The following is a 72,089-nucleotide window of genomic DNA, read 5'->3' on the forward strand; positions in this document are numbered from 1 at the left end:
GCTAACTCCTAGAATGCTTTACAGATGGCGCAGCCGAGGTCAAGAGCCTCAAAGGCGCCCTTGCCCAAGCCAAGAAGGCAGCGGAGGCTAATAAGGCAGCCGCTGAGAAAGTGGTTGCTAAACTAGAAGCCGAACAAGTTGCCCGCCGCCAACATGAAGCTCGGGTGGCCGAAGTCGAGCAGGAGCTAAAGGATGCCATCCGCAAATGCGACATATTGGAGCAGAAGACTTCGGCCCAATCATCCCAGCTTGCCAAGGCCCTCCAAGATGCCAAAGAGGTGCGGAACGAGACCAGAGTGCTCGCGAAGAGATCCGTCAGGCGAGGCAGATAGCGGATGGTAAGGCCTTTCTTTTGCAAAGTATGTTTGGAGGTCAGAGGTACATTCTGCTCACACGTGTTTGCGGATCTTCCGAAGAGTGTTGCCGATGCCGCATAGTTCTTTCGAGCTCAGGAGGGGAACTCGACCAAGAAGCTGTTCTGGTCGCACTATCTTGTGCCCGAACACCCGGTGCTGCTGAACGACCAGCTGAAGCAGCTGACCGAGCTGCATAGGGTGGTAGCCCTGGCCATGAAGGACGTAATAGTCCGACTATGGCTGGCCGAGCCGATTCCTAGCAGCTACTTCGGTTTGGTGAAGCGGCTGGTCGATGCACTACCGCGGATCGATGCTGTGAAGCGCTTGGCCTCCATAGAGGGTGCCCTGATGGCCTTCGCCCATGTCAAGATGCAATGGGCGAAGTTGAAGGCCACCAACGTTACGACCGAAGGTCTGCCCGAAGGCAAAGATCATCGGAAGCCGGAGAGGTACTTCATCGACATCCTGGAAGGGGCCCGAATAGTAGAGGGCCAATGTTCAGAGGACGCAATATTTGATTAGATGTGTTCGGGTTGTACAAACTAAGTGATAACCCATGCTGTGATATATTTATGCTTGCGCCTTTTATTTCAAGCATTTTTTCCTCCTGTGCGGCCGTTTATTGTTGTATTTCTGAAAGTTGCCACTCGTCGGCTTCAGCCCCCATGTAGATGCTACCGGGGTGTTCGGCATAATGCATGACCACACTTTATCCAATGTCTTGGTCCATAAAGGAGGTTTCCGCGAGGTGAACCAGGCAACCAGACTATGCGGTTTCATTACTTTCACTTAGCCATGGGAGTTTGACTGTAGAGCTAAGTACTAGCTCCTGGTGCGTGTGTGGCTATCCGGACTACGGTGCCTTTTCCACGTGGCCGGATGATTACCAGCCCCTCGTATAACATGGGGTGAATCGCTAACGATATGTAATATAATACTAAGTCACCGAATTGCCGATCAGCTCTCGCCTATCATGACAATCAGTTTTCGGCTTTCTCTACTGAGGTACTTGACCGGACGAACTGGAAATCAAATCGCAGTAGTTCTCCCTTTACTACCTTAGCCGAACGAGCGGAACGTAAGGTGGTAAGCACAGGAGCCGGGCAACCCAACTATAGACCAAGGGCATGATCCAGAGCCAATGCATATAATGCAGTATCCGGGACGCCGAAGAGTTCACCATAGGTGTTCGGACTTTGAAGTGTGCAGGGCCAAATACAGACCGCGGTGTGAAGGCCGGACTAAAGCATGTGTGGCAGCCTGAAGCAGGGAGGGAATACAGATGATAAAAAATAAAAATGAGGTGAAGTCCAAACAAAAGTGGAGATCAACTGTTTCCTTTATACCCTGATTAATACGTCGAACCATGTTTTTAGAGAGAGTGTCGTGAATATCGTAACCATTTTACATGTCGAGAGTTTACACAAGGGAAAGTTTTACACAGGGCCTAAAAGTAGTGGTTTGAAGATCCCAATGGTGCCCTGCCGCACGTCTGTGTTATTTCTCGTTGGTGAGAAATCCTTTGAGAGGAGGAGTCGATGGTCGTCTGCAAGAAAGAAGGACCTAAAAAAGAGACCTTGTACAACCGTAGAGTAGGCAGGTTTTTAGTGAACCTGCAGTGGGAAAAATATTAAGGTCCGAATAGGGTCAAGCCCTACTATAGACCTTGTCCGCGGTGTGCCGCCAGCGTTGCCCAAGGTATTTTAAGTGCATCATTATGTATGCGCGGTACGTATGTCGCAACCTTATGGGGCGATCGGTGGAGGTTGTACTGCTATTCAAGCTCCGGATCCGCCGAGCTATCGCTGTGTAATGCGGATCGGACTCGCTTAGCGGTGTCATGGGTCTTGGTGACCGATGAGTTATTCGGCTTAATGAGGCCGCCATGTACCTCAGCTGCTATGGCCACGGTGTGCTCCTCAGTACGGCGCAAGCGCTCCATATTTCCATTTACTATGATGACGCCACGCAGTCCGGGCATTTTGAGCTTCAAATAAGCATAGTGTGGGACTGCATTAAAGCGGGCGAAAGTAGTTCGTCCAAGCAGTGGATGATAACCACTGCGGAAAGGGACGATGTCGAAAATCAATCCTTCGCTTCGAAAGTTGTCTGGAGAGAGCCGAATACTACCTCCAGTGTTAAGGAACCCGTGCAGAAGGCCTCCACGCCGAGTATCACTCCTTTAAAGGTAGTGTTGCTAGGCTTGATTTTTGACGGGTCGATACCCATCTTACGGACAGTTTCTTGATACATCAAGTTGAGACTGCTGCTTCCGTCCATAAGGACTTGGGTGAGATGGTATTCGTCGATGATGGGATTGAGCACCAGGGCCGCCGAACCTCCGTGACGGATACAAGTTGGGTGGTCCCTATGATCAAAGGTGATTGGACAAGCCGACCATCGGTAGAATTTTAGGGCGACAGGCTCTATGACATAGATGTCCCTTAATGCGCGGTTGCGCTCCCTCTTGGGGATGTGAGTGACATATATCATGTTCACTGTTTTCACCTCGGGGCGAAACTTCTTCTGTCCCCCGGTGTTCAGTGGGTGGGGCTCATCATCGTCCTCGCTTTGAGGTACTTTCCCTTTGTGTTCGGTATTTAACTTACCGGCCTGTTTAAAAACCTAGCAGTTTCTGTTGGTGTGGTTGGCATGCTTGTCAGGGGTTCGATGGATCTAGCAGGGCCTATCTAGTATTTCGTCCAAATTGGATGGACCGTCTCTATTTCCTTTGAACGACTTTTTCCGTTGACCGTGTTTTGAGCCACTGAATCCGGCGTTTACTGCCGTATCCTCTATTTCTTCAGTGTTGTTCCGACGCTTATTTTTGCTGCGTCGTGGCCTTCCGTTGCCATACCTGGCCTCAGAGGTGCCGGGGTCAGTGGTACTGTTCCTTGTACGAGCTAACCAACTATCTTCGCCCACACAGAAGCGGGTCAGGGGTGTAGTATGAGCTGCCATAGTCTTTGGCTTTTCCTAACTGAGGTGTTAGGCAAGCCATTCGTCATGGATGCTGTGCCCAAATGACGCTAAGGCCTCGGCATCCAGACAGTCGACGATTTGGTTCTTTTTGGTTAAGATTTGCGGGCTGACTCTCTGGGTTGCTGGACTATGTGACTCAGATCATCAGCATCCGGTGGCCGGACATAAGTGCCCTGAAAGTTGTCCCGAAAAGCGTCGTCTAGTTCTTCCCAACTTCCAATGGAGTTCTCTGGGAGGCTGTTTAACCAATGTCATGATGGTCCTTTTAGCTTTAGAGGGAAGTATTTGATGGCATGGAGATCATCTCCGCGAGCCATGTGAATGTGGAGAAGAAAATCTTCAATCCATACAGCGGGATCTGTCGTTCCATCGTAGGGCTCGATGTTTACGGGTTTAAACCCTTCCGGAAACTGATGCTGCATTACCTCGTCGGTAAATCACATGGGGTGTGCGGCTCCTCTATACTGGGCGATATCACGGTGGAGTTCGGATGACATATGAGTTCGGTGCTGATCCTGGACTTGATTATGTTTGTTGTGCCAGGCTTGATGGCCGTCTTCTCGTGTTGGGGCACGTCCTCTTGATCCGTAAATTGATCTGGTCTAGCCGGCTCTATTGGTGAAGTCCTGACGCAAGTCGTACGTGTAGCCTGGAGCCGCTGTCTCTCTACCTCTAAGGTTAGGGGGCTCAGGCTGGTATTCAGCATAATTGGATGTTTTGTCCAGTCCACGTGGTGGTCGGTCCGGTTGACCAGCATGATTTTATTTTGACGGTATTGGCTCAAGGGCCTCGTTGTCAAACTGCGGCAGCAGCCTGGGGTAACTTTTTGTTTGGCGCTCGAAGCCATATCCTTCTTCGGCGGCAAGGACATGGGTCCATCTATCATTGAGCATATCTTGTTTGGCTTGGAGCTGCTGCTGTTTTCTTTTCAGGCTCCGCGCAGTGGCGATGAGTTGTCGCTTGAAGCATTCTTGCTCAAGGGGTTCCTCTGGGACGATGAATTCTTTGTTACCAAGGCTAATATCCTCTTCGTAGACAGGTAAGTAGTTGCTCTCTTCCGAATCCTCGTGATCGGCGAGTTTGTCAGGGTTGACATGACCCTCTTTCATCTCATCCTGCTCGAACACAGGCTCCACGGGGTGGTCGGAGTCTTCGGCGTTGTCCGGAGTATTATTGTCTTTGGTGCCGGTGTTACATTCCCTTCCCCGACGCGATCGCGAGCGGCGCCGCTGACGCCGACGCTTTGGTGGATCATCGACGGGCTTATCCTCATCTGGATCTTGAGTGCCATCGTTGTCCTTCTTCTTAGGTGTTTCCACCATTTATACATAGTAATTAGAAGTGGCCATCCACCACCCTGTGATGGGCGGGTTTCAACCTGGTTCGGCCTCCGCATCGTCGTCCGTGCCGTCAATGTCTTCGGAGGCGTAGTCTAGCATGTCGGTTAAGTACTCGACACTGGCTATCAAGTGGGTGGTGGGTGGGACGTAAAATTCCCTACTCTCAGCCCCCAGTTTAGGATGGGCATAGTTCGGAGGTGATACTTCCATGATGGCGAGAGATTGTATTAAGTCCAGAGCTTCGTCTAAGAACGAACGCTGGACAGGCGTTTGAGGACCTGTAGAACTAGGTTCGGTAATAACCACTTGACCGAGCCCGATGGACGCAAAGAGTTTGGAGTTGACATCCAGAGGCAGTCCGGCTTCCCGATGATAGGGAGAATCTTGTATGACTCCGAGTCTACTGACAACATGGTCGCATCTGGGTTTTCGTTAAGAAGCTTCGTAATGGGAGATAGTCCGCTGGGGTTTATCCTCCCATCTTCGGACAATGCAGTCCGCCTCGGATCTAAGGCCAGGGTGGAGGTAGGCATCGACCCTTGAGCAGAATCTGATGGTGGATCCGAAGGGCCTCCTTCATGTGGATGGGGAGCGGCGACCGAGGTCGAGAACCCCTCGAGGATCAAGACTCCTCGGATATCGTTGATGTAGTTTAAGCTTCCAAACCTGATCTGATGACCAGGGGCATAGCTATCGATCTGCTCAAGGTGACCGGTCGAGTTGGCACGTAGCGCGAAGCTGCCAAATACGGAGAGTTGGCCATGGAGAAAGGTCTCCTCGAAAACAACGTCGTTGTTGATGACAAGGCGAGCCATCGATACTTCTATCGACAACACGATGGAACTCTCAATGAAAGCACCAATGTCGGTGTCAAAACCGGCAGATCTCGGGTAGGATGTCCCCAACTGTGTATCTGAGGATGAATGGTAATAAAGGACGATGGGGACACGATGTTTACCCAGGTTCGTTCCCTCTTAAAGGAGGTAAAGCCCTACGTCATGCTTGATTGTATTTGATGAGTATAGGGGTTACAAGAGTTGATCTACCTCGAGATCGTAATGGTTTAACCCTAGCAGTCTCGCCTATGAGAATTCGGATAGCCTCTACAGACTAAACCCTCCAGTTTATATACTCATTGGAGGGGCCTAGGGTTGTACATAGTCATTTTACAGAGAAAGGAAACAACATATCTGGACGCCAAACTTGCCGTCCACGCACATAGGAGTCCTATCCGGACACGGGGCATAGTCTTCTTATTTTATCTTCATGGCCCACCAGTCCGGCCCATATTAAATAGACCGGACACCCTAAGGACCCCCTAATCTAGGACTGCCTGAGGCGCCAACCGTGGGCGGCAAAACAGCCTCTCCTCGCCCGAAATCGCTAACGGCAAGTATTGGGGAGGTGTGAGATTACCGTCCTATCCCCAACCGACATGATGACCGAAAATTTAAACGGGGGATCAGTTCGTAACTTTCCCACATTTCAGACAAGCGCGTCCAAATGTTTGAGATCCCCCTCCCCCTCCATTTCCCCATTCATACACCGTCAGTGCCACAACAACCTCCCCACTACGGCCAGCCTCCTCCGTCCGCCACCCCATCCTCCACTTTGCCGGAGCCGCTACCCCTACCCTGTCATCCACTGCAAGAGATGGACATCCCTCATCCATGGCACTGGACCAGGATCCTTTCATCGTGTCCTCTCACTTCATCGGAGCTGTCGTCCACCTTGTCGTTGCCGCTCCAACGACCGCCTTGTCCTCGGCAATAGGACTTATCCCCCAACCCGGCCATGTGCCGTCTGAAGTCTTCTTCCGCGCCGCTGATAGCCATCGCACCCGCAGCACCTTCAATGTATCAGCAAGGGCCTACACGGCATCGCATGAGAGGTGGTACTCTTTCATATCTGCTTAAGTTATTGATCTCTCCCGGAAAATAGATCGTAAATTGTTTACTGTACTTTTCTTGTCCTTACCAAAATGTGGTGGCTAGTTGAAAGCAAACATTGGTTGCAAAGTAGCTTTGTCTGGTTTGCACCCTCATATCCGCCATTGCATGGTCACTATACTCGTATAGCTTATGGTTTACCCCCTTAATATTCACTACCATCATCGTAGGTGCTTCGTGTCGTGCTAGCACTGCTCCTCAAATCCTCAACCCATCAAGCGAAACAACATGCCACTCATAATTCCGAAGCTTAGTTGTTGAAATACGAATCTGATATGATGCTCATATTAATAAAATATATAAAGTTTAATGGGTCACCTAATGTTCCTATATTCGTTTCGAAAAGCATTTGCTCCACCCACCGGTCCAGCTAGTTCCACTTTCCTGATTTTACTCTTGATGTTTAGGGCTTTCCCCTTTTATCTACTCTACTATGATCTGCGTAGGTCCTTTCCGTTGTACTAGCAGTACTCCACACTTCAAGCTAAACAACACAACACTCATAATTCCAAAGCTTAGTTGTTCAAATATTATTTTGATATGATACTAATATTAGTAACAAACACATGTAATTGGTTAGCTAAAGGTCCCACTTGAGTTTCCAAATGCATGTCGCGACATATAGAGAGACAGCAGAATTGCATTTCTTTGTCACTTGTTGACTGCACTTTCTTGTCCATACCAAATCTTAGTTGTTATTTCAAAGCAAACATCAGTTGCTAACTACCCTATGCGCGGTTTGCAGCTTCAGATCTCCCATCCCACTGCCACGGTCAACACTATACACTTCATGCTTACGGTTTCCCCATTTTATGATAACCACGATCAGCCTACGTGGTTCGTGTCGTAATAGCACTGCTCCACCCATTGAGCTAAACAAGCTTAGTTGTACAAATTCAAATTTGATATTATGCTGATATGAGTAAAACTAAGACATGTTTAATTGGTCAGCTAAATGTTCCTACTTTAGTTTCGAAATGCATGTGGGCCACATATGGAGAGATTGGAAGGAATAGTATTTCTCTGTGCGCTCTGGTTCATCATGGGTAGGCAACAGACATTGTATAGAAAGACTTGTAATATCTTTAATCTACTTGCTCTTCAGCTCATCTTTAACATGATCCTCTTCTCTTCTTTAATAAGTATGTTCCTTGTTGGGAAGAGTAGAAGAGACATTTGCAGTTGACTGGTCAGGTCGAGTAGTTCTCCCTTAGTATATTTTGAATCTGTCAGGTCAAGTCGACTTGTTCTTCTTTACTATATGTTGAAGCTGTCATCTGCGATGTATCATCACTTCTGGAGCTCTCATATTTTGGGTAGTATGCCACATTATATTAATGCACACACAAAATTACAGCATGCATGGCATCTCTCAGAAGAATTGCAGAGATAGCACAAAGGGGTTTACAGGGAGGCAGTATTGGATTAGAATCACTTCTGCATTACAAAGATAATCTCACTTGTTTTTATGTTTTCATGCATGTCACGTGTTGAACAAGATCAAAATGAGTATGAGAATGGGCGCACGAGAGGAATATTGTGGAGAAATCCACTGGCTAACAAACTTGGCATGGTGGAGGATGGCCTATCTTATTCACCCATCAAGGTGCTTGCTCTTACTTGGCAAGGTTGTATTGCTCGCACATATTTTGCATATGACCTCTTGCATTACTTCTACTTTGTTACACCACCATCTTCTTAGGTTAAGCATCATATATGAGTATATGCCATACCTATCCAGTTTTTGTACCTATTCCATGTGTTGTCATACTATGTTTTTCATGTCAAATGTTGTTCTTTTTCATGTCTGATTTAACAGGTATCACTACTTTTCCAAATACCTAGTTTGTACCTACTCATTGCTGTTTGATTATGTAGCATGACTGTAAATGTTCACTTCTTTATCCTCCCTTTGCACCAAATTATAAGATCTATATTTACTTTTGGATAAATGTTGAATTAGCACAATGGTTATCAAATTTCGGATTTCTCGTGTAAGTACCAGTTGTCATGTACTCCATCTATATCGGATTAATTGTTGATCAACTGGATGTATTTAGAACTTAATAGTGCTAGATACATCCATTTGAGCGACAACTAATAACGGACGGTGGTGGTATTACTGTACTTGCATCGCGAGATAGTTGATTGTCTAGCATTACTCTGCATCTTATCTGCCCTGGCCTCCACTTTCTCCAAATTATCGTATCTACATTTACTCTTACCAAAATGTTGAATAAAGCCAATGCCACTACACACGTTGATGTCTGCATTCCTCTTGTCAGTACCTTTTGCCTTGTAACATTGTACTTAATTAATTGCTATTTGATTATGTATCATTAGTCTGCACCTGGGCTTCATTATCCTCTGTTTCTTCCAATATTATTTGATCTATATTTACTCTTTGCAAAATGTAGAATAATGGCAATGCTTATAAACAAGTTTCTTTGGGGAATTTATTGAACTATCCTTCCATTGACATGGAGAAGGGGTTTGTCCAGCCCGTGTTAACATGTAATGTAACTTCATCCTTCTCAAGCCTTCAAACTTTGTTCTAGTATAGATTTGGATAGGCATCATTTCCTCCACTGCTGTTTACTTTGCTATTTCCATCTGTTTGGATGTTTGCAACAACTACCAGTTTTAAATTGTAGTTGTAAAAACATGTTGCTTATGCAAAACAGATCCGTTTATTTGCTTATATAATTGTCAAACCTGTTACGGGTCTCCTTGTTTCTATTTCAGAGACGTATCTCTTATGCCAGGCAGAACTTTAGGGAAGATAGTGAGCCAAACCATCTTGAAGAGAGCGAGATGACCCCAAGGTCCTGTCTTGATGAAGATAGTGTGTGGAAGCTACTCACCAGCAGCTGTGAGACAACCTCTGTGCAGTTGCTGTCGGTGTCAAAACCGGCATATCTCGGGTAGGGGGTCCCGAACTATGCGTCTGAGGATCAAAGGTAACAGGAGACAGGGACACGATGTTTACCCAGGTTCTGGCCCTCTTGATAGAGGTAATACCCTACATCCTGCCTGATTATCTTGGATGAATATGGGGTTTACAAGAGTTGATCTACCTCAAGACCATAATGGCTAAACCCTAGATGCCTAGCCTGTAAGATTATGATCGCCTCTACGGACCAAACCTCCGGTTTATATAGACACCGGAGGGGGCTAGGATTGTATAGAGTCAGTTTATAGAGAAAGGAATCTTCACATCCGAACACCAAGCTTGCCATCCATGCAAAGGAGAGTCCCATCCGGACACGGGACGAAGTCTTCTGTCTTGTATCTTCACGGCCCATTAGTCCGGCCCACGTCACATAGCCCGGACGCCCGAGAACCCCTTAATCCAGGACTACCTCAGTAGCCCCCGAACGAGGCTTCAATGACGATGTGTCCAGTGTGCAGATTGTCTTCAGCATTGCAAGGGGGTTCCTCCTCCGAATACTTCAGAGCATCTAACCCAAAGAGTTATACTCGGATTTTCATTTAATGTCATACCCTTTGGCTTCTGCGCCTCCGTTGCTTCTGCTTCCATGTGTCGAGCGAATAAAAAAGGTGAGAGTATTTATTGCACATAACACCCTGGCCATGTAAGAAAGGCATCTATTTAAAGGGATTGGATCTTAGATGCCATTCCACACCAGGAGGAAAATCCTTATAGCTTGCCAGGAGAAAACATTCAAACATGGCTAGCGCTCCGAGTTCTTCCTCCCGCCCTTATCGCTCCGAATAAGGCGATTGGGAGAGATGTTCAGTATCCCATGACCAGCTGGTTAAGCTTCAAATGCAGGGATTCCTTCCCCCCGCGGATCTACTCCCCATTCGGGCAGGATTAACCTCTTTCACCGGCGAAGCCCTGGCGGAAAATTTTCCCAATCCAACCAGGGGGGAGCGAGTGTGCTTCATCTCCTTCTTATTAAGAGGCGTCGAATTTCCAATTCACCCTTTCCTCCGAGGTCTCCTGGAGTACTACAGCCTCCAACTGCACAATCTTATGCCGGCCTCTAACCTGCACATTGCGGGCTCTGTCGCTCTTTGCGAGCTATTCCTGGGCTGCGAGGCCCATTTTGAGTTATGGAGGAATCTTTTCTGCCTCGTCCCTCGCACCCAAAAGGGATCTGTATTCGAGGTGGGCGGCCCCGACGTATGGCGCATAGCCGGGACCGGATACCTGTCTGGCACGCCGAAGAAGGTGTCCGGAGAGTGGCCCTCAGAGTGGTTTTATATTGAATATGTCGCTCTCCCTGATCCAGTCCGAATGGGCCTTCCCGAATTTTCTAGCACTCCATTGAGGAAACGCCACAGCTGGCATCCTCGGAGCCTCAAGGAGGAACATAGCGTGAAAGTCCAACAATTACTGGGCAAGATAAGGACACTTGCCCAGTCCGAATTATCAATAATTGAGGTAATGACGACTTCCATAGTGTGAGGTGTTCAGCCACTACAATTCAGATGGCTCACTATGTGGCAGTACAATGGGGAAGATGACGCCTCATGCTTCGGACGAAAGGGTCCGGACACCCCCACTGCCCTGGTCACAATATTGGCCGATCTGTATAAAGGGGAGAAAGAGGAGTTCACTCGTCTTAAGCACTGAGAGGGATTTTCCATGTAAAATCCTCCTAACTAGGTGAGTTTTAATCCCGCCACCTCACTCAATCCTCTCCCGACTCATGTTTAACTGACATTAACCCGTCCATTTTTAATAGGAATGGCGGAAGGTTATCGCGGGGATCCATAGCCCCGCTCCACAGCTGGAGGACCATAACCGGGTCCTCGATCCCGGATTCGAAGAGGATCCGGACATATTTGTAGATCTCAAGGAGGGAGTCTTGTACCAGGCGAGCTTTGATGGCACAGAAGTGGCCATCATGGCGAATTACACCGGCCTCCTTCCTGCCTCACATGTAAGTAGTCAGGAGACATCTCCTCTGAAAGAGCTTCCTCAATATGCCTCACCCACCGCACTGTCTTGCGCTCCAAAGGGGAGGCGCTCGGCGTGCCATGCTGCACCAGAGGCACCTCGTACGAGAGCGGCGCCTCCGCCGGGCGGGTCTTCAAAGAGGAAGGCAAATGACAGCACGGCCGAGCCTTCATCAAAGAGGTATGACTTTAAATATGTCCCATGGTAGTCACATCGAACCGTGACATTGTCTCTGTGTTTTATCAGGAAGAGTGTTCGCCGGACTATGTCTGGGGATCCTGCCAGTCGCGCCTCCACCAATCAGGTTCCAGACCATGCCTCTAGGGCGGGGGCTGACACGGGAGTGACGCCGGTTTGTCCTCCTTCAGAGGATTCGGATAATGTATCCGTCACAAACTCTGAAGTAGAGGGCGCCATAAATCATCGGCGCCAGAGGGCTAAAGAGGCGTTCAATGCCTTCACCACGGCTGATGCATACATCCGAGCTGCTCGGGATGGGCTTGCCAGAGCCACTGACCAGCATTTGAAAGATATGCGAGTAAGTACGCATTGTATAAATCTGGTAATCATATACCAGTAGCCCTCGAGACTTGAAGCAGTTGAAACAACTGATTTAAGGATCATTGTACAATCAGGCACTCACGGAGAAGAACAACATGTTGTCTCATGAGCTGGGAAAGTGTCGGACCCAGCTAGCTGTTGTTACCGCCGAACTGGAGAAATCCAAGGAGGCACCGCCTGGTAATGTTCTCCTCCATCCAGAAAAATATAATCCTATACCAGTAATGTTAATACTGTTGTATTTCCCATGAGAGGATCCTTAGATCAACTAAAAGAGGAACTGAAGGTCGCGCAGGCAGGTGAACATCAGGCCGAAAAGCAATTGGCCGCTAGCGAACGTGTATTGACACGTACCAGGGATGATAAGAACAAGCTGCAAGATTCCAACACCCTGCTGGGCGAAGAGCTAAAAGACGTGCGAGCCTAGCTAGTGGACGCCGCAAAAGAGAACAGGAGGCTACGGGGCGGCATATTCAGTATGCTTGTGAACTTACCTTCGTGTAGTGCGGTAAAGAAATTAGTTAACAGATTTATGTCTGTAGGTATGCTGACTGGCCGGCCCAAAGAGGAAATGTCCGGATCTCAAGGCGATCTGCTGCAAGATCTGTCCCAGGTGCACGGTCGAGCTCAGAAAGCGATGCGAGTGTTGCCAAGGCTTTATGGCCATCCGCATACCCTCTAGGAAGTAGGGAGGAGCTTGTGAAGCTATTCAAGGGAGCTCGGTGCCGCTTTAGATTATGGAAGATATCGTCTTGCCGGGAAGGTGCGCGAGAGGCCTTGGCCATGGTGAAAACGCGGTACACCGGACTTGATCTGAATCATATGGCCTGGGTCGGACCTCGAGGGTCAGATGGACAAGAGATTCCAGTGAGCTTGGTATATGACCAGGTAAAGATAGCCGCCAAGTTTTCACAACAGGATTGTAAGCTAGACAACCTGTTAGACGGTATAGAGGAAGAAGAGGCTTTTGAGTCCATGTCACTATGTAATTCAATTGACAAATTTGTCCCTAGCCGATTTGTAGGACGATTGTCATGGCAGACCTTTTCGATTCGACCTCCGGACCCGAAGGTGCGGAGTGTTTCCGAATACCGGACCGGTGATAAATATCGGGGCATGCGTGGAAACCAGGCGTAGGGGTCATACTTGCTTGAACAGACAAGTTGTATCCAACTAGCTATGTTATATTACTTATTGATTGTAAGAAACATCTTCTAGAGAGAATAGTTCCGTTAAAGATTCCTTTCCCTGGGTGAACGTGCGTTAGTATGCATTCCCAAACTGTGATTCAAAAAATCACAGTTTACGTAATATCTGGGGATTCATAGTGCAACGAGGGTAAAACTCTTTAGTCCGTTGACCGATTATTCCATTAAGAATGCTAGCTTTCAGCTTCACCCAGTCTGAGGTACAAGTCCGGATGACCCGGCTGTAACAATCGCAGAGGTGCTCCCTTTATGCCCTAGCCGAAAAAACGGGAACGTGCGGCATAAGCACAGGAGCCAGGCAATCCAGCTTGGTAAAAACTTAAGTCATAAAGGTGCATATAATGGCGAAGAAAAGGTATATATTAGAAAATGATACATATGTGGTGAGCTTGATGCTCGGAAAATGATAATAGGCTTCTGTAAAAGAAGCCCCCAGGTATTATGGGCGTATACATTTAAGGATGTGTACGTCATAAGTGTGCGGTCTAGCTGCACAAGAGCTATAAAGCTAAAGAAAAAATTTAAAGAGAGAAAAATGGAAAAAGGAGAAAAAGAAAACGAACAATGAGTCCGGCTCTAGGCGTAGAATTTTTGGAGTCTGGCGGCATTCCACGGGTTCGGCTCTAAGCGATTATCTGATGCATCATGCAGACGGTACGCATCTCCAGAGTGAACTTCATCTGTAATGAAGGGACCTTCCCACATGCGCTTGAGTTTGTCCTTTTTCTTTTCTTGCAAGCGTAGAACGAGTTCAGCAACATTATAAGTCTTGGCCCGCACTTCTCTGCTTTGGTATCTGTGAGCTTGTTGTTGATATAATGCGGAACGGGCTTTTGCAACGTCATGCTCCTCCTCCAGGGCATCTAGACTGTCCTCCCGATCCAGCTCTGCTTCTCTCTCTTCGTACAAGCGCACTCGAGGTGAGTCATGAATGATGTCGCAGGGCAAAACAGCCTCCACGCCGTACACCATGAAGAATGGTGTGTAACCGGTAGTGCGATTGGGCATGGTTCGCAGCCCCCATAGTACGGAGTCGAGCTCCTCGACCCAGTGTTTGTCTGACTCTTTTAAAGACCGTACTAGTCTAGGCTTAATGCCGCTCATGATAAGACCATTAGCTCGTTCGACTTGACCATTTGTTTGGGGGTGATAGACGGAGGCATAATCGAGATTGATGCCCAGGTTAGCACACCAGGTTTGCACTTCGTCGGCTGTAAAGTTGGAGCCGTTATCGGTGATGATGTTGTGTGGGACACCATAACGGTATACGACACCTGATATAAAGTCTATCACTGGTCTGGCTTCGGCCGTTTTAACTGGTTTGGCCTCTATCCACTTAGTGAATTTATCTACCATGACCAACAGATATTTTTTCTTATGGCTTCCCCCTTTAAGGGGTCCGACCATATCAAGCCCCCAGACCACGAAAGGCCAAGTAATGGGTATTGTTTGTAGGGCGGTAGGCGGCATATGGCTTTGATTGGCGAAAAGCTGGCATCCTACACAAAGTAGATCTTTCAGTGTGCCATTGAGAATAATTAACCATAATATTACCTAGAAGTTTAGTAGCTTCTCCTAAAGTGATTTCCATAAAAGTGCCTCCCGCGGCCGAATCTAAAAGATTTCCAGAAGCAAAATTCAATCCGGCATAAAAATTTTGTATAATCATCCACAAATTCAAACCATGTGTAGGGGAATTACGTATCATTAATTTCATCCTCTCCCAAGCTTGTGCAACATGTTCGTGATCAAGTTGCTTAAAATTCATAATATCGTTTCTAGAGAGATGATTTTAGCGGGAGGAAAGTATTTAGAGATAAAAGCATCCTTGAGCTTTCCAAGAATCAATACTATTTTTAGGCAAAGACGAAAACCAAGATTTAGCACGATCTCTAAGCGAAAAAGGAAATAGCTTCAATTTAACAATATCATTGTCCACATCTTTCTTCTTTTGCATATCACACAAATCAACGAAGCTATTTAGATGGGTAGCGGCATCTTCACTAGGAAGGCCGGCGAATTGATCTTTCATGACAAGATTTAACAAAGCAGCATTGATTTCACAAGATTGAGTATCGGTAAGAGGAGCAATCGGAGTGCTAAGGAAATCATTGTTGTTGGTATTGGTGAAGTCACACAATTTAGTATTATCTTGAGCCATCATGACAAGCAAGCAATCCAACACACGAGCAAACGAAAAGCAAGCGAAAAATAGGCGAACGGAAAAGAGAGGGCGAATAAAATGGCAAGGGTGAAGTGGGGGAGAGGAAAACGACAGGCAAATGGCAAATAATGTAATGCGGGAGATAAGGGTTTGTGGTGGGTACTTGGTATGTTGACTTTTGTGTAGACTCCCCGACAACGGCGCCAGAATTCCTTCCTGCTACCTCTTGAGCATTGCGTTGGTTTTCCCTTGAAGAGGAAAGGGTGATGCAGCAAAGTAGCGTAAGTATTTCCCTCAGTTTTTGAGAATCAAGGTATCAATCCAGTAGGAGGCCATGCACGAGTCCCTCGCACCTACACAAACAAATAAATCCTCGCAACCAACACGATAAGGGGTTGTCAATCCCTACACGGTCACTTACGAGAGTGAGATCTGATAGATATGATAGGATAATATTTTTGGTATTTTTATGATAAAGATGCGAAGTAAAGTAAACAAAATAAAAACGGCGTCAGAAATAGCTTGTTGTCGGGAGATTAAATATGATGGAAAATAGACCCGGGGGCCATAGGTTTCACTAGTGGCTTCTCTCAAGAGCATAAGTATTTATGGTAGGTGAACAAATTACTGTTGAGCAATTGACAGAATTGAGCATAGTTATGAGAATATCTAGGTATGATCATGTATATAGGCATGACGTCCGAGACAAGTAGACCGACTCCTGCCTGCATCTACTACTATTACTCCACACATCGACCGCTATCCAGCATGCATCTAGAGTATTAAGTTCATAAGAACAGAGTAACGCTTTAAGCAAGATGACATGATATATAGGGATAAACTCATGCAATATGATATAAACCCCATCTTGTTATCCTCGATGGCAACAATACAATACGTGCCTTGCTGCCCCTACTGTCACTGGGAAAGGACACCGCAAGATTGAACCCAAAGCTAAGCACCTCTCCCATTGCAAGAAAGATCAATCTAGTAGGCCAAACCAAACTGGTAATTCGAAGAGACTTGCAAAGATAACCAATCATACATAAAAGAATTCAGAGAAGATTCAAATATTGTTCATAGATAAACTTGATCATAAACCCACAATTCATTGGTCTCAACAAACACACCGCAAAATAAGATTACATCGAATAGATCTCCACGAGAGAGGGGGAGAACATTGTACTAAGATCCAAAAACAGAGAAGAAGCCATCTAGCTAATAACTATGGACCCGAAGGTCTAAGGTAAACTACTCACACTTCATTGGAGAGGCTATGGTGTTGATGTAGAAGCCCTCCGTGATCGATGCCCCCTCCGGCGGAGCTCCGGAACAGGCCCCAAGATGGGATCTCACGGGTACAGAAGGATGCAGCGGTGGAATTAGATTTTTGGCTCCGTATCTGGAAGTTTGGGGGTACGTAGGTATATATAGGAGGAAGAAGTACATCGGTGGAGCAACATGGGGCCCACGAGGGTGGAGGGCGCACCTGGGGGGGGGGGGTAGGCGCGCCCCCCTACCTCGTGCCCTCCTGGTTGATGTCTTGACGTAGGGTCCAAGTCGTGTGGACCACGTTTGTTCCGAAAATCACGTTCCTGAAGGTTTCATTCCGTTTGGACTCTGTTTGATATTGTTTTTCTGCGAAACTCTGAAATAGGCAAAAAAACAGCAATTCTGGGCTGGGCCTCCAGTTAATAGGTTAGTCCCAAAAATAATATAAAAGTGTATAATAAAGCCCAATAATGTCCAAAACAGAATATAATATAGCATGGAACAATCAAAAATTATAGATACATTGGAGACGTATCACCTTTCCACAAAGATGTTAGGTGGGACAGGGTCACGCTTGGCGCCCATGCGAGCAAGGACATCTGCCACTTGATTACTTTCTCGAGCCACATGATGAAACTCGAGTCCCTCGAACCGAGCTGATATTTTGAGTACGGCATTACCATAGGCCGCCATCTTTGGATCTTTGGCGTCGACGTCTCCGTTTATTTGGGATATTGCGAGATTTGAATCCCTGCGCACCTCCAAGCGTTGTATGCCCATGGAGACAGCCATCCGAAGACCGTGCAATAAGGCCTCGTATTCGGCTGCGTTATCGGAGTCTGTGTATAATATTTGAAGTACGTACTGTACTGTGTCTCCTGTGGGGGACATTAAGACAACGCCCTCTCCTAAACCAGCCAACGCTTTAGAGCCATCGAAGTGGATGACCCAGTTGGAATATGTGCCGTACTCTTTAGGGCGTTCGGCCTCTGTCCATTCGGCGACGAAGTCGGCCAATACTTGGGATTTAATGGCTCGGCGTGGTTTCTATGTTATATCGAATGGCAAGAGCTCAATGGCCCACTTGGGAATCCGGCCTGTAGCGTTGCGGTTGTTTATTATGTCATTGAGTGGTACTTCAGAAGCCACCATGATCAAGCACTCTTGGAAGTAGTGTCGTACCTTCCGGGATGCCATGAAGACCGCGTATGCTATCTTTTGGTAATGAGGGTACCGGGATTTGCATGGTGTGAGGACAGTGAATACATAGTATACCTGTTTCTGAAGTGGCAGTTTATGTCCGTCCTCCTCTCATTCAACGATGAGCACCGCACTCACCACTTGGTGTGTTGCAGAGATGTCTAATAACATGGGTTCGCCCACGTTTGGCGCGGCCAGGATTGGGTTGCTTGCTAAAAGAGCTTCTATTTCTTCCAGTCCGGTCGTTGCCGCGTCCGTCCACTCGAAGTGGTCGGTGCGTCGGAGCAAGCGATATCGTGGCAATGCCTTTTCTCCTAACCTGGAGATAAAGCGGCTTAAAGCTGCCACGCATCTGGCTAGTTTTTGGACCTGTTTGAGGTCTGTTGGTGTAGCCAATTGTGACAAAGCTCGGATTTTAGCTGGGTTTGCCTCAATTAGGTTCCAGACCCTGCCTCTAGGGCGAGGGCTGACACGGGAGTGACGCCGGATTGTCCTCCTTCAGAGGATTTGGATAATGTATCCGTCACAAACTCTGAAGTAGAGAGTGCCATGAATCATCGGCGCCGGAGGGCTAAAGAGGCGTTCAATGCCTTCAGCACGGCGGATGCATACATCCGAGCTGCTCGGGATGGGCTTTCCAGAGCCACTGACCAGCATTTGAAAGATATGCGGGTAAGTATGCATTGTATAGATCTCGTGATCATATACCAGTAGCTCCCGAGACTTTAAGCAGTTGAAACAACTGATTTAAGGATCATTGTATAATCAGGCACTCACGGAGAGAACAACATGTTGTCTCATGAGCTGGGAAAGTGTCGGACCCAGCTAGCTATTGTTACCGCCGAACTGGAGAAATCCAAGGAGGCACCGCCTGGTAATGTTCTCCTCCATCCAGAAAAATATAATCCTATACCAGTAATGTTAATACTGTTGTATTTCCCATGGCAGGATCCTTAGATCAACTGAAAGAGGAACTGAAGGTCGCGCAGGCAGGTGAACATCAGGCCGAAAAGCAATTGGCCACTGGCGAACGTGTGTTGACACGGACCAGGGACGATAAGAACAAGCTGCAGGATTCCAACACCCTGCTGGGCGAAGAGCTAAAAGACGTGCGAGCCTAGCTAGTAGACGCCGCAAAAGAGAACAGGAGGCTACGGGGTGGCATATTCAGTATGCTTGTGAACTTACCTTCGTGTAGTGCGGTAAAGAAATGAGTTAACAGATTTATGTCTGCAGGTATGCTGACTGGCCGGCCCGAAGAGGAAATGTCTGGATCTCAAGGCGATCTACTGCAAGGGTTGTCCCTGGTGCACGATCGAGCTCAGAAAGCGATGCGAGTGTTGCCAAGGCTTTATGGCCATCCGCATCCCCTCTAGGAAGTATGGAGGAGCTTGTGAAGCTATTCAAGGCAGCTCAACGCCGCTTTATATCATGGAAGATATCGTCTTGCCGGGAAGGCGCGCGAGAGGCCTGGGCCATGGTGAAAACGCGGTACACCGGACTTGATCCGAATCATATGGCCCGGGTCGGACCTCGAGGGTCAGATGAACAAGAGATTCCAGTGAGCTTGGTATATGACCAAGTAAAGATAGCCGCCAAGTTTTCACAACAGGATTGTAAGCTAGATAGCCTATTAGACGGTATAGAGGAAGAAGAAGCTTTTGACTCCATGTGACTATGTACTTCAATTGACAAATTTGTCCCTAGCCGATTTGTAAGACGATTGGCATGGCAGACCTTTTCGCTTCGACCTCCGGACCCGAAGGTGCGCAGTGTTTCCGAATACCAGACCGGTGATAAATACCGGGGCATGCGTGGAAACCAGGCGTAGGGATCATAGTTGCTTGAACAGACAATTTGTATCTGGCTAGCTATGTTATATTACTTATTGATTGTAAGAAACATCTTCCAGAGAGAATAGTTCCATTAAGGATTCCTTTCCCTGGGTGAACATGCGTTAGTATGCATTCCCAAACTGTGATTCGAAAAATTGCAGTTTATGTAATATCTGGGGATTCATAGTGCAATGAGGGTAAAACTCTTTAGTCCATCGACCGATTATTCCCTTAAGGACACTAGCTTTCATCTTCACCCAGTCTGAGGTACAAGTCCGGATGACCCGGCTGTAACAATCGTAGAGGTGCTCCCTTTATGCCCTAGCCGAACAAACGGGAGCGTAGGGCATAAGCACAGGAGCCAAGCAACCCAGCTTGGCAAAAAATTAAGTCATAAAGGTGCATATAATGGCGAAGAAAAGGTATATATTAGAAAAGGACACATATGTGGTGAGCTTGATGCTCGGAAAATGATAATAAGCTTGTGTAAAAGAAGCCCCCAGGTATTATGGGCATATACATTTAAGGATTTGTACCTCATAAGTGTGCGCTCTAGCCGCACAAGAGCTATAAGCTAAAGAAAAAATTTAGAGAGAGAAAAAATGGAAAAGGAGAAAAAGAAAATGAACAATGAGTCTGGCTCTAGGCGCAGAATCTTCAGAGTCTGGCGGCATTCCACGGGTTCGGCTCTAAGCGATTATCTGTTGCATCACGCAGACGGTACGCATCTCCAGAGTGAACTTCATCTATAATGAAGGGACCTTCCCACTTGGGCTTGAGTTTGTCCTTTTTCTTTTCTGGCAAGCGTAGAACGAGTTCAGCAACATTATAAGTCTTGGCCCACACTTCTCTGCTTTGGTATCTGCGAGCTTGTTGTTGATATAATGCGGAACGGGCTTTTGCAACGTCACGCTCCTCCTCCAGGGCATCTAGACTGTCCTGCCAATCCAGCTCGGCTTCTCTCTCTTTGTACATGCGAACTCGAGGTGAGTCATGAATGATGTCGCATGGCAAAACAGCCTCCGTGCCGTACACCATGAAGAATGGTGTGTAACCGGTAGTGCGATTGGGCGTGGTTCGCAGCCCCCATAGTACGGAGTCGAGCTCCTCGACCCAGTGTTTGTCTGACTCTTTTAAAGACTGTACTAGTCTAGGCTTAATCCCGCTCATGATAAGACCATTAGCTCGTTCGACATGACCATTTGTTTGGGGTGATAGACGGAGGCATAATCGAGCTTGATGCCCAGGTTAGCACACCAGGTTTGCACTTCGTCGGCTGTAAAGTTGGAGCCGTTATCGGTGATGATGCTGTGTGGGGCACCATAACGGTGTACGACACCTGATATAAAGTCTATCACTAGTCTGGCTTCGGCTGTTTTAACTGGTTTGGCCTCTATCCACTTAGTGAATTTATCTACCATGACCAACAGATATTTTTTCTTATGGCTTCCCCCTTTAAGGGGTCCGACCATATCAAGCCCCCAGACCACGAAAGGCCAAGTAATGGGTATTGTTTGTAGGGCGGTAGGTGGCATATGGCTTTGATTGGCAAAAAGCTGGCATCCTACACAACGTTGGACAAGGTCCTATGCATCTGCTCGGGCCGTCGGCCAGAAGAAACCGGTACGGAAGGCTTTACTTACAAGAGCCCGAGCCACGGCGTGGTGACCGCCGAGACCAGCATGGATTTCGGCCAGGAGCTGTCGTCCTTCTTCTTCGGAGATACATATGTTAAGTATTCCGGTAGCGCTCTTCCTGTAGAGCTCTCGTTCATGAACCTTGTAGGCCTTCGAACGTCGAACGATGCATCGAGGCTCATTCTGATCCTTAGGGAGCTCTAGCCTATTGAGGTAGGCTAAGAAGGGTTCGGTCCATGGGGAAATTACTGCCATTATTAGATGGGACAATATCGTTACTTCGGTGGCTGAGCCCCTGATGATATCGGTATTGTGTTCGGAATCTGGTGGTATAATCGGATCCGGACTAGTGTTGCCTCTCTCATCCTGCCACACCACGGATGGCTTGAAGAGCCTTTCCAAAAAGATGTTAGGTGGGACAGGGTCACGCTTGGCGCCCATGCGAGCAAGGACACCCGCCGCTTGACTACTTTCTCGAGCCACATGATGAAACTCAAGTCCCTCGAACCGAGCTAATATTTTGAGTACAGCGTTACGATAGGCCGCATTGGATCTTTGGCGTCGAAGTCTCTGTTTATTTGGGATATTGCGATATTTGAATCCCCGCGCACCTCCAGGCGTTGTATGCCCATCGAGACAGCCATCCAAAGACCGTGCAATAAGGCCTCGTATTCGGCTGCGTTATTGGAGTCTGTGTATAATATTTGAAGTATGTACTGTACTGTGTCTCCTGTGGCGGACATTAACACAACGCCCGCTCCTAAACCAGCCAGCACTTTAGAGCCATCGAAGTGGATGACCCAGTTGGAATATGTGCCGTACTTTTTACGGAGTTCGGCCTCTGTCCATTCAGCGACGAAGTCGGCCAATACTTGGGATTTAATGGCTCGGCGTGGTTTCTATGTTATATCGAAAGGCAAGAGCTCAATGGCCCACTTAGCAATCCGGCCTGTAGCGTCGCGGTTGTTTATTATGTCATTGAGTGGTACTTCGGAAGCCACCGTGATCAAGCACTCTTGGAATTAGTGTCGTAGCTTCCGGGAAGCCATGAAGACTGCGTATGCTATCTTTTGGTAATGAGGGTACCTAGATTTGCATGGTGTGAGGACAGTGAATACATAGTATACCAGTTTTTGAAGTGGTAGTTTATGGCCGTCCTCCTCTCATTCAACGATGAGCACCGCACTCACCACTTGGTGTGTTGCAGAGATGTACAATAACATGGGTTCGCCCACGTTTGGCGCAGCTAGGATTGGGTTGCTTGCTAAAAGAGCTTTTATTTCTTCCAGTCCGGTCGTTGCCGCGTCCGTCCACTCGAAGTGGCCGGTGCGTCGGAGCAAGCGATATAGTGGCAATGCCTTTTCTCCTAACCTGGAGATAAAGCGGCTTAAAGCTGCCATGCATCTGGCTAGTTTTTGGACCTGTTCGAGGTCTGTTGGTGTAGCCAATTGTGACAAAGCTCGGATTTTGGCTGGGTTAGCCTCAATTTCTCTATTCGAAACGATGAAGCCCAGCAGTTTTCCGGCGGGGACGCTGTCGGTGTCAAAACCGGCGGATCTCGGGTAGGGGGTCCCGAACTGTGCGTCTAAGGCGGATGGTAACAGGAGACGGGGGACACGATGTTTACCCAGGTTCGGGCCCTCTCGATGGAGGTAATACCCTACTTCCTGCTTGAATTATCTTGATGATATGAGTATTACAAGAGTTGATCTACCACGAGATCGTAGAGGCTAAACCCTAGAAGCTAGCCTATGGTATGATTGTTGTTGTCCTACGGACTAAACCCTCCGGTTTATATAGACACCGGAGGGGGCTAGGGTTACACAGAGTCGGTTACAATGGAGGAGATCTACATATCCGTATTGCCAAGCTTGCCTTCCACGCCAAGGAGAGTCCCATCCGGACACAGGACGAAGTCTTCAATCTTGTATCTTCATAGTCCAACAGTCCAGCTAAAGCATATAATCCGGCTATCCGAGGACCCCCTAATCCAGGACTCCCTCAGTAGCCCCTGAACCAGGCTTCAATGACGATGAGTCCGACGCGCAGATTGTCTTTGGCATTGCAGGGCGGGTTCCTCCTCCGAATACTCCATAGAAGATTTTGAACACAAGGATAGTGTCCGGCTCTGCAAAACAAATTCCACATACCACCGTAGAGAGAATAATATTTCCACGGATCTAATCTGCTGACACATTTGGCAGCATGACATCACACCACGGCCCGGTCATTATTCGAACCATTTTTCTCAACCAGCAACTGCTCATATTGTGAGGCGGTATTCTTGGCACGTCTTGTCGAAGCAGAGATCGTGTCCCCTTATCACGGGATTCGCATCAATACGGGTGTGGGTAACCCAACCGCGCCATCAATTACGGCGGTTGGGGAATAAGCGGTTTTACCTTCCCGATCCATTCCCCTCCGCCGAAGCTCCAGCGCCCAAGAGTTCATCTTCTCTACCCACAAAGGCTTTCCGAAAATGTCCGGATCTGGAGCAGGAGGCAAATGGATGGCCTCTACCGTCCGGGAGAAGGATATCAAAAAGCTTCGGGAGGCCGGGTATCTGGCCAAGAAAATCAGCCATCGTCTCCCGACGGCGAGACAGACCGTCCCCACCCCGGCACCCCACGAGAGGGTTGTATTCCTCCCTCACTTTCTCTGCGGGCTAGGGTTTCCCCTCCACCCATCCGTTCGCGGCATCATGTATTATTATGGGATCGATCTTCATGATCTGTCCCCTAATTCCTTCCTCAACATCTCAACATTCATTGTCGTGTGCGCGGCTTTTCTCCGCATCTCGCCACATTTTGGCTTATGGCTGAAGATTTTTAATGTGAAGCCCAAGGTAGTGGGTGGCGAGCATGCCGAGTGTGGGGGCGCTATGGTGAGCAAGATGCCCAATGTTACATGGCCAACAGGCACCTTTAACGATTCTATCAAGGAGTGGCAATAGCAGTGGTTTTACATCACCGAGCCGTGCGGCACGGAATGGGCCGCTACTCCCGAGTTTTGATCCGGTGCCCCCTGCGGCTTACATCCTGGGTCAAGAAGGGCCTGAACTGGTCCTCATCCGACGAATTGTCAGTGCTCTAGACGCGCGTTAAAGATATGGGAGACAAGAACATTGAACTCGTCGATGTGGTCCAGGTGATGTTAGTTCGCCGGATCCTACCTTGTCAACACCGGACTTGCAATCTATGAGAATTCGATCCGGCCAAGCACCAAACCTTGCGAGGGCTCTTCGGCTCCTCGCACAAGGACATCTGAAAGGTGCTTTTAAAGACCAGCAAATCATGGCCGGACTCCGCCGAAGACCGCGGGTACCAACTATCCCGCCCTGCAAGTTTGGTAAGTAATCGCATTTTATGTCCGCATAACCCAAGGGAAGCGCTTAATGTGTTTTCCATAATCCTCCTAGGGCTGGACGAAGAAGGCGGAGCGGGTCCATTGTCCGGCCCCGCTGCCCGAAGAAGACGGCCGAGAAGGGGGCCAGGAAGACCCGGGTCGGCCTTCGTCACTGTGGCACTCCGGATACAATATCCGAAGGCTCTGATGCCCGTTCCGACTTCGAAGAGGACGAGGAGGAGGAAGAAGATGAATCCCCTGCGGAGGATAGAAAGAAGAGGACGGCCTCCACACACTTGGAGGCCGAGTCGCCCAAAAGGGGTAAAGCTCCTCTTCCGGAGGAGTCCACTGCCGCCGCCGACAGCGGCCCGGCATGGGATCCCAGGGCCCAGCCCTGGTGAACCCATGAGTATATACATTCCGAACACGTTTACGCGTCCAGACTCATCATGGCGTAATATTTTAACTTGAGCCATATGTTTTGTAGTCCGGCGAGGTCCCATACCGAACAATCCTCATCAGAGGATTCGCTGAGCTCGGATGCTATGGAAAGCGGGATGCCCCCGAGGGCGCCTTCCTTCGAACAGGTGAATACCACCGAGGCTTCGTCCCAGAGGGACCCTGGCCAAGGAGGAGAGGGAAAGACCGTGAAGGCAGCGCCTGGAGATCAAACTTCAGGGGCCGAACACATGGGGGAGCAAATACCCATGGGAGCTGACGGCGGGGGCCATCTTGAATTTGGCTCCCAGCCAGATGCAGTTCCGGAGACCAATACGGCTCCAGAATCAAGCAGGCAGCCTCTCTCAGCTGGAGGGGGGTATACCGGCAACCTCTTTCCAACCAGAGGCGTCGGATGCTTTGTTGGTGGCGCTGAAGAGCGCCTCCATCGTCGATGAACACCGTGCCCTAATGGGTGCGGTGATTGAGAAGATTCAGTCCGCTGAGAGTCGACTGAATGGAGCCTGTATCAGCCTTATAAAAGGTTTTGAGGGTTTTTTCGAAGAGTGTCATAGTATGGATAGTAGCCCCTGATACAATGTTCGGTGAAAGAAGAAACCGGACAGAGGATCAAATTTATGTTCGCAGGAAGACTCATTGAATGACATCTATTTCTCTTCTGTTATAAGCAGGCGTCTATAGTGGCTGCTGCCTCCCATACTGCGGAAATCTCCGGACTGAATCAAAGTCTGGAGCGGGCCAAAGAAGAACTTGGCCAATTGAAAATGCAGTTGGGAGATAAACAGAGTATGCACAAGTCTTGTTCGCGTTTAGTGCGATCAAATTTCCAGTATTATAGAATATGTTCCCTGATTTTCTCTAGGGATGATGACCGAAGTTGAGGCTCTTAAGAAGGTTGTGGCCAAGGCCGAGGAAAAGGCAGCCGCAGAGCAGGCCCTCCGCGAGAAGTGCGAGGCCAGGGTTATTAAAGCTGAGCAAGAGCTGCAACAAGTCGTGAAGAAATGCGAGACCTTGGAGCAGAGTTTAATGGAGAAAGAATCCGAACTCACCAAGGCGCATCAGGCCGCGAGCGATGCCCGGGGGGAAACCCAAAGCGCCCTACAGGGGATCCAAGAGGCGAGGAAGATCGCGGCGGGTAAGGCTTTTGCCTTGTAAAGCAAATTTTTGAGGAGAAGATTATGTTTCTGATTTTGAATTCGGATTTCTCCAGGGGTGTTTGCGGAGCTGCCCCGCAGCATAGCGGATGCCGCCCAATTCTACCGGGCCGAAGAAAGGAACACTGCGGATAAGCTCTTCTGGCCGCAGTATTTGGCACCGAAGTATCCGGTGCCTTTTGCCGATCAACTGAAACAATTGATCGAACTGCATAAGGCGGCGGAACTAGCCATGAAGGATTTTATTATCCGGCTATGGCCCACCGAGCCGATTCCAAGCAGCTACTTCGGGCTCGTGAAGCAGCTTGTCAGCGCTTGCCCCCGACTTGATGTCATCAAGCGGTCGGTCTGCATAGAGGGTACGCGAATGGCCTTCGCCCGCGCAAAGGTGCACTGGGGGAAGATGGACGCTGAGAAGCTGATGACGAGGGGCCGCCAGAGGGGAAGGAGCACCACGAGCCCGAATTATATTATGAAAATGTCCTTAAACGATCCTACCTTGCAGCGGAGCTATGCACCAAGGACATTATATTTCCATGAATGCGAATCGTGTCGTCCTTTGTAAATGTCTGAACAGGGTCATTTAGACTATTTATTTCCTGTTATATAAAAGTTTACCCTCCTGTGCGGCCGTTTTATATGTTAAACCTGAGAGTTGGCCAGTCGTCGGCTTCTGCCCCCATGTAAGAAGTACGGGGGTGTTCGGGATAAACCTGAGCACTCTTTATCCCAGTTTTGGGTCCTTCGAAGGAGGTGCTCAGCACAACGAACCAGGCAATCGGACTATAGGGCTTTATCACTCTCACTTAGCCATAGGAGCTTTAGTAAGGTAGGCGCAGCCCCTGGTGTTTGGAATACCGTACTAGGGGCTCTATAAGCACCTGATCGGAGAAAAAACCGATCCATCGCACGCTGCATTGGTTATGGCATTATGCGGGAGAAATCCTTAAAGATTTTATGACCTCTCGAACAGCTGACCAGCTCTCGCCGTATCATGATAGTCAGTTTTCGGCTTTCTCTACTGAGGTGCTCGTCCGGAAGAACCGGGACACAATCGCAGTAGTTCTCCCAGTGCTACCTTAGCCGATATAGTGGAATGTAAGGTACCAAAACATGGGAGCTGGGAAAACCCAACTATTGACGAAAGACATGATTCGGAGCTGATGCATATAATGCTATAAGTTCGGGGTGCCGAACTTCCACGAAGGTATTCGGACTTTATTGCCGTACTGTGGGTAAAACGAAGCCCCTGGCACGTTTAAAGGCATATCGCGGTGTACGGATGCCACTCGACAAAAGAGTTTTAATAAGAAATGACAACAAAGAAGCGTCATACAGATCCACATATTTCATTTGAATAGTACGTCGATGCGTATAAGACAGGTAATAATGGAAAAGAAATATGACTGTGGCACCTGCTGAGACCAGGGAGGATGAAGCTGCGTGCGGATCCGGAGTATAGTCGGATGGTCATCGCGGGGAACATCTAAGGATTCCCTCGCGCGTTCGGGCTGCCTCCATATTGCCCGTCCTAGTCGACGCAAAGGTGAGCCTGCAAATGAAATGTAAGAAATGTTTGTGTGCCGGAGAGCGGTTGAGCCGCTGTATGCAGCCTATCTTGGCCTTCGCCGGAGTGCTTAATTGACCTCTGGACGAGCCGGGCTATGCTGCCGCGACGTAGTTCGAAGTCCTTTGGCGGTATCCGGGAGCCTGGCCGTCGACTCGAGGTTCAGGTGCAAGGTGCTGCTCGTTGCTTCTGTTGTTAAGGCAGCGGTGTGCTTGTTGATGCCGAAGTAAAGTTCGTCTTTGCCTTTAACCGTTATGACGCCGCGTGGACCGGGCATCTTGAGCTTACGGTAGGCATAATGTGGCACCGCGTCAAATCGAGCGAACGTGGTTCGTCCGAGCAGTGCCTGATAATCACTGTGGAAGGGGACGATTTCTAAGTTTAACTCTTCGGTGCGGTAATTGTCTGGTGATCCGAAGACTACCTCGAGGGCAATGGAGCCTGTACAACTGGCTTCCACACCTGGTATAATGCCTTTGAAAGTGGCTGTAGTGGGTTTGATCATCGAATGATTGATGCCCATCTTGCGCACTGTGTCCTGATAAAGCAGCTTTAGACTGCTGCCTCCGTCCATAAGGACTCGTGTGAGGCAGAACCCGTTAATTATTGGGTCAAGGACTAGTGCGGCTGGATTGCCCTGATTGGCGTTGACCGGACGATCTGTGTGGTTGAAGGTGACCGGCCCTAGTTTATATTGTGGGACGGCTGGTTCCGTTAAGTCGGCATCCCTAGGGGTGCGTGTCGGGTCCGGTTCGGGAATTTGGGTGGTTTTTACCACATTCACCGTTTGGATTTGCGGGGGAAATTTCTTATGCCCTCCTGTGTTCGGTGATCTGGGCTCTTCATCGCCACCATCGCGTTGAGACCCCCCTTTATTGTTTTTGGCATCTGCCCTGCTGGCTTGTTTGAAGACCCAGCATTCTCTGTTAGTATGGGTCGCTGGCGTCCCTGGGGTGCCATGAATTTGGCATTGACGATCGAGTATACCGTCCAGACTGCACGGACCCGAATTGTTATTTTTGAGGGGCCCTTTCCGCTGACCGGACTTTGAGCCACTAAACCCGGCATTAACTGCCATATCTTTGGCATTTTCACCATGTTTTTGGCGCTTGTGTTTGTTGCGTCGTGGTTTGCCGTTGCTATCCCTGGCCTCTGATGAGCCAGGTTTGCTTGCTGTGTTGTTACTACGAGCCAACCAGCTATCTTCGCCCGCAGAAAAGCGGGTCATAAGTGTTGTGAGGGCTGCCATGGATTTTGGCTTCTCTTGACCGAGGTGCCGGGCGAGCCACTCGTCATGGATGTTATGCTTAAATGCCGCTAACGCCTCTGCATCCGGACAGTCAACAATTTGGTTCTTCTTAGTTAGGAACCAGGTCCAGAATTTCCTGGCCGATTCCATTGGCTGCTGAGTTATATGCCTTAAATCGTCAGCATCCGGCGGTCGCACATAAATGCCCTGGAAATTGTCCAGGAATGCATTTGCCAGGCTCTCCCAACTTCCGATGGAGTTTGCCGGCAAGCTATTCAGCCAATGCCGAGCCAGCCCTTTGAGTTTTAGCGGGAGGTACTTGATGGCATGTAGATCGTCCCCGCGGGCCATGTGAATGTGGAGGAAGAAATCTTCTATCCATACCGCGGGGTCTGTAGTACCATCATATGATTCAATGTTCACGGGTTTAAACCCTTCTGGGAATTCATGATCCATTACTTCATCAGTGAAGCATAGGGTGTGTGCAGCGCCTCTCTGCCGGGCTATGTCACGACGCATTTCATACGAGTCTTGTCTGCTGTATTCGGCCCGGCCGGACTTGTTTTTAGTGTATCCGGCGTGATGATCACCATCACGCGTTGGGGCGCGACCCCGTGATCCGTAGATCGATCTTGTATGTCCTGCTTTGCTTTCCAATACGTCTCGCAGGTCCCGCGTGTTGCCCCGGGCCTTGGTGTTTTTGTTTGTTTGGCGACGGGGTGCGGGCTGGACTTCGGGCTGTTATGCCCCTCTGTCTCGGCCGCGAGGTGGACGATCAGCCGCATCATACGCTGGTAATGTAGGTTTAATGCTTCCTCCTCGAGTTGGGGTAGCAACCTGCGCTTTGGGTAACTCTTGGTTGGGTGTTCGAGTTCGTATTCCTCGGCCGCCAGGACTTCAGTCCATCTATCCACTAACAGCTTTTGATCAGCTTGAAATTGTTGTTGCTTTTTCTTCAGGCTGTTTGCTGTGGCTATAAGCCGGCGCTTGAAGCGCTCCTGCTCGATGGGATCCTCAGGCACGATAAATTCTTCGTCGCCGAGGCTCACTTCGTCTTCGGAGAGAGGCATGTAATTGTCATCCTCTGATTCTCCGACTGCTGCCTGTTCCGGAGGACTAGCTTGTTCATCCTTCCGCTCGAGGTCCAGCTGCAGGGGATTATCGTCGTCTTCAGCACTATCCGGAGCGTTATTGTCTCTTCTGCTGGTATCCCTACTTTTGCTATGGCGGGACTTAGAGCGGCACCGGTGACGTCGGTGCTTAGATTGCTTCTTGGAGGGGTTATCCTCCACTGTCTTATCGACATCGCCTTCTTTGGGGGTGTCCACCATGTATATGTCGTATGATGAGGTGGCAGTCTAGCGCCCTGTGGGCGCTGGTTCTTGTTCGTCTCCTGCATCGTCGTCCATACCGTCGATGTCTTCGGAGCCGAAGTCGAGCATGTCGGTTGAATCATCGACAGTGGCTACTAAGTGGGTGGTGGGTGGGGAGCGAATTTCTTCGTTGTCCGCATCCCATTCTAGCCGGACATAGTTCGGCCAAGGGTCTCCTGACAGGGAGAGAGACCTCAACGAGTTTAGCACGTCGCCAAAAGGCCAGTGCTGGAAGATATCCATGGAGGTAAACTCCATGATCGGTGCCCAATCGGGTTCGATAGGCACGGATGCAGGCGGCACGGAGCCCATGACTGGGGACGAATCCAACGGTTCGGCAACACGGGTCTCGTAGGAGGTGAAGTCAGTATTCGGCTCTATCGCCACTGAGTGTGCGGCCTCTGTGGCGGGGTCCATCCACCCGTCCTCATATGGCGTGATTTGTTCCGGATTGAGGGCCGGAGTGGTTGCAGGTGTGATCTCCCGAACACTGTCCGACGGCAGAGTTAAGTCATGCTCGTCGTGATTGTGCGGCGCACCTGACATGGGCTCGAATCCGTCGAAGATCAAGTCTCCGCGGATGTCGGCGGTATAGTTCGAGTTTCCAAACCTGACCTGATGGCCAGGGGCGTAGCTCTCGATCTGCTCCAGATGAACAAGCGAGTTGGCCCACAGTACGAAGCCGCCGAATACGAAGATCTGTCCGGGGAGGAAAACCTCACCCTAGATCGCATCATTGCCGATGATCGAAGGAGCCATCAAGCCTTGTGGTGACGGCACAGTGGAACTCTCAATGAAAGCACCAATGTCTGTGGGAAAACCGGCGGATCTCGGGTAGGGGGTCCCGAACTGTGCGTCTAAGGTGGATGGTAACAGGAGGCGGGGGACACGATGTTTACCCAAGTTCGGGCCCTCTCGATGGAGGTAATACCGTACTTCCTGCTTGATTGATCTTGATGATATGAGTATTACAAGAGTTGATCTACCACGAGATCGTAGAGGCTAAACCCTACAAGCTAGCCTATGGTATGATTGTTGTTGTCCTACGAACTAAACCTGTGACACCCCAAAATTTTGACCTTATTTTACTAATTAAAATTTTTGCCAGGAAATAAAACTTTTCCATTTGTCTTGATTTACCCTTTTGATATTATGGGTTTTTACCTCAAGTGGAAACTTTCCAAAAGTATTATTGGATTTGTATACTCTCTCTATGAAACAATTCTTTATCAGTGGATTTAATTGCAAGATTTGTGTTCTCAGAGCTTTATTCTTTTAAAATGATTTCTTTTGAATTTGGAGCCTGTTTTGCACTGCAACCATTTGACAAATGCCTTTAAAATTTCCACCAAAATTTGGGGATGTCATGTGATGTTTCCACATCACTTTTATGCAAAAATATCTTTTGGTTATTGGAGATTTTGAGCTCTACATCAACTTTTCAAATTTGGTCCAGTAGTCATTTTTGCACTATAACCTATTTAAATGTTTCTTTAAAAATTCTTCCAAGTGTTTGGAGATGTCAGTAGATGCATACAATTCAACTTCATGCAAAAACCTAGTGATGATCTTTGAAACATTTGAGTGCATCAACCTCTTTATCATTCTGGTCCAGTTTGATGATTTGTACTGCAACCCTATTTTATTTTGCTCTAGTGACCCTGAGCTTTTTCCTGCTTGAAGCCCTCCCTACAAAACCCTTAAGTCCAGGGGAATGGACTCATTGGAGGATTTTAAGTGCATGCAATGAAACCTTTTTCTTTCTGTCCAAAACTGTAGTTTTGCAAAACTTGCACTAACAAGTTTCTGGTTTTGCCCAAATGATCTTGCCATCATCACCCACATCTAAAGAGACCCTGATCTGGAGATTTTGTCCACTCCAAGAGTTGCCTAAATGCACTTGGCATTCTGTCGAACACTTGGTGTGCACAGTCAGTTATGGGCATGTTTCCTGGTTTGCACTATGATCTTGCTCCAATGACCCAGCAACCTTGTCCACTAAACTCCTAGCTATCTCTATCCTAGTCCTGTTAATTGCCAGCCCCATCCTCGCACTCTAGGCCGCCCTGGCATTTCGTCGAGCATGTCCCGTGCGTGCTCTGGGCGCGCCCAGAGCGCACGTTTTGCACGCGCGTGCATTGAGCCGCCGCGTCGCACTGCCGCCCTCGTCGCGTCCCGTCCCTGGCCCCTGCTCGCCTGCTGAACTGCGCACTACACTCGCCCACTCTCCACGCCACCCCTGGCGCCCTACAGCGGCGCTGGCAGAGCTTTTGGCGGCATGCCGGCATTGGCAGTGAGCCTCTGCCATGGACGGCGCTGCCCAAGCCACACCAGCGCGCGAGCTGCCCCTGTGAACAGCTCGGGCTTATCCCGAAGCCCGTCGGCACGCGCTCGTCGCCGCCATGTCGCCCTGCAGCTACAGCACCGCGGTCGCCGGCGTTCTTATCCTCAACCGCTGCGGTCCAGCCTCGAGCGCCTATAAAAGGAGACCCCGAGCCCCTCCGAGCGCTCAAGCGACCTCATGCCTTCCACCTAGTTCTCCCCTAGCAGTGGATTGACCGGAGGAGGTCATCTTCCCCATCTCCGGCCGGTTCGGCCGCCGCTACCGTCCGGTGATATTCTTCGCAACCAGGCTATCTCCCGCCCATCCAACGCCGCCAATCGCTTCCTCTTGTCCTTGCAAAGCTGCCCAGCGCCTCAGCCTCGATCGGGAACCACCGGAGCCCAAAACCCACTTCACTCCCGTAGCCCCCTCCGCCGCGGAGCTCGCCGCCGGCGACTCCTCCCACCACCGTCGACCCGACGATCACCGAGAGGACCGCCCCGGTCTGGCGGGTCCATCCCTGCTCTCAGGTGCCCTCGAGGAGCCACCGTTCGTCGCCGGCGATCGCCGGAGCCCCGCTCCCGTTCGGGCAAAGGAGAGGAGGGAGAGGGAAGAATGGTCAAACCTGACCAGTGGGCCCTCTGGACCCACTGTCAGTGACCTAGCCCCGCCACTGCGTGTTTAAGTGGAAGCATATATCCCCCGAAGTACGTGTCCACTACCCCGAAAGCGTATTCTCACCCGAAACGTTTTCTTTTTCTGGTTTTTATTAAAAACAGAGATTTGACCAAACTTTGACTGGCTATATATTTTAAAATAAAACTCCAAATGAGTTGATTCTTTTCCCTACCTCTCTCAAATTTCATCTAGTTTATTTTAAGATTTATTTCAAAAATATTTGGGACAAATTTTTGTACTGTGTTTGAAATATTTTGTTATTTGAATATTTTTCAAAATAGGAAAATGGAGAGAGAAGAAAGCTTTCAAAAAGTGCACCCTTTGCATACTCTTGAAGGCAAGCATTCTGAACTCTGGCATAATATTTTTGTGTGGTGTTTTGATGCGGTTACAACACCACTTTGACTTGGAGCATGCGTTATTTCTATGTATCGATCAGTCACACGCGTGAGTGCATATTGGAGATGTTTTGTTGTTAGTAATGGATATGCTGGTGTTAGTGGTCATCCTTGTGAGCTTCTCATGCATACCGGAAGGAAGCCAGGAAAGTCGTGGTCTTGGGTAGACACGAGCTTGTCCCTAGTTCCTCGTTGAGACGAGTATGTCCGGTATGGCATGGTCAGGTTTGATGAGTGGTGAGTATATCTGTTAATGGAAATATATTGGTTATGCTTATCATTCGAAGAATACTTGGACCACCTGAGATGGTCGTAGGTCGAGTCTTGTTTAGTAACTTCCCCTACTTGTTTTGCACTACCACTGGTCCCTGCCGCGGGTAGGGTATGGTTCAGTAAGTTGTCAACCCCTTACCAAAGCACACACCATACAGAGAGGCCATGGTGGAAGATACCGGGTGCATCCGGTAGGCATGCCACGTGGTCCGGGGGCATGGGTGTTTCCGGTTGGGACCGAGAGGGGGGCACCCCTTAGAGCGCGCGAATATAAATTTGATCCCATGCTACGTCGAGGTTGTAGCCTCCCCACTTAGAGTTTTGCTTGGCAGGTGTCGTGGGTGATTCCAGACACCGGTAAGTTAAGCTGGTGTGTGCAGGTCAGGCGTGTTTTCAATTAAAAGGCCGTAGGCGGAATTAGTCCCGATGGGCTAAGTAAATTCGTTACTCGTGGGTAAATAATACACCCTCTGCAGAGGATATAATCCTTTCGGATAGCCATGTTCATGGGTAAGGACCACAGTCGGAGATGGGTCTAGTGACGGTTTTCGGATGGAGACACGGTTAAACTGGATCATAGCAATGGTTTTCAGATGGAGACACGGTTAAACTGGATCATAGTAACGGTATTCGGATGGAGACACGGTTAAACTAGAATCTAGTGACGGCCTTCGGATGGAGAAACAGCTAGACTAGATTTTATCTATGACCTGTGACATATGGAGATTATGTTTATTATTATTATGGACTAACCATCTACATTACTTGAATTATTGAGTATCCCCGGGACGGTTCTACCTCCTGGATATTCACTGTGATTATTCTTATATAAGCCCTTTATGTGGCGTCGCTCAGACGCCCGACTGCGGCATGTTTGTTATTTATTTATCCTTTATAAGCCCTTTATGTGGCGTCGCTCAGACGCCCGACTGTGGTATGTTTGTTATTTATTTATCCTTTATAAGCCGTTTATGTGGCGTCGCTCAGACGCCCGACTGCGGCATGTTTGTTATTTATTTATCCTTTATAAGCCCTTTGTGTGGCGTCGCTCAGACGCCCGACTGCGGCATGTTTGTTATTTAATTATTCCTTATAAGCTCTTTATGTGGTGTCGCTCAGATGCCCGACTGCGGCATTGTTAATTTATTTGCACCCTTTCGAGGAGTCATTTCAGACACTCAATCTGCGCATGCTATTTCTACTCCCGTATTACATGTTCATATTTTACCTGCATGCGTGCATCACGGCTTTTCGTTCATTTCATGACGGACGTTATCATCATGAATATTTCAAAGCATGATTATCTCTCGTTATATTATACCCGTGTTCTTAATGTTTGCGAGTACATTCAAACGTACTCACTGGCTTGTCCCTGGCTATTGTCTTGGCCAGATTCCTTGCGTGGAGAAGAGCGTTGCGATGACAGCCCCGGAACCCATGTAAAGGAGATAGTAGCCTCGCGAAGATAGGAGTTATCCTGGTCAGCTGTTCTTGTGGGAAATGGAGTCCCATAGACGCAGATGTATCACAAACCGCTTCCGCCATCAACCACTAGAAACCACGTGTTGTACTCCTAGGCCACAATGGTCTTGTACTACATATTTTGTTCTTTGCTTGGAAATTCTTGTATCAAGTTGGTGCCTCATCAGCTAACAGTAATCCTGGGGCTGGTGAGCACAAAGGCCGTTTTCTGGGAAATTAATATCCCGAAAATCCGGTCGTGACAGACTTGCTATCAGAGCCAGGCTAACCATTGGCTAACCCTATCTTAGCCAGGTCAATAAACCTAGGGTAACCAAACCACCAGGCCATAGCCTAGCCCCGGCCAAGCTTCTCGCATAAGATAGCCCCACAGCGACCCGACGCCTTTCGGCGAACGATGCCCAACCTATCAGCCTCGCCCGTCGATCACACGCCAGTGACCGACGCCTAACACGTCTCAATCGCAAGCGTGCGAAGGAAGACTCCGTCCCCTTTTTCCTATAAAAGGGCACGCTAGCCTCAACACAGCACAGCACAGCCTCCTTCCCCAAACCAAGCCACGATGCCTGGCCCCATTGTTCACAATGAGACCACAGCAACCAACCTGGGATGTTTTGTGACCGTGCTCGCAAACCTCACCCGCCGTGCCTATGCGTTAGAAGAGCCCCCAGAGTATGTTGTGTACCAAGGACCCATGTACGGTGAGAGCCGTCAGTACTGGGCCACGGTGCACATCTATGGTAGGGGTCTGTCGCCAGAACGCCCCTACAGGTTCACTGGAAGGACAACTTCCTTTGAGCCACAAGCCATCCAACTGGCAGCCCGAGAAGCTATAGTTCAACTCCGGCACCTGTCGCCCAGAGTTAACTATCGCTCATTCTACTACTACCCCAGTCGTGACGGGTATGGTAGGCCGCCCCAGGTCGCCAATGGAGATCACGAGACAGATCCTGCACTATTGCATCTGGTGCGCTATGTAAACGCACTAGAGCAGCCGTTCGATCAGGTCACCCTTGATCTGATCGCAGCTCGTGGAGAACTGGTTCGCCGAGCCCCGGCGAGAGGAGAAGTGGAGCCCGACGCCAACAACCCAGTCGTGTTGTTCGGACACCCGATCGATCCCTTGAGGGCTGCCCCAGCCATCAACCAGAGTGCCTTGGTGTCCCCAGAAGCGCTTCATCGCCTTTTGGGAACCTGTTCCAACGAGATTGTGGCCAACAATCCCCGCGATGGTCATCACCACTACCCCGGCCCTGCAGCCCCTCAACCTCAACCAGCAAATCCCGACAGAGAAACCCGTGGAGAAACCCCGGCATCCACAAGGCCAGCCCACTTAGACATTAACGAAGTAGACTAAGCCGCTTGAGTAGTATCAAGCCTTAGTTTACCTCCGCTTGTAATGGTGTGATCTTGTATCGCTTTTATTAAATGCTGTCTGCTTGTGCGTCCCTATATTTTGGAGTAGTAGCTATGCATATGTACGTTGGCGTACAGTTGCATATTTAAATTTCAAGGGCAGCTACCAAGACCTAACCCCGACGGCACCCACAGTAATGCGTCACATTTATGTGATATGTATATCTGTGGCGTTGACCCAAGAACAGGATCGCCAACCAGTTACCCTTCACCCCCGGTAGATAACCCAGCCCCAATGCTATCTAAAAGGCCACCTCGTGACCTTGCCGAGTACCCCTCACCTTGTGCACAACGCTCACAGCCATTTCTTTGCCATGCCGACCCCCAGTATTTATCTGAGAACCCCAGACGCAACCCCGGGTAGTTTTGTTAAATTATTGTGGGACTTTACCTGCAGTACCATGAGTGCCACCCATCCACCCCAGTACGAGTTGCTCAAATCGAGGATCACCCCTTCCACCTCGAAATATTGGGCAGTGGTGCACATCCCTCCCGCATACCCAAACCAAGACCCAATAGAAGTCTCCTTCGTGGGGAAATCCATGCCGACTCCGCATATGGCCATAGAAGCTGCTGCGTACGAAGCGCTCGCACGTCTTCGATTCGCGGTGCCCTATGCCAGCGAGCGAGGATATTATTATTTTCCGAGTCGTGCAGCACCCGGAGAAGTTGCATCTTTTCCCGGTGGACGAATTGAGAGAGATCTAGTACTGGCCAACCTTGCCCAGTACGTTATCGCTCAGGAGCGTTTGACTTAGCGAGTAATGGGTTATCTCCAGAGCCTCGCTGATTTAAATCCTCGGATCGCTATTGGCAGACCACTGAGGCCTGACCAGGAGAGGCACATTCATCGGCTGGTCAACCCACTTCCCCCGATAGAAGAGGAGTGTGCCCCAGTACCAGAGGCGTTTTCTCGAGACCCTGTCTTTTTGCCGTTTTCTTTGTAACGTCACCGCTGTGTTTATTACCCCAGTATTTATTTATGTACTGTGACTTGTACGTGTTATCCAAAAATTTGTACGACAGATCCGATTTTTGGTTTCATTTATGTGAGTAGTTTTACTGCTGTTATTTTTGTTTTTGCTAATTTTATTTTCCCTCACGATAAATTTTTGGTAATGAGTTTTCTTTCTCCGTGTTGCTGCAGCGTATATATCTTCGCGACATAGATTTTTTCGCGCAGCACCGTAACAGCAGACTCACAACCTCAACCACTCGACCTCGTGCACTAATTGCAAATCCTCGTACACATTTTTGCGCCTAACTGATCACACCCGAGGACACCATAGTTTCAGTAAGAGAGATTTGCGAGTAATCTTTCGGGCACGAGTTGCCCCAGCACACAGACAGCAGTTAGCACTCGATGCCGCACCTAATCCCCGTGATCGTCGCCACCGCAAAGAGCTAACACTCGAGCGGCAGCATCACGACGATCATCCAGGATCATCGCGCACAGGAGCACGGAGACCCCCAGCAGCACCGCCAAACCTCCACACACCAGGACCACATACCAGTCCGGCATCGCCTCCGCCATTAGAGCCTCGTCTTGAGCTCCTGCTAACAGCAATGGAGAAGAAGGAAGGAGGGGTGGAAGCGAGGCCAAGTGTGAGGAAGAAGAGAGGATCACCGCGATCGTTTTATAGCTCGAGATCGGTGTACGGTGGGCGAGGTCCACCAGCGCCAACCGTCGCTCGATCGCCGGTGTTCGGAGGCGAGTCCGCGAGCAGTGCCGACAGCGCACTGGCCCGCAAGGTGAGTGCACGCTGCCCTGGCAGCTAGCACGCCACGCACTACCGCAGTATGGCCTAGATGCCCTATGAGATAGGCATCGCCGGTGGAGGAAGCGCGGGAGAGCACACGAGAGAGAAGAGAGAACCAGAGGAAGAAGAAGAGGCTGACAGTGGGCCCTGGGTCCACCTGTCAGCCAGAGAGAGCACTGTGCTCTCGGGTACGACCAGCGTGTTTTAGTAATTTAGAATTTATTCTAAATTACTGTATCCACGTAGAAACATCTCGTTTTTCCCCGACCGTGGATTTTTCCACGCTACGCCAGTGTACCACCCTGTGGTTTTACACCACTTATTGCCCTCTCACTGTAGCCACATTTTTATTGCACAATTGAAAGATTTCTTGTGGTAAATACAATGTTTGTTCAAAACAGCTTTTAACAAATCTCGAGGACGAGATTTTTTCTTAAGGGGGGTAGTGTTGTGACACCCCAAAATTTTGACCTTATTTTACTAATTAAAATTTTTGCCAGGAAATAAAACTTTTCCATTTGTCTTGATTTACCCTTTTGATATTATGGGTTTTTACCTCAAGTGGAAACTTTCCAAAAGTATTATTGGATTTGTATACTCTCTCTATGAAACAATTCTTTATCAGTGGATTTAATTGCAAGATTTGTGTTCTCAGAGCTTTATTCTTTTAAAATGATTTCTTTTGAATTTGGAGCCTGTTTTGCACTGCAACCATTTGACAAATACCTTTAAAATTTCCACCAAAATTTGGGGATGTCATGTGATGTTTCCACATCACTTTTATGCAAAAATATCTTTTGGTTATTGGAGATTTTGAGCTCTACATCAACTTTTCAAATCTGGTCCAGTAGTCATTTTTGCACTACAACCTATTTAAATGTTTCTTTAAAAATTCTTCCAAGTGTTTGGAGATGTCAGTAGATGCATACAATTCAACTTCATGCAAAAACCCAGTGATGATCTTTGAAAAATTTGAGTGGATCAACCTCTTTATCATTCTGGTCCAGTTTGATGATTTGTACTGCAACCCTATTTTATTTTGCTCTAGTGACCCTGAGCTTTTTCCTGCTTGAAGCCCTCCCTACAAAACCCTTAAGTCCAGGGGAATGGACTCATTGGAGGATTTTAAGTGCATGCAATGAAACCTTTTTCTTTCTGTCCAAAATTGTAGTTTTGCAAAACTTGCACTAACAAGTTTCTGGTTTTGCCCAAATGATCTTGCCATCATCACCCACATCTAAAGAGACCCTGATCTGGAGATTTTGTCCACTCCAAGAGTTGCCTAAATGCACTTGGCATTCTATCGAACACTTGGTGTGCACAGTCAGTTATGGGCATGTTTCCTGGTTTGCACTATGATCTTGCTCCAATGACCCAGCAACCTTGTCCACTAAACTCCTAGCTATCTCTATCCTAGTCCTGTTAATTGCCAGCCCCATCCTCGCACTCTAGGCCGCCCTGGCATTTCGTCGAGCATGTCCCGTGCGTGCTCTGGGCGCGCCCAGAGCGCACGTTTTGCACGCGCGCGCACTGAGCCGCCACGTCGCACTGCCGCCCTCGTCGCGTGCCGTCCCTGGCCCCTGCTCGCCTGCTGAACCGCGCACTACACTCGCCCACTCTCCACGCCACCCCTGACGCCCTACAGCGCCGCTGGCAGAGCTTTTGGCGGCACGCCGGCATCGGCGGTGAGCCTCTGCCATGGACGGCGCCGCCCAAGCCACACCAGCGCGCCAGCTGCCCCTGTGAACAGCTCGGGCTTATCCCGAAGCCCGTCGGCACGCGCTCGTCGCCGCCATGTCGCCCTGCAGCTACAGCACCGCGGTCGCCTGTGTTCTTATCCTCAGCCGCCGCGGTACAGCCTTGAGCGCCTATAAAAGGAGACCCCGAGCCCCTCCGAGCGCTCAAGCGACCTCATGCCTTCCACCTAGTTCTCCCCTAGCAGTGGATTGACCGGAGGACGTCATCTTCCCCATCTCCGGCCGGTTCGGCCGCCGCTACCGTCCGGTGACATTCGTCGCAACCAGGCTATCTCCCGCCCATCCAACGCCACCAATCGCTTCCTCTTGTCCTTGCGGAGCTGCCCAGCGCCTCAGCCTCGATCGGGAACCACCGGAGCCCAAAACCCACTTCACTCCCATAGCCCCCTCCGCCGCGGAGCTCGCCGCCGGCGACTCCTCCCACCACCGTCGACCCGACGATCACCGAGAGGACCGCCCCGGTCTGGCGGGTCCATCCCTGCTCTCAGGTGCCCTCGAAGAGCCACCGTTCGTCGTCAGCGATCGCCGGAGCCCCGCTCCCGTTCGGGCAAAGGAGAGGAGGGAGAGGGAAGAATGGTCAAACCTGACCAGTGGGCCCTCTGGACCCACTGTCAGTGACCTAGCCCCGCCACTGTGTGTTTAAGTGGAAGCGTATATCCCCCGAAGTACGTGTCCACTACCCCGAAAGCATATTCTCACCCGAAACGTTTTCTTTTTCTGGTTTTTATTAAAAACAGAGATTTGACCAAACTTTGACTAGCTATATCTTTTAAAATAAAACTCCAAATGAGTTGATTCTATTTCCTACCTCTCTCAAATTTCATCTAGTTTATTTTAAGATTTATTTCAAAAATATTTGGGACAACTTTTTGTACTGTGTTTGAAATATTTTGTTATTTGAATATTTTTCAAAATAGGAAAACGGAGAGAGAAGAAAGCTTTCAAAAAGTGCACCCTTTGCATACTCTTGAAGGCAAGCATTCTGAACTCTGGCATAATATTTTTGTGTGGTGTTTTGATGCGGTTACAACACCACTTTGACTTGGAGCATGCGTTATTTCTATGTATCGATCAGTCACACGCGTGAGTGCATATTGGAGATGTTTTGTTGTTAGTAATGGATATGCTGGTGTTAGTGGTCATCCTCGTGAGCTTCTCATGCATACCGGAAGGAAGCCGGGAAAGTCGTGGTCTTGGGTAGACACGAGCTTGTCCCTAGTTCCTCGTTGAGACGAGTATGTCCGGTATGGCATGGTGAGGTTTGATGAGTGGTGAGTATATCTGTTAATGGAAATATATTGGTTATGCTTATCATTCGAAGAATACTTGGACCACCTGAGATGGTCGTAGGTCGAGTCTTGTTTAGTAACTTCCCCTACTTGTTTTGCACTACCACTGGTCCCTGCCGCGGGTAGGGTATGGTTCAGTAAGTTGTCAACCCCTTACCAAAGCACACACCATACAGAGAGGCCATGGTGGAAGATACCGGGTGCATCCGGTAGGCATGCCACCTGTTCCGGGGGCATGGGTGTTTCCGGTTGGGACCGAGAGGGGGGCACCCCTTAGTGCGCGCGAATATAAATTTGATCCCATGCTACGTCGAGGTTGTAGCCTCCCCACTTAGAGTTTTGCTTGGCAGGTGTCGTGGGTGATTCCAAACACCGGTAAGTTAAGCTGGTGTGTGCAGGTCAGGCGTGTTTTCAATTAAAAGGCCGTAGGCGGAATTAGTCCCGATGGGCTAAGTAAATCCGTTACTCGTGGGTAAATAATACACCCTCTGCAGAGGATATAATCCTTTCGGATAGCCATGTTCATGGGTAAGGACCACAGTCGGAGATGGGTCTAGTGACGGTTTTCGGATGGAGACACGGTTAAACTGGATCATAGCAATGGTTTTCGGATGGAGACACGGTTAAACTGGATCATAGTAACGGTATTCGGATGGAGACACGGTTAAACTAGAATCTAGTGACGGCCTTCGGATGGAGAAACGGCTAGACTAGATTTTATCTATGACCTGTGACATATGGAGATTATGTTTATTATTATGGACTAACCATTTACATTACTTGAATTATTGAGTATCCCCGGGACGGTTCTAGCTCCTGGATATTCACTGTGATTATTCTTATATAAGCCCTTTATGTGGCGTCGCTCAGACGCCCGACTGCGGCATGTTTGTTATTTATTTATCCTTTATAAGCCCTTTATGTGGCGTCGCTCAGACGCCCGACTGTGGCATGTTTGTTATTTATTTATCCTTTATAAGCCGTTTATGTGGCGTCGCTCAGACGCCCGACTGCGGCATGTTTGTTATTTATTTATCCTTTATAAGCCCTTTATGTGGCGTCGCTCAGACGCCCGACTGCGGCATGTTTGTTATTTATTTATCCTTTATAAGCCCTTTATGTGGCGTCGCTCAGACGCCCGACTACGGCATGTTTGTTATTAAATTATTCCTTATAAGCTCTTTATGTGGTGTCGCTCAGACGCCCGACTGCGGCATTGTTAATTTATTTGCACCCTTTCGAGGAGTCATTTCAGACACTCGATCTGCGCATGCTATTTCTACTCCCGTATTACATGTTCATATTTTACCTGCATGCGTGCATCACGGCTTTTCGTTCATTTCATGACGGACGTTATCATCATGAATATTTCAGAGCATGATTATCTCTCGTTATATTATACCCGTGTTCTTAATGTTTGCGAGTACATTCAAACGTACTCACTGGCTTGTCCCTGGCTATTGTCTTGGCCAGATTCCTTGCATGGAGAAGAGCGTTGCGATGACAGCCCCGGAACCCATGTAAAGGAGATAGTAGCCTCGCGAAGATAGGAGTTATCCTGGTCAGCTGTTCTTGTGGGAAATGGAGTCCCATAGACGCAGATGTATCACAAACCGCTTCCGCCATCAACCACTAGAAACCACGTGTTGTACTCCTAGGCCACAATGGTCTAGTACTACATATTTTGTTCTTTGCTTGGAAATTCTTGTATCAAGTTGGTGCCTCATCAGCTAACAGTAATCCTGGGGCTGGTGAGCACAAAGGCCGTTTTCTGGGAAATTAATATCCCGAAAATCCGGTCGTGACAAAACCCTCTGGTTTATATAGACACCAGAGGGGGCTAGGGTTACACAGAGTTGGTTTCAAGGGAGGAGATCTACATATCCGTATTGCCAAGCTTGCCTTCCACGCCAAGGAGAGTCCCATCCGGACACGGGACGAAGTCTTCAATCTTGTATCTTCATAGTCCAACAGTCCGGCTAAAGCATATAATCCGGCTGTCCGAGGACCCCCTAATCCAGGACTCCCTCAGATGCTGAAAACACACTTTTCCGGATTGAGCTTGATGTCTTATGTATGGAGGTTGTCGAATGTGAGACGTAGGTCATCTACTAGTGATTCGACGTGCTTAGTTTTGATGATGATGTCATCCACATATGCTTCGACCGTCTTGCGGATTTGTTTCTCTAGGCATGTTTGAATCACGCGTTGGTAGGTGGCGCCGGCGTTTTTCAACCCGAAGGGCATAGTGTTGAAGCAGAAAGGCCCGTATGGGGTAATGAATGCCGTTGCGGCTTGATCAGACAACTTCATTTTGATTTGATGGTATCCGGAGTATGCGTTAAGGAAACACAGTGAGTCGTGTCCTGCAGTAGCATCAATAATCTGATCGATGTGGGGGAGGGGGAAGGGATCCTTAGAGCAGGCCTTGTTGAGGTCTTTGAAATCGACACACAGGCGCCAGGATTTATCCTTCTTTGGTACCATCACCAGGTTTGCTAGCCAGTCCGGATGTTTTATTTCTCTGATGAACCTGGCCTCAATTAACTTGGCTAGCTCCTCCCCCATAGCTTGTCGTTTGGGTTCGGAAAAGCGCCGCAGTGTTTGCTTGACCGGCTTGTATCCCTTCAATATATTGAGGCTGTGTTCGGCCAACTTGCGTGGGATTCCTGGCATATCAGAAGGGTGCCAGGCGAATATGTCCCAGTTCTCACGCAAGAACATGCGTAATGCGGCATCGACCGTCAGGTCCAGCTATGCCTCGATGGAAGCTGTCTTCTTGGGGTCCGTCTGGTGGACTTGAAATTTGACTATTTCGTCTACTGGTTTGAAGGAGATGGATTTGGGGCGCTTATCGAGGATTACATCGTCCCTATCCACCGTGGAGCATAGTGCAGTTAATTTTTCGACCGCAAGGGCCTCGGATAGTGCCTCGAGGGCCAGGGATGCGGTTTTGTTTTCAGCGCGGAGTGCTATGTCCGGATCATTGGCGAGAGTGATAATACCGTTGGGCTCGGGCATCTTGAGCTTCATATACCCGTAATGAGGTATGGCTTGAAAGAGTGTGAATGCGTCTCGCCCCAACAGGGCGTGATATCCACCGTTGAAAGGGGCAACTTGGAAGAGGTTATCTCTTCGGACCCATAGTTCTCCAGTGTGCCAAATACCACGTCGAGCTTAATTTTTCCCGCGCATCTTGCTTCCCAACTGGGAATGATTCTTCGAAAGGTCGTATTACTTTGCTCGATGCGGCTTCTATCTATTTGCATTTTATTGAGCATGTCGTCGCAGATGAGGTTCAGTCCATTGCCACCGTCCATGAGCACTTTAGTGAGCTGAAAGCCATCCACAATTGGTTTGAGGACCAAGGCGGCTGGTGCCGGGACTGAACGGAATTTTGGTTCGTCATTGACATTAAAAGTTATGGCCGTGTCGTTCCAGGGATTTATTGCTGCGATTTGGCAAACATCGGCGAGGTCACGGTGTGCCCTCTTGCGCCGATTGTTTGAAGCGAAAGTCTCGAAGACCGTCCATACTCTGAGGTCGTCGTCTTCTAGAGAGTGCTGCTCTGAGGTATTTTTGGTGAGGATAACCTCGCCGCTCTTGGCCACTTGCCGGAGTATCAAACATGCTCTGAGGCTGTGGGTTGGTTCAGTATCCGGTGTCGTGTGTATTTTGCATGGCGTATCAAGCCATTCCTCAAGAACGGTTCCACGTCCCGTAATGGGTTTAATTTTCTTGCCTACAGGGTCGGGTGCCCCGCGAGGGTGCAACCTTTTTGCCCGCCAGGGAGGTGGCGTGAAGGCCGGTGGTTCCCAGCGGGTTGTCTGAGTTTTCCAGACGCTTTCCATTGTGCAATACTTCCGTACTATGGTTGCCAAGTCAGTGAAGTGTAGTACGCGACGGCGGTTGAGGGCGTTGAGGATTCATTCTTCCATGCAATTATTGCAGAATACTGAAATTGCGTCCTCGTCGCGGCAATCTTTAATCTTGTCCTTGACAAGGAGGAATCTAGCCCAAAAGTGATGGACCTGTTTCCTGAGACTGCTGTCGTACGTACATGAGGTCGCATATATCCGGGGGACCGGAATTGCTTGGCGAATATTGCTTGTGGTGGGTGGGTGGCGTTAAATCCGAACCCTGACCCAATGTGGAGTCTGAAGTTTGGAAAACATCCGAGTTTATTAGTGTCCCCCGTAGACGGGTATCCGGCTCCCCGAGCTCGGAAATCCAAACACAGCTTGTTTTCAACATAGGGTAAGATTCGTTGTTGTTTTGCTCCTCTACGACCGCTATCTGATGGGTGATCGGCGGAGATTTGATTTCTTTCTGATCGGGTTTAAGCCCGATCTGATCATAGTCTAAAGCGACCCCCAGGGCGGCAATGCGATCGAAGAGTTCGTTTAAAGATGACAAATCCGCTGGATCCATCCGTTTAGAGTACTCGGGGCCAACACGGAGACAATTTTCGATGACTTGGGAAGTCATCATCGGCTTAACGGCCGAACGGGCGGCCATGGTAAAGCTTCCTAGCCGGAGGATTTGGCCTGCGGCCAGGGCTCCTCCGGAAGTGATACTGTCCTTGATAGCAAGGCGAGCCATCAATCCTGTCGCCGACTCCATAGAGGAACTCTCAATGAAAGCACCAATGACGGTGTCAAAACCGGCAGATCTCGGGTAGGGTGCCCGAACTGTGCGTCTAAGGATCGAAGGTAATAGGAGACAGGGACACGACGTTTACCCAGGTTCGGGCCCTCTTGATAGAGGTAATACCCTACTTCCTGCTTGATTATCTTGGATGAATATGGGGTTTACAAGAGTTGATCTACCTCAAGATCGTAATGGCTAAACCCTAGATGTCTAGCCCGTATGATTATGATCGCCTCTACGGACTAAACCCTCTGGTTTATATAGACACCGGAGGGGCCTAGGATTGTACAGAGTCGGTTTACAAAGAAAGGAATCTTCACATCCGAACACCAGCCTTGCCATCCACGCAAAGGAGAGTCCCATCCGAACATGGGAGGAAGTCTTCTATCTTGTATCTTCACGGCCCATTAGTCTGGCCCAGGTCACATAGCCCGGACGCCCGAGGACCCCTAAATCTAGGACTCCCTCAGTCGTTGCCTCAATCAGTTCAACTTCTTTAGTCTCAACTTAAAGTCGAAAGGCTTGCTTCAGCTCAGCTTCGACTTGATGTCAATAATGCAATGAAGATCTCAGAGGACTGCCTTGCGCACTATGGTGCTACAAAGCTAGGGATAGAGCATCTATCGTTGAAACAAATGAGGTCTCATCGGCTTGTTCGGCATCTTGCTTAGCCCATCCTGCCCAGGCCTAATGCTTTCTGAAGTGCTCTCAGTGTTCTATATTCTTTTGTTGACGCGTTTATATGCACTAGTGGTGACCTTTGATGCTAGTGTATGTAATCCGCCGTCACGTTGCGCTTTATTATCACCGGTAGCGGACTTTGATTCCCAGTGGATGTAATATGCCGAAATTTCTTTATTGTATAGTCTAGGTTTATTCTTGGTCGGTATCATGTAATTTAGGCTGGAAGGTTCAGTGGATCTCAGTGTTGTCGGTCTTCAGGCCGGCCGGTTACTCATATGGGCCATAACCTAGGCCTACAATCATCTTGGGCCATTAGCTGGTCGAGACATACATTAGTTTTCCCGCCTTTAACAGGCCGAGTAAAGTTTTGGCCAGCTGGGCCAGAGAATACCATGGGCTTTTAACAGGCTAAAACCTAGATAGGGCTAGCGTTGAGCCAAAAAATTCACGGTCCAATACAGGCCGAAACTACCTAAGGCCCATGTTTGGCCCAAATTGGACGAGCCGTTAACAAGCCAAAATATATCTCGGGCCTGCTTGGCCCAATAAAATTATGGGCTTTAAGCAAGCCGGTATCCACGCGTGCCATATGCCCAAAAGGGTCACGAGCCATTATCAGATGGGCTGTAAGCAGGCCGGATTCAACACGGGCTGTAATTAGGCCCAACTGTTACTTGGGCCATTAACAGGCCGATAGGCCAGTTGGGCTGAAATATATCCACGGAGACTACAAGCCGTTAAGAGGCCTAAATTTACTTCGGACAAGAAATAGCCTAATTTCTGCATGGGCCGTTAAAGTTAAACAGGGCCGACAACGTCCCAGATGCACCACGGGCCGCTAACAGGCCGAAACTATTATCGGGCCGAACTGGTAAACGGGCATTTAACAGGCTGAAATACAAACTTGGCTTAGAATGGGTGTCGGTGTCAAAACCGGCGGATCTCGGGTAGGGGGTCCAGAACTATGCGTCTAGGGTCAATGGTAACAGGAGACGGGGGACACGATGTTTACCCAGGTTCGGGCCCTCTCTATGGAGGTAATACCCTACTTCCTGCTTGATTGATCTTGATGAATATGAGTGTTACAAGAGTTGATCTACCACGAGATCGTAATGGCTAAAACCTAGAAGCCTAGCCTGTATGACTATGGTAATGTGTATCCTTTCCGGACTAACCCCTCCGGTTTATATAGACACTGGGGGGATCTAGGGTTTACATAGAGTCGGTTACATAAGAAGGAATCTTCATAATCGGTCACCAAGCTTGCCTTCCACGCCAAGTAGAGTCCAATCCGGACACGGGTACAGTCTTCGGCCTTCACGTCTTCACAGCCCATCAGTCCGGCCCATGGATAACAGGCCGGACGCCCGAGGACCCCTTAGTCCAGGACTCCCTCAGTAGCCCCTGAACCTGGCTTCAATGACGAGGAGTCCAGCGCGCAGATAGTCTTCGGCATTGCAAGGCGGGTTCCCCTTTCCGAACTCCAAGATAGTCTTCGGACGCGACGATAGTATCCGGACCTGCCACACACACAGCATACATGACCGCAGAGAGAATATATATATTTTTACACGAGTTCTATCCGCTAACAACTATTTTAATAACACGGCATCACGTCTGTCCGGTCATAATTTCGAACCGTTGCCGCTCCATGTTTTGAGACGCGGTTGCCATTGGCACGTCTTGTCAAAGCAGAGATCGTGTCCCCTTATCGTGGGATTCTCATCAATGCGGGCATGGGTAACCCAACCATGCCGTTTATACAGCCCTTGGGAATAGGCGAGTTTTTAGGGTGAGTAAGGAGGCGCTTGATATTTGCTGCCTTTATAAGGGGATAAGGGCTCTCTCCCTTTACCCACACCCTTTCTCTCCTTCAGTTCTTCCGTCCTTGAGATCTAGCGCCCAAGCTTTAGCTTTTCCTCGTTCGAGAAGGCACTCCAAACATGTCCGAATCCGGAGTTGGAGGCAAGTGGATGGCCTCCTCCGTCAAGAAGAAGGACATCACGGAGCTCCGGGAGGCCGGGTATTTAGCCAAGGAGATTACTCACCGACTCCCGGCAAAAGGGCAAATCGTCCCTACCCCCGAGCCCCATGAGAGGGTTGTGTTTCTCACACACTTTGTCCGCGGGCTGGGATTCGCTCTTCATCCATTTGTTCGGGGATTGATGTTTTACTATGGGTTGGACTTCCACGATCTGGCCCCCAACTTTATCCTCAATATCTTGGCATTTATCATCATCTGCGAGGCCTTTCTCCGCATCCCACCTCACTTCGGCCTATGGCTGAAGACCTTCAATGTGAAACCGAAGGTGGTGCGCGGTCAACAAGCAGAGTGCGGAGGCGCCATGGTGGGTAGATGCCCAATGTCACCTGGCCTGAAGGCTCCTTTGCAGAGACGGTGAAGGGATGTCAATCGGGGTGGTTTTACATCACCGAGCCGCGCGACACCGATTGGGCAGCAGCCCCCGAATTTCGATCCGGAATTCCGATGCGGCTCACTTCCTGGCAAGAGAAGGGTCTGACCTGGGGACCTTAGAACGAGATAACTGGGCTCCAGACATGCGTCCAGAACATGATAACCAAGAAGATCAAGCTAGTGAGTGTGATCCAGGTTATGCTCATTCGCCGGATCGTTCCGTGCCAACGCCGGACTTGCTATTTACGGGAGCACGACCGAGCCAAGCACCAGACGCTGCTAGAGCTCTTTGGCGCGACGCATGAAGGTATCTGCAAGGCGCTCTTCAAGGCTGGCGAGACGCCACCGCCTACTACTGAAGATCGCGGGCTTAGCTTAAAGCGCCAGGCCAATCCGGTAAATCTTTTGATATTTTCAAGGTATACCCTTCACCTGCATATTTTGAGGAAGGATTCTAAGCTCTTCTACCCACTCTGCCAGGCCTGGATCGAGGTGGCGGGGCAGATTAACTGTCCAGCTCCGCTTCCTGAGGAGCAAGAATTCCCACTTCTGACGAAGATGTTGTTTCCGGCGCCATATGACGTGCCGGAGAAGAAGGCCAGGAAAGCGGCCAAGGGGACCAGGAGTGGCCTTCGCCGGAAAGGAGCTTCGGACGCGATGTCCGAAGACGAGACTCACTCTTTGTCCGCCAAAGACGACGACGAAGAGGAGGAAGAAGAAGAAGACGATTCCCCACCTGAAGCGGGGAGGAAAAGGAGGGCGGCCTCCAAGAACCTGGAGGCAAAGCCGCCCAAAATGGGAAAAGGCTCCCCCGCGGATAACTCTGCGTGCGATGTCGATAGCAGTTTGGAGTGGCCTTCCCGGGCCAAGCCTCGAGCTAAATCGTAAGTATCAAGAATCCTTACGCGCGCCAGAACATCCATCCTTTCTGCCTTGCAATGTTTAAGTCGTGTCATTGCAGTCCGGCTCGGGACAGCTCTCCGCTATCTTCATCGGAAGGGTCGCTAGACCCAAAGGAGAGGGCCAGCATGTCGCCGCCGCCCACTTACTCCCCCTCGGCCAAGGGTGACGACGAGGAGGCATCTCGAAGGGCCTCCTTGGACCGGGGGAAGACTCCGGAGATCGTCAGGGCTGCGCCCCAGGATGACTCCCGGAGCGCCCGATACGTGGGGCAAAAAGCCCCTACGGAGGCGGACGGTGCGGGCCAAGTTCTAGTCGACCCTCAGCCGGATTCTATTCCGGAGACCTACACAGCTCCGGAATCTGGCAAACGGCCCTTCCCGAAAGGAGGGGGCGTGCTGCCAGTGTCCTCTATCCAACTAGAGTCGTCGGATCATCTACTGGAAGCGCTGCAAGGCGCCTCCATCGTGGATGAGCACTGTGCCCATATGGGTACGGTGGTTGAAAAGGTTCGGTCCGTCAAAACCGGGCTGAGCGAAGCCTATGCTAAGCTTCTAGCGGGCTTTGAGGTGAGCACATAATTGTAAGAAGAATATCACAGCGTAGACAGTAGCCCCTGATGCTTTGTTCAGTGTCCGGAAAGAAAAGCCGAACAGAGGATCAAAATTAATTTTCGCAGGAGTCTAACATAAAATGTCTATGTGAATGAGCAGGCCTCGTTGCGGGCTGCTACCGCTCAAACTGCGGAGGTCTCTGGACTGAAGCAGAAACTGGAGCGGGCCGAGGAAGAGCTCGGCCGCGTGGAGAAGCAGCTGCAGGATAGCGAAGGTATGCAGTGACCTTCGTGTATATTGAAGAGTAAATTGTTCAAGCTGACGAAAATGTCATGAACTTTGTTAGGGGCCATGACCGAGGTGGCTGCCCTAAAAAAGCGTTAGTCGAGGTAGAGGACAAAGCGGCCAAGGAGCACGCCGCGCGTGAGAAGCGCGAGGCCCAGGTGGGCGAGGTGCAGCAACAGCTCTAGGGCGCGATCGAGAGATTTGAGTCCTTGGAGCGTGATTGTAAGGCGCAAGAGTCCGAACTGGCGAAGGTCCGCCAGAGCACACAGGATGCACGAGCCGAAGCCCAGAACGCCCTCTAGGAAATTCAGGCGGCCAAGGAGATTACGGAGGGTAAGTCTTTCATCATGCCAGGCAAGTATATAAAGCAACGTTCCTTGTACTTATCCGAATTTGGGTTTTCCAGGGGCGTTTCCGGATCTGCCGCGCAGCGTATCCGATGCTGCCGAGTATTATAGATCCTAAGAAGGGATATCCATGGAGAAGCTGTTCTGGTCCCAATATCTTGGACCCGAACATCCGGTACCCTTCAGCGACCAACTAAAGCAGTTGGTCAAACTGCACAGGTCGGCAGAGCTAGCCATGAAGGACTTGATAGTCCGGCTGTGGCCTGCCGAACCTGTACCTAGCAGCTACTCGGTCTTGTTAAGCGGCTTGTAAGTGCCTGTCCGCGGCTCGAAGCCATGAAGCGGTCGGTCTGTATTGAAGGAGCGCGTATGGCCTTTGCCCGCGTCAAGTCGCATTGGGCAAAGCTAGATGCCAAGAAGCTGATGACCGAGGGACCGCCAGAGGCAAGGAGCATCGTCGACCCAAGCACTATTTTGATGGTGTCCTGGAGGGGTCCCTCCTTGTGGCAGAGCAATTTTCGAAGGATGTCATATTCCCATGATAACATTTGTATTATCCTATCATGTAATATGCAACAATGATGTTATAATGCTTGCAATTTAAATTCTACCTCCTGTGCGGCAGTTTATCAAATCTGAGGGTTGACCAGTCGTCGGCTTCTGCCCCCACGTAGATAGTACGGGGGTGTTCGGGATAAATCTAAACACTCTTTACTCTACATTATGGTCCTTAAAGGAGGTGTTTAGCGCGACGAACAAGGCAATCGGACTATGCGGCCTTTACCGCCCTCACTTAGCCATTGGAGTTTGACAATTAGGAAAGCTGGCGAAGCCCCTGGTGTTCGGAAGACCGAACCAGGGGCGTTATACATGCCTAATTGGAAGAACCGATTCTTCAAAAGAAGCGGAAAAAATCTCCAACGATTTGGAACCTCTTGAACAGCCGACCGGCTCTCGCCGCATCATGACAATCAGTTTTCGGCTTTCTCTACTGAGGTACTCATCCGGTCAAGGCCAGGGCACAATCGCAGTAGTTCTCCCTTTAATACCCTAGCCGATAGAGCGGAACGTAGGGTAGCAAGCACAGGAGCCGGGCAACCCAACTATTGACCAAAGACATGATTCGGAGCCGATGCATATAATGATATAAGTTCGGGGTGCCGAACTATACTGTAAAAGTGTTCGGACTTTTATTGCTGTTATGCGGGGCGTAATGAAGCCCCTGGCGTAGTAATACGTACCATGGTGTACGTGTGTACTGAGTAATAAATATTAAGGTGAGGAAACGAGAGAAAATTTAGTAATGAGCTGACGTCATTATTTACTCACCAGTGTGATGTGATTAGTACGTCGAGGCATACTTTGTACAAGTGATGCGATAAGCAAGTAAGGCTATTTAACATGCCATAACCAAGGGCGAGCTGGGTGCGGGTATGTAAAACACGCATGGTAATCGTTTAGTAGAAACCACTTGGGGATTCCCTTGTACGCCAGAGCTCCTTGCCTCCTTGGTGTGTTCTGCAAGCGGGTCGTCCGTATAGACCTTGAAAAGAGAAGTAACCCATAAAAGAAAAAGTAAAAGCGTGCGAATCCCAGGGGCGGTCAAGCCGTACTGTGGATCGCGAATGAGTTATGCCTCCATCAATACCCATGGGGTTTTGAGTGCGTAGTTTATGTACGCGCGGTATTAATGCCATTGCCTCCTCGGGGCTGAGATGGAGGCCAAATTGCTAATTTGGCTCGTGACGAGCCGAGCTGTCCTTTTGCAGTGTAGTCCGGACCCTCTTAATGATGTGCAGGGGCTCGGCAGCCGGATTATAGTGCTGCTTGAGAAGGCTACTATGTACTTCTGCTGCTAGGGCAGCGGTGTGCTCCTCTGTACGGAGGGAGCATTCCGTGTTTCCATTTACTGTAATGATGCCACGTGGACCGGGCATCTTGAGCTTGAGATAAGCGTAATATGGCACCGCATTGAATCTAGCGAATGCGGTTCGTCCGAGCAGTGCGTGATAGCCGCTGCGAAATGGGACGATATCGAAGATTAGTTCTTCGCTTCAGAAGTTATCCGGGGAACCGAATACTACCTCCACCGTTATTGAGCACGTACAACGGGCCTCTATTCCTGGTATGACTCCTTTAAAGGTAGTCTTCGTGGGCTTGACTCGCGAGGGGTCAATGCTCATTTTACGTATTGTATCCTGATAGAGCAGGTTGAGGCTGCTACCATCGTCCATTAGGACTCGTGTCAGGTGAAATCCATTGATGATTGGGTCGAGGACGAGTGTGGATGAACCACCATGCCGGATGCTAGTTGGATGGTCTCGGCGGTCGAAGGTGATCAGGAATGATGACCACGGATTGAATTTCGGGGCGACTGGCTCTACCGCATAGACGTCCCTGAGTGCGTGCTTGCGCTCCCTCTTGGGAATGTGTGTAGCGTATATCATGTTCACCGTTTTGACTTGAGGGGGAAATTTCTTTTGCCCCCCAGTGTTCGGCTGCCGAGGCCCCTTGTCATCGCCCTCGCTATGTGATTCCCCTTCCCCGTTTCTGCTATTAACCTAGCTGGCTTGTTTAAAGATCCGGCAATCTCTTTTAGTATGGTTGGCCGGTTTGTCTGGGTGCCATGTATCTGGCAATGACGATCGAGTATGCGGTCCAGGCTGGATGGTCCTCCATTGCTCCTTTTATAGGGCTTCTTTCGCTGGCCAGACTTGGAGCCACTGAATCCGGCGTGAACTGTAGTGTCATCGGTGTTATCGCCATTGCTTTGGCGTTTATGTTTGTTGCGCCGGAGCTTGCCAGTGCTGTTTTTGGGCTCGGAGGGGCCCGTTTTGTTGGCTGTGTTTGTACTGCGAGCTAGCCAACTATCCTCTCCCGCACAAAAGCGGGTCATGAGTGCCGTGAGGGCTGCCATGGACCTCGGCTTTTCTTGGCCGAGGTGGCGAGCGAGCCATTCGTCCCGGATGCTGTGTTTGAAGGCTGCTAGGGCCTCGGCATCCGGACAGTCAACGATCTGGCTCTTTTTGGTTAGGAACCTAGTCCAGAATTTTCTGGCTGATTCTCCAGGTTGTTGAACTATGTGGCTTAAGTCGTCGGCGTCTGGTGGCCGGAAATAGGTTCCTTGGAAGCTGTCCAAGAAGGCTTCTTCCAAGTCCTCCTAGCTGCCGATAGAATTTTCAGGCAGGCTGTTAAGCCAGTGCCGAGCTGGCCCTTTGAGCTTTAGTGGGAGGTATTTAATGGCGTGGAGGTCATCTCCTCGAGCCATATGGATATGGAGAATAAAATCCTCGATCCATACTGCAGGATCGGTTGTGCCGTCGTATGATTCGATATTGACGGGCTTAAACCCCTCGGGGAATTCATGATCCAGTACTTCATCTGTGAAGCAGAGAGGGTGTGCGGCGCCTCTATATCGGGCCGCATCGCGGCGTAGCTCTGATGGAGTCCGTCTGCGGCATTCGGCCTGGGCGTGGTTAGGTTTGTCACGTTCGAATAGGTAGCCGTCGTCGTGACTCGAGGCACGTCCTCGCGATCCGTAGATCGATCTTGTATGTCCTGCTCTATTGTCCAGGGTCTGCCGGAGGTCGTACGTATGACCCCGAACTCTTCCGTCTCTATTTTTATGGGGCGGTGGGGCAGGCTGCTGTTCAGCCTGAGTTGCTGCTTTATCCCGACCGCGGGGTGGCCGATCGGCCGCCCTGTCTCGACCACGTGGTGGTCGTTCCGCATTACGCGAGGGAGATATGTGCTCCGGCGCCTCCTCATCGAATTGAGGTAGCAGTATGCATTTCGAGTAGCTCTTGGCTGGGCGCTTGAGGTCGTATTCTTCGGCTGTTAGGACATCAGTCCATCTATCGACGAGCAGATCTTGTTCAGCTTGAAGCTACTGCTGTTTCTTTTTCAGGCTCCTTGCAGTGGCTATGAGCTGAAGCTTAAAGCGCTCCTACTCCAAAGGATCCTCAGGCACGATGAAGTCTTCGTTGCCGAGGCTTGTCTCCTCCTCAGAGGGTGGACGGTTACTATCGTCCTCCGAGTCATCTTCTATGGCCTGTTCATTAGGGTTATCTTGCCCGTTGTCGTGTTCCTCCTGTTCAGATGCATCTCCGACAGGGTCTTCATTGTTTTCAGCGTCGCCCGGAGTACTATTTTCTCTGGTGCCAGTGTTGCCATCCTTTGAGCGACGGGGCTTAGAACGGCGTTCGGGCCGCCGGTGCTTGGACTACGTCTCAGAGGGTTTATTCGCATCTGGCTCTTCTTTGTCGTCGCCAGATCCTTTAGGTGTATCAACAATGTACACGTCGTACGAAGAGGTGGCCGTCCATCGTCCAGTGAATGGCGGGTCTTGGCCTTGCTCCTTGTCGGCATCGTCGTCCATACTGTCGATGTCTTCGGAGCCATAGTCAAGCACGTCGGTTAAATCATCGACAGTGGCTATGAAGTGGGTGGTGGGTGGGAAGCAAAGTTCCTCGTCATCCGCCTCTAGCTTGAACCGAACATAGTTCGGCTGTGATTCTTCCTCCAAGGACAATTTATTTAAAGAGTTTAACACGTCACCAAAAGGTGACTGCTAGAAGATGTCTGCGGCGCTGAATTCGAAAATCGATAATCGATCCAGCTCGGTGTCCGCAGGCGTACCTGGTCCGGAACTTATAGCCGGAGACGATTCCGGAGTTCCATTGATGCAAATATTGCAAGTTGTCGAGTCCGTGTGTGGCTCCAACGCCGCGGACTTTGTGGCCTCGGAGGGCACAATCTGCTTCGATTCTAAGGCCATTGCAGCAACAGGAACCATCTCCTGGATGTGATCCGATGACAGATCTAAGTCATGTTCATCGGGGCGAGGGAGAGCAATCGCTGCGGTCTCAAACCCACCGAAGATCAAGTCTCCACGGGTATCCGCGATGTAGTTCAAGCTTCCAAATCTGACCTGATGGCCAGGGGCGTAGCTATCAACCTGCTCCAGATGGCCAAGCGAGTTGGCCCGCGGTACGAAGCCGCCGAACACAAAAATCTGTCCGGGGAGGAAGGTTTCTCCTTGGACAGCGTCCCTATCGACGATTGAAGGAGCCATCAAACCTTTCGTCGACGGCACAGTGGAATTCTCAATGAAAGCACCAATGTCGGTGTCAAAACCGGCAGATCTCGGGTAGGGGGTCCCGAACTGTGCGTCTAGGGTCGATGGTAACAGGAGACGGGGGACATGATGTTTACCCAGGTTCGAGCCCTCTCTATGGAGGTAATACCCTACTTCCTACTTGATTGATCTTGATGAATATGAGTGTTACAAGAGTTGATCTACCACGAGACCGTAATGGCTAAAACCTAGAAGCCTAGCCTGTATGACTATGGTAATGTGTATCCTTTCCGGACTAACCCCTCCGGTTTATATAGACACCGGGGTGATCTAGGATTTACATAGAGTCGGTTACATAAGAAGGAATCTTCATAATCGGTCACCAAGCTTGCCTTCCACGCCAAGTAGTGTCCAATCCGGACACGGGTACAGTCTTCGGCCTTCATGTCTTCAAAGCCCATCAGTCCGGCCCATAGATAACAGGTCAGATGCCCGAGGACCCCTTAGTCCAGGACTCCCTCAATGGGCCCAAAAGAACGGTGGCCTGTTAACGGGCCTGATCCGATATGCGCCGTAATTTGGCCCAAAACATGGTAGGCTGTGAACGGGCGTTATCTGATATGGGCCTCAATTTGATCCAAACATGGCAGGCTATTGACGGGCCAGCCCACTAGTGCTTGAAACAATATGGTAGGCCTTTTGCTGGGCCGGCCTTTTTACCTTAAATGGGCCACTGTTGGGCTGTGCCACATGTCGACATATCATAGGCGTCTTCTGTCGAGGGGTGGCGCGACAGAGCAATGAAAAGCTGGGATCTTTCCTTATCTTCGGTCGTGACGCCTTTTCCTTTTGTATGAGAAAGTGCTACAAAACATCCTTCTCGCGGGTTATCTTCTACTCAAGCAAGCTCTCTCCTATTCTTCATCCACCAGCTAGCAGGAACGTAGGAGCACAAGAGGGTCGAATTAACAACTTGTGGGGCCCTATCTATTCAATCTCTCGAGCCCCAAGAAAACCCCCCTCTCCCTCGGACTCAATCTCTCTTTTGACTCTATATATGTGGGCACCTGATATCTACTTCCTTCACTGGGACACTGGCACCAAACAAAAACAAAACTAGACTGCCCGAACAACAAGTCCTGCCCCTTCCTCCCGGATCTGCACGTTGAACAAACAAAGACACTCCCCCTCATCCGATAAAAACGAGTATCATTTCTCACTTTTCAGAGACAGGGGCAAGCCGATAATTTGTAGCCTCCCTGGTTGTTTTCTGGAAATTTCAGTAGAAGTGAAGCCCTGTAGGAGGTCATCCTCTTCTCCCATCGTTTGGATGGAATACCCACGTGGAGCTGACTTTTTCGGCTAAGCCGATTCCAATGATCGGATGGACAATACTTGCTTAAACCTAGCACCCTGTTGCCTTGCTTTTCCTCCAGCCGTACCTGCCTCGCCGCTCGTGATACCCAGGAAGGGCATCCCTCACTTGTAGGGATGACATCTGTCCCAATGATGAGCTGACATGTGCATTATCCAGTGAATGAGAATTTTACACGTGGAAAATCCCCATTGGTCGGGGCTGTTAACGGGTTATCGGATCCAAACCAGAATCCGATAGCTTAACGGTGACCCACTACAGTGGATGCCACGTGTCGGTCACCCTTGACAAAAGCACTTCTATGACGCGCGATTAAGTGGACACTTCGGTGATGATAAATTTGTGTAATGTCATGGAACACTTCTATGACAGCATAGGTATGACTATATTGATTCTGTCATAAAATCGTCATGGATGTACATGCATGATAGAAAACGTGACCTACTGTGACAAACACGTATCATCAAAGAAGTGTATTTCTTCAGTAGTGTACCCTTATCATAGCTGCTGTTGGCGGGACTAGTTCCCTCACGGATATTTTCCTGCTTCCCTGACCTGTTTTGACTATCACTGTTGTCTGACATCTCTGACACTGACCCTGTGAATAGGTAGGTATAGGTAGAGTAGATGAGCATCACAAAGTACAACTATTTTGGCAAAAAGTTGACACAAAAACTTAATTTTAGTTTTCTACAAAAAGCATTTCAGAGCTACCGATATGACAAACTCGATGACACCGAAGCAACTTTAGAGTCTAAACATACAATTTCGGTCAGACCGAAACATAGTTCGGTGAATCCGAGATGCTAGGGTTCACAGAGAAAGTGAACTCGGTCACACCGATTCGTACACTTCGGTCAGTCCGAGTAGTACATATGCAATGGCCTGGGCCAAATCGGTGAGACCAAATTCTTCAAATTGTTTGGTCCGAGATGAGTTTGGCGGAAACCTAACCCTATGTTTTTGCATCAAATCTATTCTAGAGGAAGTTTTAGGTGGATAGATTGTTCTCAATCATGGCTAGAAACATGGCATTGATCTTTGTGCAAGAATCAGAGTTAAAGAAAGCACAAAGAGGTTGAGTCTGTACCCTTACTCGGCGACGAACTCGCTACGGCGATAACGGTGGTGGAGGTTCCCGTTGACGGTGGCGGAGACCAGCGGCAGGAGGGCGCTGGCAACGATGGAGACGATCCGGAGACCGGGAGGGGCGATAGAGCTGGGTAGGCGCGGTTGTGAGTTTGAAGGAATTTCCAAAATTCAACCCGTGGATATATATATACCCATTCACTATCGGTGTGACCAAGTGGAACGACTCAGTGGCACCGAGATGCAGAATCGTAAGCGGTTACTGCAACTCGGTGAGAACGAACTGGTCTAATCAGTTGAACCGAGAAGAAAACCTAGATCAACTCAATAATTTCGGTGAGACTGAAAGGAATGAATCGGTCAGACCGAAAGTCGTTAAGAGGTTTTGCAAGTTTAAGCCCTTGACGGATTGGTGGCTCCAAGTGCTCCTCACCCGGAGGGTCCGAATTTGACTTGAGCAAACTTTGTGATGAGCATGAATAGAGTTTGAGACGAGAAAAGCGTAGATAGCTAGAGAGAGTACATAGGCATTCTTGTCCATCCATTTGGCAAAAAGAAAAGCCAAACAATCAAAGCAACAAATGGATGTCTTTGAATGAGAAAAATATGCAACCAACATGCTCACACAATAAGATGGCAAATGAAATATGTGGCAAAGCATGCACAAACACTCTAGAATCTATCAAGCAATTTGCGATGACTAGGTCTTCTATATATGAGTATATTGACTGAGGAGTCAAATGAGAACATTTGATTGTAGGTCATACTCATAGTTTAATCACAAGTGGGGTTACCACTTTTACATAAAGCATTGTTGTGTTCACACCATTAGAGTTGCTTTAGCTCAATTCTTAGAAAAAAGCTCCCCCTAGATGTGATATCCCCCCCTAAGAGGGATGAACCAACCTTGGGTTTTGTCAATGATGACTTCATGTAGGTGTTGAAGATGTGGATGATCAATGTTGATGTAGGTTATTTGGAGCAATCCATTGGAGTGAGTTGCACTTTCAATACATACATGGGTTAGTCCCACAAGGAACATACACGGATATCCATAGAAATAGAGTGAAATACACATATGATGTTGTCCATGAAAGCATTAGGTTACCTTGTCCCTTGTCTTACCAGCAAGAGGGTTTGTGACTCCCTGAACTAGTGCAAGATGTGAAAGTTGATTGCACTTGTTCTAGCCAAAATGAATATGAGTGAAGTATGTTGGCGGAGTCACCCTCATGAACTCTCTAGTTCTTCTTCTTTTGGACCCACATCAACTTGATGGGAATCTTTGGAGTTGTAGTCGTACTTGATTTAGTAGAACTTGATGTAGTCTTGGGAACCCACTTGACCAAGGCCTTTGGAGCTTCTTCAAATGAATCAATCTCTTCTTGAAGCTTGTCCTTGCCTTTTAGCTTGTGGTCTTGTGGTGGAAGATCATCTTGAGCTCGTGTTCCCTTGAAAGAAGTGGGATGATACTTCTCTTGTTGAGGAACAAACTTCCTCTTGGGAGATTGATCTTCTTCCCACTCAACTCCATTGGCATTGAACTTGCGTTAAAAACCAACACCTTGATTCTTTCGGTGCCTTCCTTGCTTGCGTACAATTTCCTCAAATTGCTTACTTCTGGCAAGGCTCTTATAAACACCTTTCTTTATAATTCCCTTCAATAAACTATTTTCTTGCTCAAGTGTAACTTGGCTAAGAGAATCATTAGTGGAATCAAGAGAACTACTTGAAGCAAAAATATTGGATTTAACATGATTATTGTTAGTACTAGAAGAAGAATCTTTCTTGCTCTTGTTGCTATATTTTACTTCTGGCATGTAAGTAAACAAGAGTAAATGCTTGGCAATGTATGAAGAACTTTTCTTACGCAGATCATCATTGATTGCTTTTAAGAGCCCATGTTCTTTCTCTAGATTGAGCTTTTCAAAGCGTAGCTTCTCATGAGTCTTTAAAAGCTCTCGATGATGCTCTAAGGTAGTTTCGTGAGCTAACTTAAGAGTGTTTAGTTCTTTAGTTAGACTCTCAATCTCCTTCTTATCATGGTCATTCGTTTCATCTTGATTAGCATTATTAATAGCAATTTCATCATTGTTTTGATTACTAGAGTTGTCAATAAGTAAATCATCATCACTTAGCAAATCATCTTCATCACTATTGAAATCAACATACTTGGGGAGTGATACTTGGGGCCTTTAGCCATGAAGCATCTTCCAATCCCTCCATTTGGTTAGTCGAATATGTCGTGGGAGTTGGATGACACAAGTGCAAGACCGGCAACACCTTCATCTTGAGTATTTCAGAGTCGGAGTGATAACTTCTCTCTGAGTAGTTGTCGGAGTCGGAACCGGATACCCATTCACCAACATGAGCTTGATGTCTTCGTCTTGAGTAGCTCTTTGATGACTTGAACTTTCTTTCTGAATCCTTGCTTCTGCGAGATGGTCTTTGTTCATAACGATCATCTCTACTCCTTCTCTCTCTTGGTGGTGATTCCTCTCTTTTGCTTCTCCTTTTAGGTGAGTCTTCTCTTCTTTTGTAGGGAGCCGTGCACTCACTAGAGTAGTGCCCGGGTCTTCCACAATTGTAGGAATTGCGATCACGACTAGAAGATCTTTTGTCATTGTAGGACCTTGACTTGGAACTTCTCTCTTTGTTTCTACTCTTGTAGAACTTGTTGAAGTTCTTCACCATTAGGCTCAATTCTTCATTGAAGGCTTGATTCTCACTTGATGTTGTATGGGCATCACATGAAGCTTTGTTAGCACCACTAGAATTGTTGTGAAGCTCTTCCTTGTCCTTAAGTGACATCTCATGAGCAACAATTCTACCAATGACTTCCGTTGGCTTGAGATCTTTGTAATTGGGCATCATTTGGATCAAGGTGCACACGGTATCATATTTTGCATCCAAGGCTCTAGGATCTTCTTGATGATGAATCTGTCGGTCATCTCGTTAGTTCCTAAGCCGGCAATCTCATTTGTGACGAGAGCAACCCTAGAGTACATTTCAGTGAATCCTTCACCATCCTTCATTTTGAACTTGTCAAGTTGACTTCGAAGCACATCCAATTTGGATTCCTGGACGGACTCGGTACCTTCGTGCATATCAACCAAAGTGTCCCAAATTTCCATTGCATTCTTAAGGTGGATAATTTTGTTGAATTCTTTGGGGCACAATCCGTTGAAGAGGATATCTCAAGCTTGAGCATTGTATTGCAACATCTTAAATTCTTCCGCGGTCGCTTCACGATTCGGTGCTCTTCCATCTTCGAAGAATTCACCTTGCAAACCAATACACACAATAGCCCAAACGGCAGGGTTATGTCCAAGAATATGCATTTTCATCTTATGCTTCCAACTAGCAAAATTAGTACCATCAAAGTAAGGACCTCTACGGTGGTAATTTCCCTCGCTAGACACCAAGGCTATGATCACCGAAGCTATGGAAATCAAGGAAAATGGAGACCAAAGCTGTGATAGCACTTGTAGGCTCGAAAGTAGGTCTAGAGGGGTGATTAGACTACTTGACCAAATAAAAATCTAGCCTTTTCCAAATTTTAAGTCTTGGTAGATTTTACCAACTTTGCAAAAGTCAAGCAACCAACCTACACATGCAATTCTAAGAGTGTAGCAGCGGAAAGTAAAACATAGCATATGAAGGTAAAGGGAAGGGTTTGGAGAAGGAAAACGCAATGTATACACGGAGATTTTGGCGTGGTTCCGATAGGTGGTGCTATCGTACGTCCACGTTGATGGAGACTTCAACCCACGAAGGGTAACGGTTGTGCGTGTCCACGGAGGGCTCCACCCACGAAGGGTCCACGAAGAGGCAACCTTCTCTATCCCACCATGGCCAGAGCCCACGAAGGACTTACCTCACTTGGGTAGATCTTCACGAAGTAGGCAATCTCCTTCCCCTTACAAACTGCTTGGTTCAACTCCGCAATCTTGTTGGAGGCTCCCAAGTGACACCTAACCAATCTATGAGACACCACTCTCCAAAAGGTAATAGATGGTGTGTTCATGATGAACTCCTTGCTCTTGTGCTTAAAATGATAGTCTCCCCAACACTCAACTCTCTGTCACAGATTTGGCTATGGTAGAAAGATGGTTTGAGGGGAAAGCAACTTGGGGAAGGCTAGAGATCAAGATTCTTGTGGTTGGATTGGGATGTCTTGGTCTCAACACATGAGTAGGTGGTTCTCTCTCAGAAAATGAGTAGTGGAAATGTAGGGATGTTCTGATGGCTCTCTCTTGAATAGACAAGGGGGTGGAGGGGTATATATAGCCTCCACACAAAATCTAACCGTTACACACATTTGACCCAACTCGGTCAGACCGAATAGGTGAACTCGGCGAGACTAATTCAGTTAAAAATGTGAACGTTAGGATTCTCGGTGGGACCGACATGATCAACTCGGAGGGACCGATGTGCTAGGGTTAGGGCAAAACCTCATCTCAGTGTGACCGATTGCATGAACTCGGTGGGAGCGATTTCAGCAATGAGCAAATAGAGAGTTGGTCAGACAAACTCAGTGGGACCGATCGCTCATTTCGGTAAGACCGAAACGTTACGAAGGGTAACAGAGAGTTTGCATTGCAAACTCGGTGGGACCGATCACTCATTTCGGTAATACCGAAATGTAACGAAGGGAAACATAGAGTTTGCATTGCCATATCGGTGAGACCGAGATCCCTATCGGTGGGACCGAATTGATTAGGGTTTCTGGCAGTGGCTATGTCAGAGGAACTCGGGAGCGCCGGATAGATCAAATCGGTGGGGCCGAGTTTGACTTTAGGTTTTGGACATATTTGAAATTGAGAAAGTGGTTGAGGGCTTTGGAGCATATCACTAGGCATTTTGAGCAAGTAGACCATTAAGCAACACCTCATACCCTTTTAATAGTATTGGCTTTTCCTGTGGACTCAATGTGATCTTGGATCACTAAAATAGAAATGTAGAGTCCTGAGCTTTTGCCAATCTTTGTCCTTAGCATTTTGGGGGTCCACATCTCTAGTCCATGCCATGCCAATCATTGAACTTTCTGAATCATTTAACTTGAATGGATATTAATTCAATGAGCTAGATGGGCCATACCAGGCCGTCAATGGAGCCATGCCGTGGGCCGTAGGCAGGCAAACTGGGTACCCTGGTTCCCAGAACGGCGACAACATGTGACTCCTCCAATGGTCCAATTAGTTTTTGTTGTAGTGCTTTATGTATGGCAAATTTTGCTGCTGTGGTGACCTTGTTCTTGAGCTTGCATGTCAAATTTATATGGTCCAAAGTAGATTTGTTGCATCATATAGCCTCTAGAAACTTGTGGGAGTACTTGCTATCAATCTTGTTGAGTTTTATTCACTTTTATTTTGAGTCACTAAAAATTTCAGAAATTTTCAAAGAAAAGAAAAACCATGAGGAGGTTGTTAAGGGGTTCTTCAAGCCAAGATTCAGAGCTAATTGACAATGAGGAGAAGAAGAAGCCCAAGTACAACACTACCGGAATCAGAGGATTTGCCATCAGCCACTTCTTTGCCGTCTGCTAGCTGATGGCAAAGGAGGTCTTTGCCGTCTGCTTTCAAAAAATGGACGGCAAAGAACTAGCTGATGGCAAAGATACTATTTGCCACCAGCCACTTCTTTGTCGTCCGCTAGTAGATGGGTCCTTAGGTGAATTATCTATGTTTCCATACTTTCATGATCTTCAAAATCCATCCTCTCCAAGACATAGCGTCTTGCATGTCATGGGATAAGTTAGTCGAATTGTAAAAGACGAAAATTACATGTTGAAGAAGCAGAAGTCGTGCTTAATTACGAAAAAAAACACTTGTCGTTGTTGCGTACCGTTTCAACATCGAAGGTCTCCTGGAGCTTAATGCTGAAGCACCGACCTTCTACCAGGTGAGGCCTATCGCACAGACCTCGGTCGTCGCCGCACCTGTCGCACTCCGCCGGGAGACTTTCGTCGTCCGACGACGACATTTCCTAGGTTCATAATTCAAAGATTAAACTTGTACAATTAAATATTTGTACTACAAAAACTAAATAACATCATTATTATTCATCACGGGTTGACTATCGGTCTGTCGAGTCTTTTCTTAAAAACTCTCAACTCACGTGGTGTATACATTCGACCGTTGGTGATGGCCGCTCCTCCTTTCATTTCCAAGTGCATTACACGAAAATGTCTAGCACACGGGAACGAAGGAGAAGCGACCCCCACGACAACAGTCGGGATTATTTGTCCTCTCATATATGGTGGAGACTCTCCCTCACTGATTCCTCTCTGACATTTATGACCCTCAATGATAGTCGTTACTCCTCCTTCCCCTAGTGCATAACAAAGGTCTAGCACAAGGAGAAGAAGGAAAAACGACCCCACGACAACAGTCGGGATTCTTCTTCTCTCATATATGGTGCAGACTTTCTCCCTCATTCATTTGTTGACTGTCATGTATGGAGCCTCGACAGACTTAAAGTCAACCTAAAATGTTGTTTAATTATCGTTCTAGAAAATCCAGGCCACTCGATATTTCCTACATATTCTAGCACAAGTCATGCCAAAATTCACGGAAAAATCCGGCATGACCTTTGCTAAAAAAAGACATATCGAGCACCTGAAATTTGCCGGAACGGAAATTAATCAACACTCAAGCAAAACATAGGCCACTCGGAGGTGTTACCTGCAAACATGGCCTGCCACTTGGGCAAGCACATATCCTATTTGAGCAACACATGATATACATGTTTATATCTACAACATATCGAGCATTTCAATGGTTGAAAATTTGAACAAAAACATTTCAAAATATCTTATAGGACTCGTATTGACATGGAGATTTGGCTGGTCTCACCTCGAGGTCGGAGGGGGTCGGTGACGGCGACGACGACGAGGATGATGGAGGGGCTCCTTGATTTCTGCAAAAACATAAACATTATTATCCTCATCTTAGGACTCGGTGAAACCCTATAAGCAATCAACTAATCAAATGCATACGCCTTGCATACTGCTCTCCAATTTGAGCATTCTAAATAGGAGTAGTTCTCCCATTTGAGCATTCAATAAGCAAAACTGAATCATAAAATAAATTAGTATTCAAATTACGATGCATTCAATAAGCAAAACTAAATCATCTCTTGCGTCCATACATCGTCGAATATTATCACTAATACATCTCGAATAGTATCATACATATAACATCACTAATACAGCTAAAACCCTTGCGAACGATGGGTATCTGCGCTCGCGGTGGACACCCAAAGAGAAGGAACCATCACAGGATCATAGCTCCAGTGAGATCCCTGAAGAACCTGCCAGGTATTGTCGAACCTGCCCTCCAACGCAACCATGTAGCGACGGACATGCTCGTCCTCCTCGCTGACACTGTGGCGTACCACCTCCGCGGGGGACGAAAGCCTCTGCACCATCACTGGCCCACGCGACCACAACCAAAGAAGGCTCGGGTCAACGATAGGCTGGCTCCACACCAAGCTGCGCCCCCCGGAAGGTAGCACCTCCCAGTACCAGCCCGGAGGAGCCCAGTCCCAGACATGGCCCCTCTGATCAAGCAGGCCTCCTCCGCCGAGTCGACGACGAGGATGCGGGATACGCCACGTCGACGTTGATGCGGCAATAATTGCTTTAACTAAAAAATAACAACAAATGTGAAATGTTCAAAATATAACATGTCCACTTCAAAACGAATCAACCTAGAATTCTGTTAAATACACCTAAAACACCTAAATTCTATTAACTACACCTAATTAAAAACCTACATTTTGAACATGGTTCGATCATAACTAGGGTTCATACTCCATTATTCTAAGATTAAACACCTAAAATACCTAAATTATATTAACTACACCTACTTAAAAACCTACATTTTGAACATGGTTCGATCATAACTAGCTAGGGTTCATACCACATTATTCTAAGATTAAACACCTAATATCATAACCTACTACATTATTCAAAGATTTAACCTACATTTTTCAACTAGCTAGGGTTCAAAATAAACTAGGGAGGAGGAGCAAGGAGGGAGGAGGTGTACCTCTCGGTGGAGGACGACCGGTGCGGGGGGCGCTGCCGGTGGGGGACGGCCGGCGAGGGAGGGTGCCCGGCGCGGGGGGGCGGGGGGGAGGTGCCCGGCGCGGGAGGGAGGCTAGCAGGGGAGGACGCCTGCGCGGGGGTGGGTGGCCGGTAGGGGAGGAGGGCCAGCGCGGGCGAGGGCAGCCGGCAGGGAAGGACCGGCGCGGGGGACGGCGGCAGGGGCGAGTGAGAGTGTGAGGGGGAGAGTGAGGACGTGCAGGGGGAGGAAAAATGGAGGGATAAGGCACCCATAGCAGTAGCGGGGGGCGTGGAAGAGCGCTACTGCTAAGACCAACAGTAGTAGTGCCGATTGTAGACCGGCGCTAATACTAATCCTAGCCTGCCGGCAACAGTGTGGCAGTTAAAGTAGTAGCGCTTTTTACCTAGGCCGCGCTACTGCTACTTATATAGGAGTAGCGTTCTTTTATATACCAGTAGCGCTTTTTTTAACCAACACTACTGGTAAGCTTTTGTGTATAAGGTATTCCCTAGTAGCGTATCTTTACCTATTAGACTGTAGGTTGCATCGACGTAATAAAATTGACAAATGATACGTCTCCACCATATCTACTTTTCCAAACACTTCTGCCCTTGTTTTGGACTCTAACTTGCATGAATTGAATGGAACTAACCCGGACTGACGCTGTTTTCAGCAGAATTGCCATGGTGTTATTTTTGTGCAGAAATAAAAGTTCTCGGAATGACCTGAAACTTCACGGAGAATATTTTTGGAATATATAAAAATACTGGCAAAAGAATCAAGGCCAGGCGGCCCACACCCTGTCCACGTGGGTGGGGGCGCGCCTACCCCCCTGGGCGCGCCCCCTGCCTCGTGGATCCCCTGGTGCTCCACCGACCTCAACTCCAACTCCATATATTCACGTTCGGGGAGAAAAAATCAGAGAGAAGGATTCATCGTGTTTGACAATACGGGGCCGCCGCCAAGCCCTAAACTCTCTCGGGAGGGCTGATCTGGAGTCCGTTCGGGGCTCCGGAGAGGGGAATCCGTCGCCGTTGCCGTCATCAACCTTCCTCCATCACCAATTTCATGATGCTCACTGCCGTGCGTGAGTAATTCCATCGTAGGCTTGCTGGACGGTGATGGGTTGGATGACATTTATCATGTAATCGAGTTAGTTTTTTTAGGGTTTGATCCCTAGTATCCATTATGTTCTGAGATTGATGTTGCTATGACTTTGCTATGCTTAATGCTTGTCACTAGGGCCCGAGTGCCATGATTTCAGATCTGAACCTATTATGTTTTCATGACTATATGTGATTTCTTGATCCTATCTTGCAAGTCAATAGTCACCTACTATGTGTTATGATCCGGCAACCCCGAAGTGACAATAATCGGGACCACTCCCGGTGATGACCGTAGTTTGAGGAGTTCATGTATTCACTAAGTGTTAATGCTTTGGTCCGGTACTCTATTACAAGGAGGCCTTAATATCCCTTAGTTTTCAATAGGACCCCGCTGCCACGGGAGGGTAGGACAAAAGATGTCATGCAAGTTGTTTTCCATAAGCACGTATGACTATATTCGGAATACATGCCTACATTACATTGATGAATTCGAGCTAGTTCTGTGTCACCCTATGTTATAACTATTGCATGAATAATCGCATCCAACCTAATTATCCATCACTGATCCAATGCCTACAAGCTTTTCACATATTGCTCTTTGCTTAGTTACTTTACCGTTGCCACTGTTACAATTACTACAAAACTGCTACTGTTACTTCTGCCACTGTTACCGTTACTTCCATACTACTTTGCTACTAAATACTTTGCTGCAGATACTAAGTTAGCCAGGTGTGGTTGAATTGACAACTCAACTGCTAATACTTGAGAATATTCTTTGGCTCCGCTTGTGTCGAATCAATAAATTTGGGTTGAATACTCTACCCTCGAAAACTGTTGCAATCCCCTATACTTGTGGGTTATCAAGACTATTTTCTGGCGCTGTTGCCGGGGAGCATAGCTCTATTCTTTGAGTCACTTGGGATTTATATCTGCTGATCACTATGAGGAACTTGAAAGACGAAAAACCCAAGATTTATCCCTTAACTACGAGGGGAGGTAAGGAACTGCCATCTACCTCTGCTCTTGATCCACCTTCTGTTATGAGTAAATTTGCGACACCTACACCTGCTATTGATTCTAATATGTCGCATGTTATTGATGATGCCACTTCTGCTATGCATGATACTTATGATGAAACTACTTCTATGCTTGATAATACTGTGCCACTAGGTAAATTTCTTGATGAACAACTTGCTAGGGTTAGAGAGAATGAAATTATTGAAACTGATAATATTGATGAAAGCGATGATGAAGATTCTCCCCCTAGATATGAATTGCCTGATGTACCTGAGGGTTATGTTATGGATGAAGATATTCCTAGAGACATTCTTGCTTTCAAGGATAGATATGATCTTAAGAAACTGTTAGTCAAGCGGAAAGAAAAATCTTTGAATGCTAGAATGAAATATGACCCTGCTTTTGCTACTTCACCTATCTGTATTTCTGATAAGGATTATGATTTCTCTGTCGATCCTGAGATAATTACTTTGGTTGAATCTGATCCTTTTATGGCTATGGATCTGAAACTGTTGTGGCACATCTTACTAAATTAAATGATATAGCCACCCTATTTACTCATGAGGAAAAAATTCGTTACTACTATATCCTTAAGTTGTTTCCGTTCTCATTAAAGGGTGATGCTAAAACATGGTTTAATTCCCTTGATCCTGGTTGTGTGCGTAGTCCCCAGGATATGGTTTATTACTTCTCTGCTAAATATTTCCCCGCTCATAAGAAACAAGCTGCTTTAAGGGAAATATATAATTTTGTGCAAATTGAAGAAGAGAGTCTCCCACAAGCTTGGGGGAGGCTTCTCCAATTACTTAATGCTTTGCCTGATCATCCTCTCAAGAAAAATGAAATACTTGATATCTTTTATAATGGACTAACGGATGCTTCCAGAGACCACCCGGATAGTTGTGTTGGTTGTGTTTTCAGGGAAAGAACTATTGATCAAGCTGAATTGCTATTGAATAATATGTTGAGTAATGAAAATGATTGGGCACTTCCTGAACCAACTCCTAAGCCAACTCTGAAGAAAAGGGGTATTCTATTTCTCAGTCCTGAAGATATGCAAGAGGCAAAGAAATCTACAAAAGAAAAGGGTATTAAAGCTGAAGATGTTAAGAATTTACCACCTATTGAAGAAATACATGGTCTTGATAACCCGACATATGTAGTAAAGGTAAATTCTCTCTATAGATATGATAAGGGTGAAATCCCATCTACTAAGTTTGCTAGCCAATGCTTGGATGAGTTTGATGATTTTATTGTTAAACAAGAAAACTTCAATGCTTATGTTGGTAGACAATTGAAACGTAATGCTTATATGATTGAACACTTGAGTGATTATATGTCTGGTGTTAAAGGTGAACTTAAACTCATTAGTAAACATGCTTCTATGGTTACCACTCAAGTAGAACAAGTGCTTAAAGCTCAAAATGATTTGCTCAATGAATTAAATAGTAATAAAAATGATAATGCTGCTAGAGTTATGACTAGAGGGGGTAAAATGACTCAGGAACCTTTGTATCTTGAGGGCCACCCTAAGAGAATTGAGCAAGATTCTCAGAGAACTAATGTTGATGCACCTAGTCCTTCTAAGAGGAAGAAAAAGAAAAATGATAGGACTTTGCATGCTTCTAGTGAACCTATTGTAGACACACCTGAGAATCCCAATGACATTTCTATTTCTAATGCTGAAACACAATCAGGTGATGAACAAGAACCTAGTGATAACATTAATGATGATGTTTATGTTGATGCTCAACCTAGCAATAACAATGATGTAGAAATTGAACCTGCTGTTGATCTTGATAACCAACAATCAAAGAATCAACGTTATGAATAGAGAGACTTTGTTGCTAGGAAGCACAGTAAAGAAAGAGAACCATGGGTTAAGAAACCCATGTTGTTTCCTCCTAAACCATCCAAGAAAAAGGATGATGAGGATTTTGAGCGCTTTGCTGAAATGATTAGACCTATCTTTTTGCGTACGCGTTTGACTGATATGCTTTAAATGAATCCTTATGCTAAGTATATGAAAGAAAATGTTACAAATAAAAGAAAGATACCGGAAGATGAAATTTCCACCATGCTTGCTAATTATACTTTTAAGGGTGGAATACCAAAGAAACTTGGAGATCCAGGAGTACCAACTATACCATGCTCCATTAAAAGAAACTAAGTTAAAACTGCTTTATGTGATCTTGGAGTTGGTGTTAGTGGTATGCCTCTCTCTTTATATCGTAGACTTTATTTGAACAAGTTGACACCTACTGAAATATCTTTGCAAATGGCCGATAAATCAACTGCTATACATGTTGGTGAGGATGTGCCTGTTCTGGTTGCAAACGTTAATATCCTAACGGACTTTGTTATTCTTGATATCCCCGAGGACGATAGTATGTCGATTATCCTTGGTAGACCCTTTCTGAATACTGCAGGGGCTGTTATTGATTGCAACAAAGGCAATGTCACTTTTCATGTTAATGGTAATGAGCATACGGTACACTTTCCAAGGAAACAACCTCAAGTCCACAGTATCAATACTATTGGAAAAATTCCAACGATTACT

The sequence above is a fragment of the Aegilops tauschii genome, unplaced genomic scaffold (assembly GCF_002575655.3).
Source record: "Aegilops tauschii subsp. strangulata cultivar AL8/78 unplaced genomic scaffold, Aet v6.0 Super-Scaffold_100199, whole genome shotgun sequence".
Taxonomy (NCBI): domain Eukaryota; kingdom Viridiplantae; phylum Streptophyta; class Magnoliopsida; order Poales; family Poaceae; genus Aegilops; species Aegilops tauschii.